General features: G+C 47.6%; 2 protein-coding genes across 5 annotated transcripts in view; one reads left to right on the top strand and one right to left on the bottom strand.

Annotated features, from left to right (window-relative positions):
- EXTL1 (exostosin like glycosyltransferase 1) overlaps window positions 1–9,483 on the bottom strand; it is a 13,250-nt gene extending 3,767 nt beyond the window's left edge. The window contains exons 1-7 of the mRNA XM_057700857.1: window positions 8,432–9,483; window positions 3,184–3,274; window positions 2,769–2,876; window positions 1,826–1,945; window positions 1,172–1,304; window positions 868–974; window positions 1–15 (exon numbers count right to left, since the gene is read on the bottom strand). The exon at window positions 1–15 is cut by the window's left edge and continues 75 nt beyond it. Coding sequence (XP_057556840.1) covers window positions 1–15; window positions 868–974; window positions 1,172–1,304; window positions 1,826–1,945; window positions 2,769–2,876; window positions 3,184–3,274; window positions 8,432–9,204 — 1,347 coding nt within the window. The 5' untranslated portion in view covers window positions 9,205–9,483. The remainder of the gene's footprint in view (window positions 16–867; window positions 975–1,171; window positions 1,305–1,825; window positions 1,946–2,768; window positions 2,877–3,183; window positions 3,275–8,431) is intronic.
- Window positions 9,484–22,366: 12,883 nt separating this feature from the next.
- PAFAH2 (platelet activating factor acetylhydrolase 2) lies at window positions 22,367–51,888 on the top strand. Of its 4 annotated transcripts, none has more exons than XM_057700811.1 (12): window positions 22,367–22,432; window positions 29,651–29,792; window positions 30,740–30,893; window positions 31,688–31,784; window positions 35,853–35,921; window positions 36,294–36,435; window positions 37,609–37,722; window positions 41,102–41,194; window positions 41,288–41,379; window positions 42,843–43,013; window positions 44,771–44,925; window positions 50,767–51,888. In XM_057700811.1, the coding sequence occupies exons 2-12, from the start codon at window positions 29,703–29,705 to the stop codon at window positions 50,859–50,861; spliced, it is 1,272 nt and encodes a 423-aa protein (XP_057556794.1). In that variant the 5' UTR covers window positions 22,367–22,432; window positions 29,651–29,702; the 3' UTR covers window positions 50,862–51,888. The 4 variants fall into 4 exon arrangements, with proteins under 4 accessions (XP_057556794.1, XP_057556785.1, XP_057556777.1 ...); XM_057700802.1 differs by lacking the exon at window positions 22,367–22,432 and adding an exon at window positions 22,624–22,748; XM_057700794.1 differs by lacking the exon at window positions 22,367–22,432 and adding an exon at window positions 23,807–23,949.
- The last annotated feature ends 18,337 nt before the right edge of the window (window positions 51,889–70,225 follow it).

Genomic DNA, 70,225 nt, shown 5'->3' with positions numbered 1-70,225 from the left:
CCAGAGAACCAAGATCTGGAAGGAAAGGAGGATGTTCCTGAAGTCTGGGGCGGAAGGCAGCGGTGGTGGTGGTGGTGGTAGAGTTGAGGGGGTGGGGTGGGGTGGTCCCAGGAGTAATCTTCCTCAGGGTGGGAGACGTTTGGGAGAGCAGCTGTATACGTGAGTTTGGGAGGAGTTTAGTTGGAGCCAAAGTCCTTTCATGGCTGCCCTGTTTTTGCCTCTGAGCTTCTGAAAGGCATGAATTCCAGAGACATTAGAATTCAAGTCGCACCTAGCCTGGGCCCTGACCCTATGCCCCATCCCCATCTTCTCTCAAAGGTTTTCATTCTCTTCCTCCTGCTCCTTTATCATTCCCAGCCCAGCTCAAATGTCCCATCTTTGAAGCTGCTCCATCTGTGCCCTGGCTGAGCTGACTGCTCACCTCCTTTCCAGGTATTCTCAAGAACCTATCTGGCTTCTTCAGAAGTGACATAGGACACTCTGTGTGCTGGGAAATACTAACTGAATATGATTCTGGGGGCAGAATCCTTTCCTGCTTTTTCTCTGCATCCTCAGCATCAAGCCCAGGGTGCTCAGAAAATGCTGGGTGAATAAATGAACGCATGTATGTTTCCTTCAACCTCCCCAAGAGGCACCTGTTTTTCAGGTGGCTTCATCAGCTTCCATGAGGGGAGGGGGAATGGAGGTGGGGGAAAGGAACTAGAAACTTGGGACTGAAAGAGGAAGGCAGCAATGGTACTTGAAAATCCTTCCCATGCCTCCCCCCAAAATGTGTGGTTATCCTTGGCATCCGGATGTCTTCAAGGGCCTTGCCCTGTTCCTTGCCCCCACCCTGGGTCCCGGCACCCAGCTGGCAAGGGGGCAGACCTGGGCACAGTGCTGGGAGCCTGCCACAGCCTGGATGAGCTTCAGGGGCGGCTGGCCTGGAGCCCCCACCCAAATCAGGGCGCTGAACCTGTCCAGAGGACGAGAGCCTGGAGGAACGAGACACAGGCTATTAGGGTGGGAGGGGACAGAACCCCTGGAGAATGACCTGAGTTGGAGACTTGGGGGGCCAGGAGAGATGTGGGGGATTTGGGGAGGGGCTTGGTGGGGCTCTGTGGTTGAGGCTGGGGCAAACTTGGGGAGAGCTGGTGAGGGCACTTCAAGTTGTCCCATCCTTGGGGCATACCCTGTTGTAGGTGGTAGAAGGGGAAGTCTGAGAGGCTTGTGGAGAAAGTGGGCAGGGCCAGGAGTGCCCCTGGGGGGCTGTTCCACAGTAGCGAGGGGTGAGCAGATGCTCCAAAGATCCGGTCCTGAATAATCTGTGAAATGAAAGAAGGCTGTGCAGAGGGGGTGGCCAGTGTGGTGGTGCTCGGGATCTGAGGAAGTGAGGACCTGGTGCAGCCCCATACCTCCCCCTTCAGGGATCTGGGGAAGGCAGCGTCTGCATCACCAGATTGCCGGGGACAGAAAGGTTCAGAAGTCCAGAGTAGGGGGTCACTCAGTGATGCTGTCCTCACTCGTGGCAGATACCACTAACATGTCATGACATTCTTTCTGGACCCAGAATCCCTCCCAACACACACCCCGGGCAACCAATGCCCATCAGCTGGAGTTGGCACATGCTTTGAAATCTGTTTGCTAAAGATGGGGAAACCAGGCCAAGACTGGAGAAGGAACTCATCCAAGAGCTCTGAGCCAAGTCTCAGATTCATCCTAGAAGCATCTTCAAGGGGGAAGCCCAAACATCAGGGCAGAGGAGGTGTCTGAAGAGAGGATGGAGAGGGGACAGGAATGAGGCAGAGCCAAGCACCAGAGCCCCCATCAGGTGAATCCCCCTCACCTCCAGAGTGGTAAGGATGACCTTCTCCACTGAGGAGAAGTAGGCATCCCATAGAAACTGGGTCTGCTGACGCAGGGCAAGGACCCGTGTGAGGGGCATCTCCTGGAGGGCAGCCAGGACCTGAGGCACAGAGGGAGCAAAGGAGAAGATGTGGGGCCCTGGTAGCCCCTGACGCACCCTGGGGTAGGGATCACCTAGGTTGGAGGTCTGGGAAGCAGAAGCCCGCCTCCACGGTTCTCCGGATGGGTTGATAGCTGCCATCCTTGGCAAAATCCTAGGTAACTTAGCAGCCAAGAGTTCAAGGATCACACAGAGCTAAGTTTAAATGCCACTTAGTAATCATGTGACTATGGATGAGCTACTTAATCTGAGTCTGTTTCCTCATCTGTAAAGTGGGAATAATAATAGTAGTTGCCTCATAGGGTGGTTGTGAGGATTAAATTAGATGCTACATATTAAGCGCTTAGCACAGTGTAGCAGCTCAGTGAATGGAAGCTGTTCCTGTGAACTTCTTACACCATTCTCACTTCTCAGGGGATTCAAGGCTCAAGCATATGTTGTTCAGAACTGAGCAAAATTAGTTTCATCAGATGGAAAAGTCACTGTGCATTTTGCTTTCCCACCCCAAGCTCCATGTAGGCACTCAGATTTTGGATTTTTTGGTGGCTTTCCTTTAAACTAGGTATTTAAGCAGTCATGGGCCAGTAGGGTTGGGCTCATGGAGATCATCTAGTGTATCATCCCATTGTACAGATGGGGAAACTGAGGCTGAAAGAGGCTGGGGACTTGCTCTCAGAACCGTAGAGGCTTGGGGTTGGGGGCAAAATCATCAATATACATAGATAGGGGATAAGAATGAGGACTGAGACCAGGGGGTTGGGATCTCGGGGTCCTTCCATGTCCCGGGTCCAGTCCCCACCCCACAGGCAGGACCCTGAGCTACCTGAAGTGGGAGCCTCTCATCAGCTACAATGGCCGCCTTGGTCCAATCGATGACCTCGGAGAAGGGCAGCTCCCAGCGAGGGCTGAGAAGCACAGGGATGCAGCCAGCCTGGGGGGTAGGGGGGGGTCACTGGGGAGCCCAGTCCCACCCTGCACACACTCACCCCTCCTCCCTGTTCCAAGTCAGCAACTACTGCATTGGGGGCAAGGGGTAAAGAGGAGAGAAAAGGGGTTTTTTTTGGCGGGGGAGGGGTTGGTATTCTGCATAGGGTGCAGTGAATATGGCTGTAGGCACATCTGAGTCCCAAAGTAAAGGAGTGGGCAGCTCACTGCCCCTTCTCATTGGCCTGGGCCCAGACTACCAGCTCAGGAGTGTGGGGGGACAGGGATGGGGGGTGCCCAAGTCGGGGTTGTACCTGCAGGGCTTGAAGGAAGTGCAAGGCGTCAGGACTGCGGCCAGGAATGAGGCAGAAGGTGGCATTGGGTAGCGTTGCCCCAGGATGGGTCCTAAGGAGGCACAGGAGGGGGCCCCCCCGCACATAGGAGGCCTGAGACAGCTGCCCCTCACCCCCCGACTCCCTTGATGGCCCCCAGCCCTCCACACTAACACTCCCAAATTCACAATGTGCAAACCCACCATCATGGTCTCACGTGGTAACAAACACTCTTGCACACGCCCAGCCACACACTGCCCCTCGCCCAAAGTTGGGGTAGCAGCTCTAGCTCTGCCACTGCCCTTGGTGGTATGAGACACCTCCCTTCTCTTCTCAGGACCTTGGTTCCCTTATTTGCAAAATGGGAGGTGGCGGGAGCTGATGTTTCCAAGGCCGGTCTGACTCGGGCAAGCACGGTTTGCCCTTCCAGCCCTCCGCCACACACAGACTTCTGGGCAGCCCTCACCTTAGTGGCCTCCATGCCCTGCCCTCCCCCCAACCCCCAGAGCCCAGGCCTGTGAAAGGCTCTTCTGTCCGGAGGTGGGCTGGGCCCCCAGCCTGGAACCACACAGGAAGCTGCTGCCCAGAGGCCCCCTCGCCCAGAGGACAGGCCTTCTCTGTTCCTCCCACCTCCTCCCCACCAGCCCCAGGGCCACACTCAGGCTGCGTGTGCCTATGGGGGAGGGGGAGGAGTCACAGCCTCCTCAGAGCCACCACCCTGGGACTGCCCAGCCAGGGAGGGAGTGCCCCTGACCTGGCTACGGGGTGTGTGTGTGTGTGTGTGTGTGTGTGTGTGTGTGTGTGTGTGCATGCATGTGTGCAGGACTCCAGGGCTCCAGGCCTGCTCAGAGTGGGACTGCTGAATAGGACCTAGAGGGTCTCAGGGCTCTCCTTAGCTACAGCCTATCTGGTCCTGAGTCTGAACCTTCAAAAAGCAATGCTAGGGGACTTCCCTGGTGGTCCATTGGTAAAGAATCCGCCTTCTAATGCAGGGGATACAGGTTCCATCCCTGCTCAGGGAACTAAGATCCCGCATGCTGTGGGGGCAACTAAGCCTGCATGCCTCAACTAAAGAGCTCTGCGTGCTGCAAACTACACAGCTCACGTGCTCTGCAACCTGTGCGCCACAACTAGAGAGAAGCCCGTGCACCACAACGAAGAGCCTGCATCGAATGAAAGAAAGAAAGAAAGAGAGAGAGAAAGAGAGAGAAAGGAAGGAAGGAAGGAAGGAGGGAAGGAAGGAAGGAAGGAAGGAAGGAAGGAAGGAAGGAAGGAAGGAAGGAAAGGAAAGGAAAGAAGGAAGCAATCCTAGGAGTACTTAGCCTCTGGACCAACCCTCATTGAATAGGTGGGGAGACTGAGTCTCAGAGAAACCCGAGCACTAGCTCAGGGTCTCAGAAAGGGCTGGGGCAGAGCTGGAACTAGAACAAAGGTGTGCTAACTCCTGACCCCAGGTTATTTGAACCACCCCAGAGTTGCCTCCCAGGGGTCTCCCACAGGACCCTGCCTTCTTTGTCCAATGCTTAGGTGTCCGTTAGGCTTCTCCTAGAAGAAGCCACAAGTTAAAAAAACAGGATACCCTCCACCTCATTAAAAGCTACAGCACCAGCCAGCCACAGCCTTTTCCTTCTCCCCCAATAAAGCCCTAAGGGACTGAAAAACCCTAACTTGAAGGCTTCAGAGAACCCAGAGCCAGAGAGCCCGCTGAATAAATTGTATTGGTCAGTCCCGTTCACGTCCACCATTCCCTCTGTGTCTTTGTACCTCCTTCTCCCTCAGCCTGGAGCATGCCTCCCTGCCTTGCAGGTCTTAATGTCTAAAGTTCAAATATCACCTCCTCTGGGAAGCTTTCCTTGGTGTCTCCTGTGAGCACCGCAGTAGTAGTGAGCCAGGCTAACCTTTACTGAGCATGTCCTTGCTGCTAAGTGCTTTACATGCACTGACTCACTTCATGAGATGGGAGGTATGTGCTGTTAGTATCCCATTTTACAGATGAGGAAACTGAGGCCTAAGAGGTCACACAGCTCTGAAGTAGAGGTGCTGGGCAGGCAACTTGCGCAGCCTCTCTCTGCTTAACGATGTGTGTCACAACCAGTGTCTTGTCTGTCTCTCTAATAAGAGCGAGCTACTTGAGGGCTGGGGCTGTGCTTCCCTCATCTGGTATCCTCAGGGTTGAGCAGAGCGCCTGGCAGAGAGTGGGCACTCATTGGGTGCTAAATGAATCAATGCTCAATGTGCAGCAGAGGAGAGACCCAGGACCAATGGACCAAATGTCTGATAGGTCTGTTTCGGCACAAATTCTAGTAACGGAATTGGCTGAGAGCAGCCAGTGGGTGGCCTTGGGAGGTGGTGAGTTCCCCATCAGAGGCTGGATGAGTACCTGCATGTGTGTATGTGTGTGTGGGTGTGGGTGTTGTAGAAGGGAGGTCGTGGTGACTGCTGATGATCTGTGACCTTGTAAAGTACTTGCCAGGGACTTGGAGCCTCAGTGCCTAAGGCTGCTGTCAAGGTGACTCCACCCATGGCCCCAGGCAGGGCTGCATTGAGACTTCCAGTGTCCTAGACACTTTGGCCTTTGCAGCCCCTGGACCATCAAAATATTATAAAAATTATATTTGATAACTGTGTTGGTGTAAAAATGAACATACTAATATTATATATTAAAGCATTTTCTTCTATTTAAAAGTTCACATTTTTCTTCTGATTTTCAGGGAAATGAAAACATTTTCATGGGCCCCTAAAGTGCCATGGCCCTAGGCACTGCATCTCCTGAGCCCAGTGGCAACAGGCCAGGGGGCCTTAAAATATGCACTAAATTTATGTAAAAAAACAAAAAGCAGGGGAGAGCAGATACACATGTTTATATACACACAGAGCACTTCAGAAAAGACAGAAGAGAAACTAGAAATGGTGTTTGGCTCCAGGAAGGAAAACCGGGTGACCGGAGACAGGGGTGGGAAGGAGTTTTTACTGTATACCCTTTTGTGCCTTTGGAATTTTGTACCATGTGAATGAATTCCCTATTCATAAAAATAAATAAATAACAATTTAAACGGGTGGAGGCTTATTCCGAAGCAATAGAAGACTGTTCAACGAAGGTGGAAAAATATGGGCTTTGGAGCCAGAAGTGCGCGGTTTAATCCCAGCTCTGCTGCTTCTAGGCGCCTGATCGGAGCCGTGAGGGAGGCCGTGGTGAACCAAGGAGCTTGTCACCAGAGGCCCTTGGCTGGTTCCCTCTGCCTCTCTGAGCCTCAGTTTCCTGTTCCCTGAAATGGGGATACTAGCACCTCCCTTGAAGGGTGCTTGAGAGGATTAGCCATGACTGCTGTAAGGCGGCTGGCACAGCACCCGGCCCAGGGCAGGTCTCCCCAAATGCTCACTTTCTCCCCTCCCCCTTCCCCCAGCGGAGTGAATGTGGGACGGTTTCAGGGACCATGAATGGACTCTTTCTCTGGCCGGCACTTGTTTATTCAGGCCACCTTCTGGGGGCTGGCCTGTGGCTGTGGGCCTCCCTCTCTCTCTGTCCCTATACTTGACTGGCTGCTCAGGCAGTTGCCTGGCACTTCCGGGAAACTGAGGCTCCAGCTACTCCAAAGATTACAAGCCTTGTCGCCTGCAGGGGGGCTGAGGCCAAAGACAGAACTGCTTGAAGTTCAGAGGACAGTTAGAGGCTGCCAGGCGTCACACCTTAGAAATACACTTATCAAAAATGCTACTCAAAGGGTGGCCCACGCCTATTAGAAAACCTTGGGCACTTCTGGCCCATTTGGATTCAATCAGTAAACATTTAGTGAGCATCTACCTACTGTGTGCACTCCCCAGGTTTCAGTTTCTCAGAGAAGTTCAGGCTAAAATACCTGTCAGATTCACCAGCAACCGACTGCACTTAGCAGTAACTACAGTCGGCTGAAAGAGGAACTTCCTGTAACTAAGAATGGCTAAGTGCCTAATCAGAAGCAAGGCTGGGTAAGGTGAGCAGAGAAGCTTGTCACCAAAGGTGAGCTCTGGCTGAGTTTGCAGCTGGAGGTTCCTGGGGGGATTCCTGGCTTTTCGGGTGACCGCGAGGATGCTGGCTAGGGACGGGTCCTGGCAGAAGGGCCACAGGGACTGAGCGGGAGTTCTGTTTTTACTCCTGGCTGCGGGGCTCCCTGGAGGCCATGTGCATTCAGGAGGTAGAGAGACTCCATTCCCACAAGAGCCCTGTGGCTGAGAGAAGCCCCAGAAGCCCCAAGCAGAGGCAAAAATGGAGCTTGGCCCCATGAAGAATTCCTAGGAGGGAAGTGGAGCTCAGAATAAGCCATGCTATTCTAGCAAAGAATAGGGAGATACCTGAGACAGGGGACAAGGGAAGGATTCTAGAGTGACAGGTTCTAACTCCAGTCTGCCCAGCCAGCCTTTGGATACTGCTGGCCACCTGGGGGTGCAAAAAGGGTTAGGGTGCCTAGGGGTTACCTGCTTTACCACCTGAGATGTGTCACCCCAAATAGCGCAGGTAGAGAGAAGTTTCTGAATGAGCTTTCCACATCCCCATGGGTCCCCACGACCCTGTATGTATTCAGGCAGTCTCACTGGCAGGAATTCTTCTGTAAGGCTGACAATTCACATTTGCTATAACCAAAGCCAGTTACCTTGAGAGGTTAATCCCCAAAATTAGACATAGGTGCATCTTCCATCTGTGACCATGGCTCTGAGGCGTTTGACAGGATTGATCATTGCTTAAAATCCAGAATTCTAATGCTGAAGGCTTTGGAGCGAGGCAATCCTGGATTAAAATACTGGCCATGTTCTTTCTGGCTGGGTGGCCTCGGACAAATTACTCAACCTCTCTGAGCTAGTGTCTGGTATACAACACTTAAAAGATGAGATTAGTATTATTTTATTATAATCATTTATAAAAAGTGCTTAGCACAGAGTAAGCACTATAGAGTCATATGTTAAATAAAATATCAGGGAAGGAAAGATTGGAATAAAAGAAGAAGAATAAGTAGGAATGAGTCATGTTTTAATCTTTTAAAGATCCCTAAGGAAGAATTCCAATACCTGCCTTGGACACCCCTTGCAGCAACTTACCATCTTGGTGGTAGTATTCTCTGCTGTCTAAACTGATTCCCTCCTGCTGCAGCAGAGGCCCAAGTTTGCCCATCTCAATCCTGCCCTCTACCCTGGCCCCTGGGCTTGCTCCCATCACATACCCTTCCCATCCAGCCCCCAAGGGGAAAGGTCCACTTACTGTTTGGGTCCATGGTCCTGCTCACAGCGCCCATCCCAGGGGCAGGCAGAGGAGTTGGTACCTGCTGTGTGCCACCCGCCCCTCTCCTCTGCCAGGGCTAGCAGGGCCACCCCAGGGCGGGGGCTGTGCTGCCGCAGCCGGCCAGGTGCCCCACCTTGCAATGGGTGGGCTTCGGGGAGAAGCGGGAGGGCCACATCAAAGCCAGGCCGGAAGGTGTCCACCGTGGGGCTGGCGTCGGCCACCATCGCCTTTCCCAGCTGGAAGGTCCGGAGGCAGGGGGCTGGGTGGAGACTGAGGACCAGATGGTTCCTGCCCCCATCCCATTGCGGGGGCACTGGGTCGCACTTTCCAGCAGGGGTGTCCGGGCTGAGGAGGAGGAGGAGGCAGGCCTCGGCAGTGCTGAGTGTGTGGTAGCGGGAGCCCTCGATGGAAGCCAGGATCCTGCGGCGAGTCTCAGAGATGGGTCCAGCCACCGGGTACACGAATACCTTGAGGGTACCACCTCTGCACTTCGAGGTGTCAAAGCAAGCTCCCCAGTTGCAGCTGCCACCACGGGGGGCTTGAGGAGGTTGAGGGCTATCTTCTGGGAGCTCCTCAGGCTGGGAGAAACTCTGCAGGAGCTCTGCATCCAACCAGCTGGGCCAACCTTGGGGGGCCCCTGCCCGGGGTCTGGCAGGCACCGCCAGGCGGAGAAGGGGGAAGACTCCTAGCAGGATGAGGAGCCAGGAGGCCAACAGTGCCAGCCAGAGGGACTTTCTTCTCCATGACTGCATGTGGCCACCCACAGCCGGGGCTGCAGGAAGCAGGGTGGGCCTCTGGGACTGCAATCAAGCTTCTAGGTCAGCGCCCTCATTGTACAGATGGGAAGACTGAGGCCCATCGAGGGCATGCTGCCTGTATAAGGTCAAACAGCAAGTCACGGGCCAGGCACCAGGAGGCCTGGTAGGACCCAGCTCTCTGGTCCTGCCTTCCTGCAGTCAGGACTCTGCTTCCTCGGCCTTTGGACAACCAAGCCAGCCTTTGCCCTCCCAGCGGGGCCTCCTGCCCCTGGGCACTGCTCAGGCTGATGCAAGCCCTGTCCAGACTGCAAGGCAGTGTCCTTCTGCCCTCCTGGCTGCACCCCCTGACCTTGGCCTCGGCAGAGAGGAGGGCTGTCTGCCAGGCCATGGGGGACCCATCAGGGCTCCCACAGGAGGCAGCTTGTCCAGGGTGCAGGGCTGGGTGGAAGCGGGGTTGGTCTCCCCAACCCTCCCAGTGCCTGTGCCCACTGGCAGGCACTCCGGGCTGTGGGCCCTGCAGCTGTAGCTAAAATTAGACCCTACATCCCATGTGGGCTCTCAGGGTCAGTGGAGGTCAAGCTGGTGGCCCCTGCCTGGGGGGCTGGGAGGCCTCTAGGTCCTGGTCCTCTCCCGCCCTGCGCTGTCCTGGCTCAGGTGGCTCAGCCCCTCCTCCCTCCACCGCTAGCAGCTGGTCCTGCACCCTCTGGCTTGGAGCTATCAGAGGGCAGAGGCCAGGGGCCCTGTACCAAGCCCCTGCCCCATGGCCCCCAAGTCCTGCTGGTGTCTTGCGTCCCCTCTCAGGGCAGCATCTGGCCAGTCTAGATCTCTTTCCTCCCGGCAGCCTGGCTCCTCCCCTACCAGCTCTGATTCGCTCCTGGTGGGGAGGCAAGGTCTCCACTTAACCCCTTCCAAACCAGTTTCTGGATTGCTGATAATAATAACCTGCAGGGCCCACACCTCACAGTCGGCCTTGAGCTCTCCCAGCCTCTGCCTCTGAATCCTCACATCAGCCTTCCAAGGCTGAGGTTTATCACTGCTGTTTCCTACAGATAAGGAAAGTGAAGCTCAGAGAGGGGATCTGAACCTCTCTTATAAGGTGACCTAAGGAGTGGCAGGGTGCAGATTTGAACCCTGAGTCACTGACGGGAGTCCTTAGAGCTTCCCAGTGGTCACCGCAGCTGGGGGATTGGCTCCTGGCTGGGAGGCAGACTCTGCACTTAACCCCTTCCATCCACAGATGAGGTAAGTGAGGTGTCAAGTGGCTGGGCAGCGATGGCATTGGGTAAAATGCTCCCAACTGTTCCCAGGATTGGTCCCTTCAGCCCCTCACCCTCACCCTCCATCAATCTGGCTCCAGCTCCAGCTTTCTCAGGCCCATTCCCAGCACCTTACATTCAGGCGCACAGGTCAGACCTTGCCTGGAGCTCTGTAGGAAGGGTCTGTAGGGCCAGATCCTTGCTCCAGTTCACAGGGGGGTGCTTCCTGAGGGTGAACTGACTCTCACACCCCACTGAGGGTTTCCCCCGTGCAGCTCTTGAGTCTGTGCTCTGTGAGGGGAGTCAGGAACGGGTGATGTCACCCACCAAGCAATCGCTGAAGTGATGGGAGAGACAGACTCTGGCTGCCAGGAGCCCCAGTCTGACGCGGGTGGCCACAGGGAGCCGGACAGATTGGAGTGGACTTTGCTTCTGTCTCTTACTGGCTGGATGATGTTGGGCCTCTGTCCCCTCTTCTCTGGGGGGGGAATAATAATATCCACCGTGAGACAGTAGCCTGGGTAAAGTCAGGCCCGCCCCATGGAGGTCCCTCAACAAGGGGCAGCCTCCCACCTCCCTGCCTTCCCCTGATCTCAGAGGGCCGCTGATCTGACGAGGGGGCCACCACAGGAATGGTGCGCCCTCGGTGCGCAGCCATTCTGGGGTGGGGACCGTGCCTACACCCAAGAATGCCCTCGTAATGGCCAACAGTGGGGGAATCTGGCCTCTTCGCACTACAGTACAGTCAGTAGGTGAGGGGCTGACTTTCCCACAGGCATCAGGTCTCTCCTGGGAAGAGGGGCCTTTGCACATGCTGCTCCTGCCTTTCACCTTCCTCCACTAACTCCTCCTCCTCCTACAGGGATCAGCTGAAGCCTCCCTTCCTACAGGAAGTTTCCCGGATGCTCTTCCTGCTGGGTTAGGGAGCTCCTCTAGGTTCTCATGCCATTGCTTCACCCTCTGTGCCTGTACTCATTTATTCATTCATTTATCCAGCAAATATTTAATGTCTACTAAATACGGGCCAGGTTTTGTGCCAGGCACTGGGGATACAATATTGAAGAACAATAACTGCTAAGATTAGCTAACACTCATATTACACATAGTATGGGCCTTGCGTGGCTTTAAGTGCCATGCATTAGCTTATTTAATCCTCTCTTGTGGGGGCTTTGAAGGAGATACTTTTTTTTTTTTTTTGGCTCGCGGGCTCTAGAGCACAGTCTCAGTAGTTGTGGCACAGGGGTTAGTTGCTCTGCGGCATGTGAGATCGTCCCCGCCCAGGGATCGAACCCATGTCCCCTACATTGGCAGGCAGATTCTTAACCACTGCACCACCTAGGAAGTCCCTGAAGGAGATACTATTATTATCCCCATTTTCCAGATGAGGAAATGGAGGCCCAGGGAGCTTAGGTAACTTGATTCAATTCCCACACCTCAGCCTGGATTTGGACCCAGGCCGTCCCATTCCTTTAATCTCTGCAACATTCCACCTCCTGAGCAAGAGAGACATAACCCCACCCTCCCAGGTTCACTTCCCAGGGAAAGAGAGACCAGTAACCAGGCAATTACAGGATGAGGAAAGGGGGAACTCTGTGCCCAGAGGGCCTGCCAAACCTCTGTGGCTGCCTGTGTGGGGACAGACAGGAAATGGCAGAACTGGAGGCAGGGACAGCTTTTTTTAAGGGTCACCCACAAGTCACTCTTTCACTCATTCCACAGCTACTTAATGAGCCCCTGCTGTGGGCCAGCCAGGTCCTGGGAGTGAACCAAGCAGACAAAATCTTACTCTGGTGGAGCTTACTTTCCTGAGAGAGAAAATCAGCAACAAACAAAACAGATGAGTAAAATATCTCATGTGATATTTGGCAATAGTGCTCTGGAGAAGAGGAGGGCCTGCAATGCTAAATGTGTTAAGGCAGGCCTCCCAGAAAAGCTGACCTTTGAGGAGAGGGAGTGAGCAGAGGGTGTTTCTAGGGGAAGGTCATTTCCCGCGGGGGAGCTGCCAGGGCACAGGTTGTGGGTGGGGAGTCTGTGTGCAAGGCCTGACCTGACCTTGTTTTCACAACACCACTTGGACTCCAGGTGAGAGGCAGACACAGCAGCAGAGACAGAAGCAGGAAGACCGTTGGGCCTGGTGAGTCACGCAGATGAGCCGTGATGGTGGTTTGGGCCAGGGTGGCATGGGTGAAAGGGGTGAGAAGTAGTTAGATTCTGGATGTATTTTGAGCCAGGGCAAAACGACAGATTTGCTGATGGACTAGATGTGAGGTTTGGCCTGAGCCACAGGCAGGATGGAGCTGAGACCTGTCAACTGAGATGAACTGAGTGGGGAGCCAATTAGGGGAGGAAGGTCAGGACTTCAGTTCTGAGGCTGAGTCGTGTCCCATTTATCCTTCTCATTCTCAGCATTTGTATCATAACTGGCCAACAAATGCTTGTTGAATGAGTGAATGAATGGATGGTGGACAAAGTCGGGAGGGTAGGAGGCCAAGGCCAGCTGGTAAGGGGCTTGTGGGGGACGCTGATCCTGTTCCAGCTCTCCCGCCCCCAGCCCTGGACACCGTGGCTGGCTCGTGCCCACTCCCACACTTGCACCCGTACACAAGGCCTCTCCTACTTTCATCTCTACAGGAGGGCTCTCAGGCCCGCTGGGGCCTAGGCTTGTCCAGGAGCGAGTCACACAGTTGCCCTGGGGCTTGGATGGAGGAAGAGAAGGCAGGGCATCCTGACAGGCAGGACTGCACTGGGCTCATCCTAAAACTACATCTCTGGACTCTGCCAAGGGCTCCAAGGCCTCCATCAGGCTCTTCAGGGCTCCTCAAAGCCTGCAGGAGTTCCTGTCCTCTACTTGGACTCTGATCAATGGGTCAGAAGCCAACACTTTGGGGAGAGGGGAGTGGGACAGGGCAGGAAGGAGAGGACAGCAGTGAATAGGAGGAAGAGGAAGAGGAGGAGGAGGAGGGAGAGGAGGAAGAGAAGGCCTGGGGTCTGGTTCAGCGTATCGAGGCTTCTAGGAGGAGGCAGAAGGGTGTTTCCTTCAGGGCAGGGTTGAAGCAGGCCTTTATGTGGATTTGAGGACACAGAGGTGCTCTGGACGGCATCCCGGAGCTCTGAGCACTACAGTGTTTGTTTCATTGCCTTGGTGGCGTCACGCTGCCTGGGGGCTGCCTGCGTGTGGGGTTGCTTCCTGCCTGAGGTGCCAGGTGTCATGTAGGCCAAGGTGCCCAGGTGGAAAATGGGCGCTGGCATCACTGTGTTTGATCTGAAGTGTCCCCTCTTTGCACCCTGAGTCTGTCTCCCTTCTGGCCTTCTTCCTCTGGGTTGGGCCTGAAATGTCCAGAAGGACTATATCTCATCTCCCAGGAGGATGGGGCCTAGAGCCCTGTATAGTACTGTGGTTAAGAGCACTTAGCAAGCGTGGGCTCACAGCAGGCACAAAGTGCTTCAAATAATGATTCTCAGGAGATGGTGAGCAAAGGCCAAAATAGGACAATTCTGAGGTGTGTGTTTTGCACTGTTTCCCAGAGTTTCCCGATGGAAACTACTTGGGTAGCTGGCTTAATAGTACATTCTCTACTGGATGTGTCCCCCCCTTTATGACTTCTCTGTTTCTCAACTAGTATAATCTACACTTCCCAAATAAACTCTTTTAACCCCACCCCACCCCCCACCAAAAAAAAAGAGCACTTAGCAAGCTTGTGTTCCTGTGTAAGTGACTTTACCTCTCTGTGCTTCGGCTTCTTCATCTGTAAAGTGCTGGTAATAGCTCCTTCCTCAAAGGCTCTCTGGGAAGAGAATGTCTGGCATTCAGAACACCATGCCTGACCCTCAGGCACCTAACAAGTTATGTTCTCTCTCCCCCACTCAGGCCCCGGGAGCGTGAGATGTCTTGCACGAGGGGCATCAAGCTGTCTATCTGGGTGGATTGGGACCAGGACTTGGGTTTTCCTTCCTGCGCCTGTGTGCTTCCTGCTGCATCCCCATCTCAGTTCCAGAAGAAAGAAGACACTTGGAGCTCCAGGAGGCAATCACCATGGAAACCCATCTGCTGCTTCTTATCTGCCACTGTTTTTTCCTCCCTCTCTGAGCCATCTGGGTGTCTCACTGCAGAATTAACAACAGTGGGGGCTGGAGGCTGTGGGAGACTCTGGGGTCTCAGCTCTCACTTGCTGGAGCACAGATAACCCCAAACTGTGGTGAATTCCCACAGGGCCCTGCAATATCGGTCCCGCTCCAGCTAAAGTGAGTCTGCCCCTCTAGGTACCACCAGGATGCAGAGCATCTGCCCACAGTGCATAACTCACACCTGGACCCCACCTGGGGGAGGGCCAGGGGAGCAGCTCAGGGGACCGGGGGAGGGGAGTTGGAGAAAGCAGGTCTGGCCTCTGCTCCTCCCCCAGGCACAGCTTGTGACCTTGGACAAGTCACAACCTTTTTTCTGGGCCTTCAATTTCTCACCATCACCCTAACATGGTAGCAGACTAGGCTTTCCAGAGCAAAAAGATCTGGAATTCTTACTCAGAAGTAATCTTGATGTAGGTTGCAGGTCAATTCTTCCCTTTCCCATCCTGTCAACACTTGACTTTGTTAAGGAAAAGTATGAACTTGGAAGTGAGGCAATGGAGAGACTGCTTGAACTTCATCCGCCCAGTGGGGCATTGTCTAACAGGCCCCTGAGGGTCATGTGACTCCCCATGTATTAGGATCCAGACATTTTATAAGCCTAAGAACTAAGATGCTAACTTGTAGAAAACAGATAAGATACCGAGGATTTTTGTCCAATAGTGATACAAATGACTTCTGACCAGTAGAGATCACCCCAACGTTTATAGTCACGCGCTGTAGGGCATTTGCCAGTTGGGGATCTGTCAGTCTTATCTCAGCCTTCTCTGTGCTTTGCTGGCTGTTATCAATGATCCTCTGAACCAGCTTTGTCATCCTGAGAGTTTCCTCATAAATGAGTGAGATACGACTTTGACAGGTGCTCACTACTCATTTGTATAATTTTTTGTTTTTTTTTTTAACATTTAGAAGACTGTGAGATGATAGCTCATCGAGCCTCCTTTTCCTCTTCTGTAAAATGAAGAATTCGAGGGAGGGGCTTATTGATTTGCTGACTACGTGCCAGGCATTGTTGAGCTCTTTAGATCCATGATTTCATTTAAGCTTCGCAGCAAAACTGCCAAGGTGGCTGTTCACCCCATTTTACAGATGAGGTTAATGAGGTTCAGAGAGGTGACAGATGAAGGGGGCTCATTCCTGCTTCACAGATTTATTGTGGGGCTCCGTGAAGGAGATAATGTATGGGAAAGTGCTTGGCAAACTCTACAGGTATGCAAACATGTGAATAATTATAGTTAGCCCAAGGCTACCTTCTAACCAGCCACACCTAGACATGGCCCAGGGTCTGGGCTCCCTTCGCCTGCGAGGCGGGCCTCTGCTTCCTGCAGGGTGGGTTTCTGTTATCCAGAGAAAGCCAGAGGAGATTGAAGTGAGCAGTCATCTCTGTTCCAGCCCCTCACAAACAGGACACCTGCCGGAAACCACAGGCTGAGCTTTCAGCCCTGGCTGCTCCTTTGGGGCCTGTATTCCTGGGGCAGGGGTCCAGAGTGGGGGCTGGGGGACTGCAGATCTGGACAGGCCAAGTAAAGTCAATTTCAAACCCTGGTTCTGAAGTCATTCTGTGCCATCCTCCTGAATATTTCACCTGAATTAGACCCTCTCTGAAGGGTCCAGAAGCCAGGCCCAATCTCCCCTAGTTCCTGGAGCCTCCCAGAGCTGCCCACACCTGGACACCTCCACTTCAGCCCTGGGTGCCAAGGGGTTAATCACTGGGGCCAGCGTGGCAAATGTTTACCTAGCAGGCAGGCTGCTTGGAACCCTAGGTAATTAACAGCCTGCTTTCCCAAGCCAAGGCAGGAAGATTTATTTGTCCTCTCCTCCCTCCCTAGGGATGCCGCTTGGCAGAGTAAACACAGCGTTCTGTTGGCTCTTTGAGGAGATGATCAGTGGAGGGGTGGGAGCTGGGGGCAGGGATCAGGCCCAGGGGCGGGCTCTGAGGAGTCAAGGGGCCCCAGTCCCATTTTTGCGGAGTCTGGGCTCCATCTCGGGATCCTGGCTTAGACTAACAGTCCCTCAGACGTGATAATTATTGCTGTAATTGATGGAGTCCTTGACATACATGGCCTCATTTAATTCTTACAAGCACCAGAAGGGTGAGGGGCTCTTATCTCCTCTTCCAGACTAGGGAAGGGAGATGCAGAGGTGAAATCACTTGTCTAGGGCCAGCCAGCTAGTGGGTGGTAGAGCTGGGACCAAACCGCAATCTGTTTGACATCAGATCTGCTGGGCTTTCTACTTTCCCTCATGGAAGAAAAGGCTATCAATTTGGTGAGTACCTACTATGTGCTGGGCACTATGTTGGACACTTTATTTCAACCTCTAATCCAGAAATATTTCCTAGAATCCCTTTACTATGCCATTGACATCAAAAGAGTGAGATACTACAGTTCATAACCGGGGAAGGAAACACAGGCGCGAACCCCAGAAATAAGAGCAGGATGGGCTTCAGATTGCCTCTTGTAATCCAAAGGTGTCCTCATTGGATGTCCATCAGGTCCTGGGGCCCCGCCTTCATACAGACCCTGATGCTAGCCGGTTCCTACCTCCCTGCTCCCTCTGTAGTTCAGGCCGGCATCATTTCACACCTGGATCACTGCACTGGCCTCTGGTCTCCACTTTCCTCTTGTCTCTCTAAAACACTGTCTCCTCACAGAAGCCAGAGGACTTGCTAAAATGTAAACCTTATCCCTCCTTGGCTGTAACTCTGGGTCTTTTTAGTTTCTGTGTTTTGATGTTTGGCCCCGGGGCCTTGCTGACCCTGAAGGGACTGCCCCTCCCAGGGTAGCCAATTCCTACAGAGAGTAAACAGCTCACCCTTGAGCTTGCCTTTCAAATGCAAATAAAGCAATCCAGAACCCATACCCATCATCCCCTCTACTGGGCTCTCACACTCAGGGCCACTATTCCCCTGTCCTATGCACCCCAGGATCAGGTACCAGAAAACTGGAGACAGTCCCTATGCCTCAGAGCCCACTGAAAGTATTCACACCAGCCAATTCTAAGTCTGCTTGGTGCCTCACCCACTCCTCCCATGAAAACCACAATAAAGGCCCTTGACTGTGTTTTCCCTCCCTCCCTCTGCCTCCTGACTGACCCTGGTGCCTCCCCATGTGGCCCCCCATGGCATGGTGTGCCCCCTCCTGTGGGGATCTGTGAGTATAATAAACAGTCTTTTCAATGGCAGTTGCCTCCTGATCTGCAGGCCTCATGGTACCTAAATAATAATAAAACCTACATTTTGAAATAAACTCCCCCAGTAGCTTCCGTCCCACAAGAACAAAATCCAGGCTTCTTTCCACAGCTTAGAAGGCCCTCCATGCTCTGGCCCTGTCTGCCCTCAAGACTTTGTCTCCAACCCCTCCCCGGCCACCATGTTCCAGACGCAGCAATGCCATTTCCACCTGGCTGTCCCCTCTGCCTGGAATGTTATTTTCGCAGAGCACATCACGGGCAGCTCCTTATTGACATGCAGGGCTCAGTTTGCATGTCACCTTCTCAGGGAGGCCTCTCTGAGCACTCATCACCAAGGAATCATGGGTGTTTTCCATGTGCCAGGCATCATTTTATGTACTTTCCATGTATTCACTCTGAATCCTTGCAACCACCCTAGAGGAGGTATTATCATTTCCATTTTGTGAGTGAGGAAACTGAGGCTCAGAGAGGTTAAGTGACATGATCAAAGTCTCACAGCTAACAGGTAGGAGAGCTCAGATTCAAATCCAGCAGCCCATTTCCAGAGCCTACACTCTGAACCACTACACCTTATCTTCTGGTGCAGAGTAAGTTTACAGTAACTATTATTATTGTTGTTATTTTGAACAGTGACCAAATTTCACCCACCTGTGTTCTTTAATCGAATTGGAATCCTTTAGGTGAGGCACTCACTGTCCAGTTAGCCACAGTCCCTCCTGTTCCCTACTGTCTTACACCAATTTACATGACTTGCTTGGACCCTGAAGCAAGCATTCATGTTTGCAATCTCTGCTCTGGGTGCCTCTTACTCACTCATCCATTCTTTTAACCAACACCCACTGTGCCAGGTGCTGTGCTAGGCCCACAGAGATGAATAAGATGACATCCATGCCCTCAAGGAGCCCATGGCCGTGTTCAGAGGAGACGGGCACACAGGGCACTTCACTGCATTGTTATGTGTGATGTCACTGGGATGCCAGTGAGTATCAGGGAAGCACAGGGGGATTCAGCCAGGAAGGATTTCCCAGAGAAAGTGACATCTCTGCTGGGTTTTAAAAACTGGACAGAGAGCAGACTGGAAAGATACAGCACAAACAAATGGAAAAAGCATAGACGAATGCATGGAGGTGGCTGAGTGCATGCCTGTCTAGGGACCAGCTTGTCACTTTGTATGAGAAGGAAGAGTGAATCTGACAAGTTGAAGGAAGTTGGTCCAGATCTTGAAGCCCTTCTGGGCTCCTGGAAGGACTGCAGCTTTTTTTTTTTCCATTTAAAAAAAAATAATTAATTAATTAATGTTATTGGCTGTGTCGGGTCTTTTTTGCTGTGCACGGGCTTTCTTTTCAGTTGCGGTGAGTGGGGGCTACTCTTCGTTGTGGTATGTGGGCTCCTCATTGCCGTGGCTTCTTTTGTTGCAGAGCACATGGCTTTTCTTGTTGCAGAGCACGGGCTCTAGGCGCGTGGGCTTCAGTAGTTGCAGCACATGGGCTCAATAGTTGTGGTGCATTGGCTTAGTTGCTCCGCAGCATGTGGGATCTTCCTGGAGCAAGGATCAAACCCACATCCCCTGCATTGGCAGGCAGATTCTCAACCACTGCACCACCTAGGAAGCCCATGGCTACAGCTTTTGTTGTGGAGCCTGACAGCAGTCCTAGGAGGATTTTAAGCAGGAACTGACATGGCATTGTTGGTAAGGGTTCCACCCCACCCCCACCCCCATTTTCGCCAAGCTGTCTTGAGAACTTGGTACACACCTGGCCAGCTTGTGTTCTGCAGGCTGGTGAGCCTTTACCAGGCATTTGATGGGCTTGATGATAACAAGACCAAGGGCCAGGAAGAGAAGATTAAGAGTGGGAATTCAGGCCTCCCTTGGTCTCTGGGTATCCCTGAACTGGCTTAGCCTCCAAGAATCATTTTTGATGAGAGATTCTGGGAAGCAGGCCATTGCCAAGGCCAGGTAAACTCCCGAAGCCATGGAAGGAGCCAGAAAGTAGAAAGGGTAATGCCTTCACTAGTTTTAACCTGCCAAGTGGGGATGGGCAGGATGTCTAGCCTCTTCATTTGCAGGAAGCCCTCTCAACCTGGCCTGCTTCCTCTGAGCTCCATAGTCCTCGCTCTTCTCTCCTAAGGCTCTGGTGACTGCCTTTGGGGGCATCCCTCAGCTATAGAGTCAGGCTCCTCTCTGAGAGGGGAAATGCTGGAACAACTTTAGAGACCCCGATTCCTATCTTTTCCTTCCAGACAAGAGTTAAGGTAGTAGAATAGGTAAATCTTCATTTTGGTCCTGGCTTCGGCAGTTATTAACTATAAAACTTGGCCTCTGTGAATGTTTCCTGACCTGCAAATCAGGAATGGTACTACTGATGTCTCAGAATCTCTGTGCCAGCTGAACGAGATAGGGTTTTCCAAGCACTTGGCACAAACACAATTCTTACCAGTGCTGGACACTGGCAGCTGGAGTTCATCAGGTGGAGGGTGGCAGGGATGGAGTGATGTGGACATTGGATGGACTACAATGGGTTCAACACACATTTCACAGAGGAGACAGCACTTGCAAAAGGCATGAAGGGTAACAAGGTGTGGCACAGTTGGAGAATGGTATGTCCCCGAGCACTTTGCTGTGCTTGGAGCAAGGGGGTGGCTTGAGTTCCCCCAATAGCAGACCCTGAGACTTAGGTGCTCATAGCCTATTTGAGAGATGGTTTCAAGGAGCAGAAGTTAGGGCATGGATAAAGCGAGGCGGGGAGGGGGGAAAATAATATGGGGAGCATTAATGTACAGCTTGCTGCTGTGGGCAACTGGGTTCAGCTCCCCCTGGAAACTCTAAGAGACAGTGTGACATGCACCTCAGAATCACCCTATCTAAGGACGGGGAGTCATCAATTTCTGTGATGGCTGAAGGCTGCCTTGGGGTGGGTAGCACATCCTTCTCCCTTCCTGGTTCGCAGATGCCTAAGGCAGCCCTCTGGCAAGGAAGCAGACTTTGAGTGGAGGGGCTCTCAGCTGCTGGAGACCACCACCCTGGTGAGGTGGCTCAGAGAAGGGATGAGGCGCTAGGAGGCAGGTATCCACACTGTCTGCTACTAACTCTTTAAGCCTCTGTTTTCTTGTCTGAAAAATAGAAAGAATATGACATACTTCTCAGGAGGACTAAATGAGGTAAAGGATTTGAAGGTTCCTAAAGACATGTCTGACACACAGTTGGTAATCAAGAAATGGTAGGTATGGTTGGGCTCAGCTCAGACACCAGCCCCTCAGGGTCCTTCCCTGACCATCCTATTGAGAGTAGCTCAGTCCTTTTATTCTCCATCAAAGCATCCTGTTTCCTTTAGAGCACTTAACAGTATGCAGTTACCTTGGTTATATGTTTGTTTTTTATCTGTCTCCCCTCAATAGAATGAAAGCACCATGTGGGTAGGGCATTAATCTCTCTATTCACTGCTTGATTTCCAACACTTGTTATTGCTATTACAGTAACAGTAATAGAGTAGGGCAATTATTGTTCTTGATCTTTATTAAGCATATACCCGCTACCTGTTAACAGGATGGTAAAAGAGGATTCATCTGGACTCGAATTGGGTCCCAATGAGATGATAGGGAAAAAAACCTCATCCCCTCTGGGGGGTGAGGGACTGAAAACAAAGAAGAGACATGAGACAATCTTTTGGGAGCATTGGAAATGTTCTACATTTCAAACTAGGTGATGGCTACATCAAATTTTTTTTTAAAGGTTGAGCTGTACAGTTAGTATTAGTGCACTTCACACACTTTATTGTATACATATTATAATTTGATTTTAAAAAGTGTTGTCCACCAACTTCAGCATGTAGGGGGGAGAAGAGGAAATCCAAAGCTGCTCACTCAGATGCCAACTTAAAGTTACTCAGCAACAAGGTAAAGGCTGGAGTGGGATGGTAGCCAACCAGAAGAGATCCTTGAATTGTTGGAGGATGGGATCTATAAGGAAAGCCTGGAAAATCAACCACTTGCTGAAAACTTAAAGCATTTGGGTCGTTTATCCCCCCAAAGACTAGAATGGAATGAAGTGCAATTGAACTCAAATATTTTATTTTGCAACAGGAGTTTGGGCCCAAGGTAGATCTACCTAACAGTGACAAAACAGATAAAGGAGGCTGTGACATCCCTGTCCCTGGGAAGTTTAAAACTTAGTTGGCCAGCAAATGTCCCCAGTATGGCCTAGTTTGGGAGTAGGAGACAGAGAAACAAACTCCAGCTGTCCCTCTCATGACCAGGGACTGTGGTTAGTCATGGGTGTTCTGAGCCAGCTGCAGAGCAATGATTAATTAGCCAGAGAGAACCATCTCTGATCTGCACTAAGCTTTTTATGTTCCGCCATCACCATCACCAACCACAGCTTTAATTAAATCCGTGGCCTGATTACCACACTGCAGTGCTGCCATCACTCTCTCCTGATGACTTTATCTTGGTTCCTGGAAGGATGGTGCTGGTGACAGTGTGTCAAGAGGAGAGGAGTCTAAAGAAGCCTGAAGCACTGGACACCGGTGATTTGAAAGTATGTGAGTTGGTGGGTGGAGCGATCAGCTATAGGACTCAGCACCTGCCCTCAAAGAACTCACAATTTATTGGAGAGTTAAGACCTCTCACTTGGGAGACGGGACCGGCAGCGTGAGGTAAGCCCCAAATGAAAGGTCCACACAAACATCCCAGCAACCGAGAGGGGGCAGAGGTCCTTTGGGAGTAGAGGGGAATCGGGGAAGCTTCACGGAGAGGGAGGATCCAGAGGAATTTTGCAGGAAGAACAGGATTAGACAGGCCACCAGGCAGGGCAGAGTGCCTAGTGGAGAGCAGAGCATGAATAACAGTGTGCAGGTAACAATGAGAACCTGCTACAGCTTGAGATTCGTGAGGAGGTGAACGCGGCTGGGGGTGGGGCAGGGCCGAAGAAAGGCGGTTCCTATCAGAAAACAACAAGCGCAGCACTTCAGAGTAAGTTGTGGTGGTGGTGGGTGGGGGGCAGGTTGGGGAAGACCTTGAATGCCAAGCTAAGAAGTTGGGACCTCATTCAGCAGGCAGTAGGAAGCCTTTGAAAGTTTTTGAGCTGCCTGGATGATCCCGTTTTCTTACGGACGTTTACAAGACTCCTGGGGATGTGGCCCTGTCTGCCTCCTCAGGTGTGCCTCTCTGTTCCATCCCTCACACTCTGTGCTCCAGCCAGAGTGTAACACAGTCTTCATACTCCCTGTACTCCTGGCTAAGTCCTATTCTTTCAGTTCTCAATTTTAACATTTCTATACGATCTCTAAGAAGCCTTGAAGACACCATCCCATTTCTCCCAAGCCTGGGCAGGTGCTCCCTTTCAAGAAGGCTCCCATAACTCCTTGCGTTTTCCCTATTAGAGCGCGTATCACTGCGTAATTCCTCATTTGCCGGAATCCTCCACTGGATTGTGAATTCTCTGGGGGCTAGAGACAGTAACTTGTTCACCAGTGTGTCCCTAAAAACCAGCACAGGGCCAGCAAAGTGAGGATGGGTGGAGGAGCTGGGGCCGGAGGGGCGGGGAAGAATCTCTCAGGTTCCTCTCAGTGCTTGACCCTGAGTTTCTTAAGAAGGACAATAGACGATCACAAGTGTCAACAGGTGAGGTTGGTGGGAAATGCGCCCTTTATTTGAATGGTGAGTCTTATACTCTCTCAGGAAGCAAAGTGGAAGGTGGAGGGGCAACGAAACAAGCTCAGATCTCCTCCCCACCTCCCAGAAAATTAAGCGAAACCCCGGCTCTCTCCAGGCACGCCCAGGAATTATTTGAGGCCTGGTGAGGCGGAGGATTACTAACCGGGACTATAAGCAGTAACCCTCCGCTCGGGCTTTGTCATCGTGGTGGAGGCTCCTCGACCACCAGGGGGAGGAATCGCGCCGCATCCCGGACCTTGGGAGGACTTTGGGCGGGTTCACACCACGAGGAGGGGCCGCGTAGAACTCTGGGAATTGTAGTCCTGGGGTGGTAATGTGCAATCTTGCACGGTGCACCTCGGAAGTTATAGTCCCGGACAGAGAGGCGGGAAAAGATTTTCGGCGCTAATGTCGAGTCTGGAAACTACAACTACCAAAGGGCCACGGGCTCCTGGGCAGTTTCTCGTTTCCGTTGAGTTGACCATCTGGGCTGCTTCTGAGGGGTCAACTTGAGTGGGTAAGTTTGATTGGAGAAAGCTTCTATTCCGAACTGAGGTGTCTGCGGACTTGCTCACATTCCAGCCCGGTTTTGGCGCTCCTCGTCTCAATCTCAGACTAATCCACATTAGTCTTTGATCTTATCTGTTTCCTGTTGAGACACCTCCATTATCCTTCCGCACCCTTTATTCTCCAGCTGTCGTCTTGCACTTTCCCTCCCAGCGCCCCTGGAGTCCCACCGTGAGCTCTCTCGTTCCGAGCCCTCAGCCCCACCCCGAGCCCACAGCATCACCTCTCTGAAACCTGGGCTTCTTTGTGCTCCACGCCTTCTGTGTGCTTCCCTCTTAGCCTCACTTTCCTGGTTTTCACGTTAGTGGAAGAAGGATCACCATTCATTCTTTCCAATTCACGGAAGAGCCCGGGACTGGAAGTCAGCTTATTTTATTCCAGCTCTGCAGCGCTCTTGCTGTGTGACCCTGGGCAGATCATACAGCCTCTCTGGGACTCACTCTCTTCATGTATTAATACAAAATGGAGATGACAGTTGCTCTCTCAGCCTTAGCTTGAGGCAGTGTTGTGGAGCCAATAAACTAATATGTGTGAAAGTGCTTTATAAACTGTAAATCCTCCACAAACGAGAGAGATTATTTTTACTGTAATTATTAATGTTCTGAAATACTCGTATCCTGGCTCCTTTTGTAGCTCCGCCCCCTTGTTGCTCAAACCTGCCCTTAAGCGCTTGGTGTCTCCATTCTCTAAGAACGGGATGACATTTCCTCACTTCCCCAGAGACCACAGACTAATGAGCATTAAGACTCCAGAGAGCTTTGTCTGAAAGGAAGTCCCAGAGAAGTGCTTATCTTGGACTCTGTCCTGAAATAGCCAGTGATGAAAAGTCCACACAGCTGGCAGAAGGGTGGTTCCTGCTCAGTGGAAACGGGGGCCCCAGCAGGAGGTGGACAGCTGCAGTGTAAGCCCTGTCCGTTCCCTTTGGGCTCTTCTGGGCCTGTTTAGTAGACTCTGGTTTTGGGAGGGGTGTCTCAGACCCAAAAAAGCTGGAAGGAAAGAAAGCATTTTGTCAAAGGGTTTAATCCAGAAAACCACAAAAACTTCAAAAACAAAAAACCAAAAACTTAGTTGGGTATGATGGAAGAGAGACAGCATTGTTAATTAATTCCTAACATTTTATGAGCACTTAAAATATACCAGGCCCTAGGCAATATCACTTTTCTTATTAAATTTCACTTATGAAGTGTCCTCATTTTACTTTTAAGGAACTTAGGCTGAGAGAGGTCATGTAGTTAGTTATGGTTAGAGTGCCTTCTATATGTCAGGTGCTTTACAGACATTCATTTAATCTTCATCAGCAACTTCATGAGTGATTGTTATTATTTCTATCATGTGGAGAAATTATCAGAGGCTTAGAATTGAAGGAACTTGCTCAAGGTCACACAGCCAATTAAGTGGTGGAGGTGGAATTCAGACTGTTACCAAAGTCTTTCTTTTCCCACTATACCGTATAGCCTAATTTTTAGATAAAAAAGACAGAGATTAAGAAATTGACAGGGTTTCAATTAAAACCAAATAAAGGAAGCATTTATGGCATCCCTACTATGTGGGGAAAGCATGAGGGTATGTGGTTTGGCCTCCAAAGAAATATAAAACACAGTCTACCCCTGTAGTATATCTGAAGAGATAAGGCCTAAGTATGTAAAAAATTAAATAGCATTCATTGGATAAATTGCTTGAGACCAGTTATATGCAGGACACTGCATTAAGCCTAGTAACTGGCAGGAACTTGCTTCTAGGTGGCCATGGGGATTAAACCAAGTGATATCACAGTCATTATCATTTAATTAATATGAAAATGGTGGACTGGAATACCATATATGCTCAGTAAATGTTTGTTGCATGCACGCATGTCTGAATAAAAGAAAAATCCTGGATACCACCTGGACCAGAGGTTCTTGAACCTTGGGGATCAGAAAGCTTGGGAAGTTTGATAAACTAATTTACCTCTAGGCAATGGGGGCCCTAAAATCTATATTTTTGAAAAGTTTTCCAGATGATTATGATAATAGATTTGGGAACCTCTGATCTAGATTCTACTTGGACCACTTATTGAAGGCAAGTCACTGATTGAAAACTTCTAGAATAGGTACTAATTCAACAGCTGTCCTGAGGCAGACTGTGATTGGTTATCAGGTGAGGGATGCAGACAGTACTCAGAGTTGAAAGCAGGGAAGGTTGGAAGGACTTGTAAAGCTTCACAGAGGACCAGCGATTTCACTGGGCTTTGATGGGTGAGGCAGGTTTGGATGCGTAGAGAGGCTTTAAGGCAGGTACCACCACGAACTGTTTAGATAAGGTGAGCCAAAGAAGGTAGAGACACCTGGGCTGATTTCCTTGGAGAATTCCACGGTATTTATTAGAAATAACTCTGGATGCTCTGTGTGGATGTTTCTTAGGCAAAATTTGCAAGTCAGGTTGGATTTTCCCACCTCCCCATTCTACTTGGGCATCAGTCAATACAAGCCCAGGCAATGCAGATTCATTTGCATGTTAGCCTCGCTCTGGCCGATTAGCTTCTCTAGTTTTTATTTCTTACCAAATTTAGTTTAGTTGATGACCTTCCCAGAAAACTTTCCAGGACCACCAGAGAGTTCTGTTCCCCTTCTGTTTGGCTATTTTTCAAGTGCCTTTATCCTGATTCCTATCTTACATAGTGTTCTCTGTTCGGGTTAAGACTGACATCTCTTCCTATAAGAAGCCACTATCTGGTCACCCAGTCTTGAAACCTGACTCATCTTTGGCTCTTCCCTCTCCCATAACTCCCCAAATCCACTTAGTTGCCAAATCCTATTGTTTCTACTTTTCACAAGAGCCAGGTACTACACTAAGTGCTTTAAATATCTCCATAGCAACCGTATGAGGATGGGGAGCACTCCTATTGTACAGATGGGGAATCAGGCTTAGAGAGATCAGATAACTTACCCAAGGTAAGAAAGCTAGGAAGCGAAGGAGCTGGCCTCAAAGTTGGGTCTTTCAGACTTAATATCTCTCATGTCCACGAGCTCATTTCCAGGGTAGATTCCAACTCCTTAGCCTAGCACTTGAGGGACTGCTACCCTCCAAATCTGGTCACATCTTTCTTCTCACTTTGCATGCACCACAAACTCGAGGTTTCTCAAGTGTGTTTCTCATCTCTGTGCCGTTGCTCACACACTTCCTTCTACTCAAAAGTCAGTCTTCCTCTGCCCTCCACTTCCAAGCTAAAGGAGCTCTCTTTCTTCTCAGAACTCACACAGTATTTTGTCTGACCCGCTTTTATGGCAGTTAGAACTTGCAGCTGCTTCACTGTCATGTGGGTACCATGTCCTGTGCTCCCTCCCCACCTGCCGTGGGTCCCCCGGGCATTTGCCCTCAAGGGGAAAAGGTCAGGGTCTGAGACTAAGCAGCACAGGTTCAACTTCCCTTTGGAGATCAACTCAGTGCTTTGTGATGACCTAGAGGGATGGGATAGGGAGTGGGGAGGGAGGATCAAGAGGGAGGGGATATACGTATACATATAGATGATTCACTTTGTTGTATGCAGAAACTAACACAGCATTGTAAAGCAATTATACTCCAATAAAGATGAAAAAAAAACCCCCAAAACTTCCTTTTGGCAAAATAGTCCACTGACTGTATCAGGATTTCAGCTTCTTTTTAAAATGAAATGGGTTTATTTTTAAATTTGCTTCAGAGAAACGAAATGAAGAAGCCTGTAGTAGAAAGAATATCACTTGTTATCTTCCAGAGTTAAATAGAATGACATTAGTATTATTGGTTGTCTGGGGTTTTCCGTTAGATCAGACAACTGGAAGTTGTCAATGAGGAGATCTATGTATAATAATAGTTCTGGTGACCTTAAGCAGCTCACTTAACCTCTTAGGACCTTAATTTCTTCATCAGTAAAGCACATTTATGTACTGGGCTGAGGGTGGTGGTAGTGCAGGGCTGATTGTGGGGAGAAATGATCTCTAAGCTCTCTTCTTGCCCAGGCATGCTTTGACTTGAACGCTGATCCATCCCAGAGCATCTTAAAGAAAGCAGAACCAGGACTCATTGTATCAGTTTAGATGCTTTTGGTTCAAACAATAGAAATCTAAACCCAGTTGGTTTAAATAAAAAACGGGATTTGTTGGCTCTTGTAACTAGAAGGTCTAGGACTGGGTCAGGTTTCAGGTACCATCTAATCCAGAGATTCTTAAAGTCTTCACAAATATGACTCCATTTCTCTGTGATTCTCTCAGCTCTGCCATCCTCCATGAGTAGCTTCATCCACAAGGTAGCAGAGTGACTGCAACAGTTCAAGGCTTCATATCCCCACGCCACTCTAGTTTAAAACAGGAAAGGACTTTTCCTTCCTCAACCATCAAACCAAAGTCCCGGGTTTTACTCTGTTTGGACCAACTTATGTCATGAGCCCACTCTTCATCCAAATACTAATGGGGATACCAAGGGCTGATTTGGCCCAACTGTAGAGGTTAGTGAGGTATCAGCCCCACCCAGATCACAAGGCTTCTGCGTAGGAGGGCAGGGTACAGTGGATATCAAGACAATTGATCACATCCTCCACTGTCACAGCCACATAGTCCGTGAGCAAATTCTGGCTGTGCTAGCCGTGTGTTCTTGGGTAAATTACCTAACTTTATTATTAAGCATCAGTTTCCTCATCTGTAAGACGAGATAACAATGCATATCCCAGAGGATGGTTGTAATGCTTTAATTAAATAATGTGTGTATGTAAGGCACTTGGCGTAGTTCCTGGCACAGAGTAAGTAAGGCTGCTGCTGGTGGTGGTGATGACGTGACTGAAGAGGGGTGGAGAGCAGTGGCATTAGCCCCAGTGCAGGAAGCAGCCAAGTTGCAGGGATGCTCTCTGCTCAGAGTGTGCACACCTGCCACCTTGAAGGGTCCTGTCTGATCTCCTGCCCGCATCGTGCTCTCCCTATCTCTGCCCCTTTCTGCTTTTATATCCCTTCTGGAAATGCTTTCCTTCTTTCCCCCCACCTCCGAATCTTCCTCACACTTCAAGGCCATCGTAAGTGCCTTTATAGTTAATAGTTTAGGTCTGTGATTTAGTCTGTGTGTCCCTGAGTCTCCTCACGAGCAGGGTCATGAGGGTTGAGAGCTCAGGTCTGGATTGCCACCTGGAAGCAGTGTGACCTGGGAAGGTTATTCAACCTCTTCATGCCTTAGTTTCCTCATCTGTAAAACAGGGTCTAAATAGTACCCTCCTCAGATGGTTGCTGAGAGGATGAGATGCTGCGATGTGTGTGAAACCTTAGTTCAGTGCTGACACAGAGTAAATAACAGATGTTGGTAGTTAGTGTTATTCTTAGCCTCATGCGGACAAGATCTGCGTTATATTCTCTGCAGCAGTTACAGCTGTGCTGGACACATAGTCAGTGCTGAATAAACACTTGTTAGTGGGTTTTGAGGAGTATAGAGGCTCTCTTTCCTTTCCATGACCATCTCCTCACCTCTCCACCACCAATAACAGGAAGAGCAGCCTCTAAACCTTAGTAAAGGCCGTGTAGCAAAGAGGATGATCTGGAAGATTGACTGAGTCACTGGCGGGGAGGAGGGGTGGACATGGGTGGCAGATGACACGGATAAGCAACAGGAAGCTGAGAGGGAACCAGCAAGAGGCTGTTCTGTGTTCCACCCTCCAGCCGTCAAGTTCAGCCAAGGCCTAAGACGTTGTTCAGTTCCACTGGTGATGAAATGGGGGTCAACCAGTCTGTGGGCTTTCCGCCTGTCACGGGACCCCACCTCGTAGGCTGTGGGGATGTGATGGAGGGTCAGCGTCTCCAGGTAAGTGTCTCCAGCACGTCTCCGCTGCTTCTGTCTGCACAGGGCTTATCGATAGTGAGTCTGATGCTGCAATTCCAGATGGGGAGAAACTGAGTTAGAGCTGGTCTGAATTTGGTTGTAGAGCCCCCGGGTCTCTTTTCCCTTTATCTTCCTCTTTCCAATTAGAAACGTCTCAGTAGATGAGATGATGGGTTCTTTTTCCCGCTTGGAGGAAATGGGGCCTCTGGCTTCAAAGGTAGCTCTCAGATGTCTTGAGAGCAGATGCCTGATCCTGGAAAGGTTTTGGATCTCATCCCAATCGTTGTATGAGAGGAAGAGCAGAGGACTATGTGCCACTGACCTCTGACTCCCTGATCTAGGTAGTCTCCTTTTTCTCCTCTCCTGCGTATTTCCCCTTTCCTACTCTGGTTCTGGACTTCCCCGCCATCAGTTCCTAGGTTATTCTCTGCTGGCCCTTGAACTCCACCTCTTCTTTGCAAGAGGCACATACTTCCTGGTAAGCTCTCACCTACTCCCATGTGAAGTGAGTGTGCTGCTGCTGCTTCCCAAGGGCCAGACTGGAGGATTGGCCTGGGTGACCCGCCGATGCCACCCCATTCAGCACAAGCGCTAATCCCTTGCTCTTGGGGCTCCTCCAGGCCTGGGCTCAAGGCCACATTTAAATCTTTTGATATCCCAAGCCTTGGAAATATTGTGGTACCCCTCAAATGTAATTCAACATACAGTTGGCTGTTTGAAATGACATAAGCCTTACATGTATGCTAAACATAAAATTGCTTCTTTCTGGACTTTCTGAATGCAAAATTCAGGCATATGAAGTGAAGGTAAAGTTTCTCGGTGTTGGTGCTTTGCTGGTGCCGCAAACACCTGCCGAATGTGTCTGTTGGGAAATCTAGCCATGCTTGGGCTTCTTGGTCAGAGCAGCTGCTCTCTTTTCTTTCTTACAGGGGAGCTTCTTTCGACTCTTCTACCCCTGCCAAGAGGCAGAGGAGACCACGGAGCAGCCCCTGTGGATTCCCCGCTATGAGTACTGCACTGGCCTGGCTGATTACCTGAAGTTTAATAAGCGCTGGGGGGGGTTGCTGTTCAACCTAGCTGTGGGTAAGGGCTGGCCTCACCCCTAGATTCTCTCCCAGCCGCTTGATTATGCTCCTAGGAGATCTCCAGGCAGGCACGGTACCTTGTAGTTTGCATTGTCCAGGCCTTTTGTAGTGGGACATCCATTAGCCAGTGTGGTATGGAGAGTTGGAGAGAATTACATACATAAGAGCTTTGGTTATAGAGGTAGACTGCCCTGGATTGGAATCCGGACTTTATCATTTACTAACTGTGGGGCTTGGGCAAGTTACTTAATGTGTCTGAATATCTACCTTTGCAGGGTTGTAGTGTGGGACGTACATAAAACGTGCACTCTAGTGCAGTGCTTGGGATAGAATGTGTTCCATAGATGGTGGCTATTACTCATTTATCCAGCATGTATTAGTTCCACTCTGTGCCAGCTATAGTGTAGATCAGAGAAACACGCTTAACTACCAAGGAGCATACCGTCTCCTGCAGTTGCCCCTCTAGCTCCTCCGCTTCTGGGTCAGATCACATTGAATCATCCACTTGCCCCAAAGGCCCCACCATTAGGAACTCTACCCGCATCTCAGGGATTTACCCTGTAAGTTGTTCAGTACTTTCCCTTTGGATTTATCTGCCCATTTTCTGTTGTGTTTATGCTGCCTACAGGAGAAAAGGGGAAAGAATAGGTGATTGGTTGTCCTGGGCTGCTTGGGCAAAAGGTGGTTCTCCTGAGAGGAGGGCCACATGTCCTCATCATACCTCTGCCCAGGCTGCCCTTGAGATTACAACTTTGGGGCAGCTGGAGGTTCTATAGCCCATGTCTCTGCTAGGATCTTGTCGCCTGCCTGTTAGCTGGAATGGCCCCTTTAAGACAAAGGACTCTGGATACCCCTTGATCATCTTCTCCCATGGCCTGGGAGCCTTCAGGTAAGAGCTGCTCTCCCCCAGACCTTGTCATAGTCCTTGCCTGGTTGCAGCTGCTGAGTCTTAGCTTATTCTCAAAAGGTAGAGAAACACGTGTTTGCATTTGCCAGTTGTCTTATCTGCCATCTGCTTCATCCCAAAGCCCTGGGTCCAGCTTCCCTAGAAGGCCTTCCCCCAGGCCGCTTTCACCTGGTGGAGCCTTTCAGCAGGATTCATGTCCTTGGCTTCTCATGTTCCAGCATTTATATAAATACTTGGTTTTAGCTTTCTTCCTCTATAGCAGCCTAGAATTACTAGAAAGAGCTTGAGCTTTATAGTCAGAGAGTCATTTATTCAACATACATTGAAAGTGCCTTGGCCTGGGGCACTGGCGGAGCGGAGAGGAAGACAGACTCGCTCCTGCTCCCGTGGAGCTTGCAGCCTCAGCTGTAAATCTCTCTGAGCCTAGATTTCGTCATCTGTCAAATGGGATGCTGCTCCCACAGGGTGGGTTGTGAGGATTCAGTCAGACAGGCACCTGGTAGGTGCACATGCATGCCAGTTCTCCTCTGTCTCTCTGCGTGGAGGATTGTGGGGTAAGAACTGTAAGATCTCTTTCACCAGATTTCGGGAAATGCTGGCCCAAGTTTTACAAGTCAGTATCCATTCATACTTCCCCCCATGAGTTCTGATTTCTGCACCTTGGTGTGTTATATATATAGCTTAGTAACTGTAGTGCATGTGTTCCTGTTTAAGCTTGTGAATATTCTCTCTATATGTTCATTTATCACCATATAAGTCTAGTTTGTGTCCCAGAGCGTTACATAAAGGCATCTATTTTTGCCTTTTCACACCCCCCACCCCCATTTAAACCATTGTCTACACTGTAGCCAGGGAGATCTATTTTAAAACCAAATATGATCTTGTCATTCCAATACATAGAACAGTGCCTGGCATATTGTAAGTGAATGTCATTTCCCTACTCAAATCTTTTTAATAGCCCTTTGAACTTAATTCAGCTTTTGTCATGGGCTTACCTGAATGCAGGTCCAGGAAGTTTCCAGCCTCATTGCTTGCTGCTTGCCTCCCTCCAGCTCTACAAATAGTCCTAAAGGCACTGGGTTAGTTTCTGCATCAGGGTTTTCATCTGTGCTGTGTGCTTTGTGGCTGTTCCCTTTGCCTGGATTATTTGCTGTTCTGCTTCTCTTTTCCTCTTCCCCTCTTTCATCTTTTGCCTGGCTAATTCCAAATTACCTTCAGGGTCTTAGTTCAGGTGTCACTTTGTTAGGGACATGCATCCTGACCCCTGTATTATATTAGGTGAAGTTTTCCGGTGGTGTGCTTTTTTTTATTAATTTTATTTATTATTTTTTGGGGGGTACACCAAGTTTAATCATCTGTTTTTATACACATATCCCCGTATTCCCTCCCTCCCTCGACTCCCCCCGGGGGTGTGATTTTTTATAAGACAATCTGTGCATCTCAGTACTTAACATAATTGTAATGAATTAATTGTTTATGTGATTATTCTTTAATGTCTGTCTTTTTTACTAGATTGTAAGCTCCACGATGGCAGTGCCTAGGGCAGTACCTAGAAAGTAGTAGTGTCCCAATAAATATTTATGTTTTGCTGGGTTCCATATATTCAGCAGATCTGTTGAGCACCTGCTCTGTACCAGCTCCTGGCATGAAAAGAAAGTGGGGCATATAGAGATGAATCAAGGAGTTTTCATCCCCTAGAGGAGACTGAACATGGATTCACATAACTGTAGCCCGTGGCAGGAAGTGGAGGACAGATGTGGAGCTGAGGCTAGAAAGGCAGCAAGATGGTTTTCAATGTTGCTTTCTTTTCTTTTCTTTTTTAAAAAGATTATTTATTTATTTATTGGCTGCATTGGGTCTTCACTGCTGCACGTGGGCTTTCTCTGGTTTTGGCGAGCGGGGGCTACTCTGCATGGCAGTGCGTGAGCTTCTCATTGCCGTGGCTTTTCTTGATATGAAGCACCGGCTCTAGGCACGTGGGCTTCAGTAGTTGCGGCACATGGGCTCAGTAATTGTGGCTCATGGGCTCTAGAGCACAGGCTCAGTAGTTGTGGTGCACGGTCTTAGTTGTTCCTCGGCATGTGGGATCTTCCTGGACCAGGGCTCAAACCCGCGTCCCCTGCATTGGCAGGCAGGTTCTTAACCACTGCGCCACCAGGGAAGTCCAATGTTGCTTTCTTATGCAGTAAATTTAGTACCTGCCATGTGCCATGCTGGAGTTGGGAATGCAGTAGTGAATTAAATAGAGCTCCTGCTTTCAGACTGTAGTCTAGTGGGGAAAAGAAGCTAAGAAATATTTCCTAAGCTCACAGATATTTTATAGAGAGAGCAGGTGAGCACATGACTTTAGAGAGGTCTATTGGGTCCAGGAGTCTGTACTGAGGCTTCAAATCTCTATAGACTGGGGTGACTCTGTTATAAATACTCTTTGTTAACCATAGTGAAATTCCAAAAAAAAGGTCAGGGAGGTAAAGGGACATGGTTTCCTCTTGTTGCATCTATGGTTAATTCAGGACCTGAAATCCTTCCCATGAGTCACAGACCTATGACTTCCCATCCCAGAGAGGAGTGTGTATATTTAAATATTACCTAGCCATTTGTAATGTGCCTCTGTCTCCTTTGATTCCCACATAGTCCTGTGAGGTACATGGCGGGGAATGCATATTTTACAGGTGAGCAAACAGGCTCTGAACGGCAGACTTGCCCAAAGTTACAGTTTAAACTGGGAAAGGATCAGAAATCTCTGGCTCTAAAGTCCAGTTCTTTTCCTGCCTGAGAGAAGTGAGAGAAGGTGATAAGAAGCTTAAGAAACTGACTTTCCAAATCAATTAGGATCTGAGTTGTATTTCACAGAAAAACCCCAAACAATAGTGATCTAAATAACATAAAATTTATTTTTTGCCCAGATAAAAGGAAAGCTAGAGGTAGGCAAAGCTAATATGGTAGTTCTACAAAGTTATCAGAAAACCAGACATGTGGCTTCTATTTCTAAGGGTATCTCATGACCCAGGGTGGCTGCTTTAGCTCTAACCATTACATCCACAGTCCATACAGTAGGAAGGGAGAACTCTCCTGAAAGTTCTGTATAACACAACTGCTTACATCCCATTGACTAGAGCTGCTCTGTCCATTAATGGTAGCTTCTAACCACATGTGCCTATTGAACATTTGAGATACAGCTGGTCCAAACTGAGATGTGCTGTAAATGTAAAACACACATTGGATTTCAAAGACTTCATATGAAAAAAAAAAAGAGAGAATGTAATAAAATATTTCATTAATTTAAAAATTTTGATTATGTGCTCAAATGATAATGTTTTGGCTGTTTTGAGTTAAAATATATTACTAAAATTAATTCCACCTGTTTCTTTTTACTTTTTAAAATATATCTACTAGAAAATTTAAAATTATTTAGGAGGATAGCATTATATTTCTGTTGCTGGGCTAGAACTTAATCACACAGACAAACTTGGCTGCAGAGAGGCTGGGAAATGTCATATTTTGATGCATGACAGTGTCTTCAGCTGAAAATTAGATTCTGTTATTAAGGAGGAAAGGGAAATAGGTGTTTGGAGTAGGCACTTAGCAGTGGCTGCCATATTTTTTCTGGGAAGTTGGAGGACAGACCAAAAAAACCCACATGCTAAATTACAAATGCATATTTGCATATTAAAGCAATAGAATAGCCAGAGTCCCTGTCCTCAAGGAGCTTCCCAACTAATTTGGGAGACATGCAATACATAGGCGATAAAAATCCAATTTTTTGAAGTAGCCAAACTGCATATGGGGGGGTGAAGGAGATGAGTCAGTGTATGGGGTTGAAAACCACGGTAGATTGATTTGCACGTGATCCCTGGAGGAGGACACTTGGAGCCTTCTGTGAGAGAAGGCGTAGGCTGGCAGGAAAAAGCTCCTGCAGAAGGGCTGCTGCAGATGAAACTTACTCCATTCCATCTTTTGAGATGGCTACTAGCAGAGCACGGTTGGACTGGGGGCTAAGGGTAGGCCATTCTTTTGATGACTTCTCTTGGTTCCTTCCTGAATCTTTAGGACACTGTATTCAGCCTTCTGCATGGAGCTGGCCTCCCATGGCTTTGTGGTTGCTGTACCAGAGCACAGGTGAGGGATGATGGTCACCATGAACCATCATGGGTTGGGTGGCTGCAGTGGCCTAGGCTATAGGCTAGTTCCCTATAGGTATGTTATTTCTAGTCCTCACAACACGATGCAAGGTAGGGATTAGGTCCATTTTAAAAGTGGTTCAAAGATGGTGAATAACTTGCTGAAAGTGACACAGCTGAATTGGGGTTCAAACCCAGGTCAGTCTCCAAAATCCACATTTTTTTCTGCTCTCCTATGTATGCCCCTGATCTTTTTCCCTGTTAGCTAAAGGATAATCTAGAATATCTTGGTTGAAAAGGAGGATTTGGTAAAAGGGAGAAATAAGTCCAAGTGTCTTCTGGTTTCTCTCTGGTGGCACATGTATCGCAGGGACGGATCAGCCGCGGCCACCTGTTTCTGCAAGCAGGGCCCAGAGGAGAACCAGCTCGACAACAGGTCGCTGGAGGAGGAGTGGATCCCCCACCGTCAAGTTGAGGAAGGGGAGAAGGAATTCCATGTTCGAAATGGCCAGGTAGGCTTTTGTCTGTGGGGAGGGAGAGTTACTAAACCTGTCCTCCCTGTAAAACACTAAGAAAGACTTTGAACTAACCTGTTTTGAAATCTCAGTCGTAGTGGGTTCTGAGTTTGTCACATCGGAGAAATGAGGTATTAATCAAGACTCTTAAAATTTCAAGTGACAGAAACCCAACCGAAACTTGTTAGGCAAAAAGGAGAATCGGTTGGCTTATATAAGCAGACTGTAGGAAGGGCAAGACCACAGGAACCAGACTCAAATGCCGTTGGGACTTGTTTTTCGCTCTTACCTCTGTCCCTTTGCTGGTTGGTCTCCTCTGCTAACTGGCTCACCTTATGAAGTTGCATACATTTGCTCTCACCATCTGAGAGAATGGGGCTGTTTTGGAGTTGTCCCCATTTCTACCCCAAGCTGCATTATGAAAAATCCTGGATAGAGACCCCTAGGCTGGGGAGAAGTACCAAAATACGAAGTTCCCATCCAAAATACGTTGCTAAATTTTTTTGGTGGGGGGAAATCCTCAAAAGTCAGGGTTAACGGAAGTGGGGGCGGGTGAGTGCTAGGCAGACAAAAACAATAGACATATGCTATAAATGGGTAAGTAGAATCCAGTCCTGGGTTGATAATAGGAACACTTTTGTGTCCTTTTGCTTTCAAAATGCTTTCATATGCCACATTGTATACCCATATTATACCCCTGTATACCATGGGTAAATAGGTAGAGTCTGAACAGCAGGGCTGACTCCATTGTGCTGTTAGGTGGTGCTTGCTGTGAGGAAGCTGAGCCTTTCTCAGGATGTGGGGCCAACAGTGCTTGCTGAGATGTGGGTGGGCACATCATCTCTGCACATTCTTTTTCTTTTCTTTTTTTTTTTTAATATTTATTTATTTGGTTGCGCTGGGTCTTAGTTGCGGCAGGCAGGCTCCTTAGTTGTGGCACACGGGCTCTTTAGTTGTACCACGTGAACTCTTAGTTGCGGTGTGCATGTGGGATCTAGTTCCCTGAGCAGGGATCGAACCTGGGTCCCCTGCACTGGGAGTGCGGAGCCTTAACTACTGTGCTGCGAGGGAAGTCCCCTCTGCATTCTTCCTTGGCTCTGTGGGGGAGTGAGATTCCCGCTGGATGGTTGTGCGGCATTCCACCTCCCCCTGGGGCTGTCTCTGTTGCAGGTGCATCAGAGGGTAAGCGAGTGCATCAGGGTGCTGAGGATCCTGCAAGAGGTCACTGCTGGGCAGACCGTCCTCAACATCTTGCCTGGCGGGTTGGACCTGATGACCTTGAAGGTATGGCAGCCGTTGGTATGACCTGGAGCACATTTTATTCATCAAGACTTTCTTGGTTACAAATAACAGGAACCTGACTCACTAGCTTAAACCAAAAGAGAATTTATTGGCTCAAATAAGTAGGAAGACCAAAGGCAGATTAGCTTCAGGCCAGTGTGGCTAGATCTGCAAAGCACGGGCACTCTCTCCCTTCTCCTGGCTCAGCTCTGCTCTGTGTATATGGGCTGCATGCTCACCAGACTCTCCCGGTTAGGCAGGAAAGGGGATTGCTGGCCTTCCAAGCCTGCACTGCAACTCAGCTCAGGAAAGGAAACTCTGTTAGCTTCCGGTAATCTGGAAGGGCCGTGCCACATGCCCATTCCAAGCCAGTCACTGTGGCACAGGGATAGGATATTCTGATTGGCCTGCCTAGGTTATACACTCGCTTCTGGGTCAGGGGAACCTGAGCACCAGGGCTGACAGCCCCATGGGGCCACACGGGTGAGGGAGAGATGGTTTGTTCCACAATGGAAGGGCTGTGGAGCCGCAAATGTGTTTACTGCAGGCTCATTCCTTCCTTTAAGGGAGTCCCAAGAACCCCCAGCAGGAGAGAAACTGTCCTCGCTATGGAATTTGTTGCTTGTATTATAAAGGCACATTTTGCTCCCCCACCCAGTCCTTTCCTCCATAACTTCAAAAGTAGCTCAGGCTTTATTTAGAGAACCAAGAAATCACACAAAAGCATGAAGAAAAAATAGAAACAGAATTTTTTGGACATTTTGATGTTTGTCCTTCCAGTTCTTTTAAAAAGCGTTTTTTTAAAAAACAATAATGTTATTATTTAATACACGCTGTTTTGTGGCCTTTTTCTTCATTTAGCAGAACAGTATGAATGTCTTCTTATGCCAGTTAATATTTTTGTATGGCATGCTTTTTAATAGCCACGTAATATTCCATTGTGTGAATGAGAATGTGGGGGGTGCATGTGGATATATATGTATATTTCTATAATAACAATTACTCCTTTATGAGTACTTCCTATGATGAGCTCTTTTCAGAAGCATAATGCGTTATCTCTTTACATAGAAAGAAACCAAGGATCAAAGAGGCTAAGTATCTGTGCAAGGGTACACAGCTAAGTGGTAGAATCAAACGTTAAACTGGGGCTTTTTAACCCCAAAGCCTGTGCTTTGTGCTCCAGAGCCTCTTTAGAAAATATCTTTTAAAGGCTCCGGTTAAAGTCTTCCAGGAAGAAGCATCAGCCTGGGTGGCCGACAGGTAAGGCAGAACCTGCATCTAGAGCACTTTGCCAGCTATTTGGTGTGTGTCGTCAACCCCCACCAGACAAGCAGGGCCCAGGCACCGAAGTTCAGGCCTGTGTGCCTGTGGGCCTGGGACAGCCATCGAGGGATGGCAGGCTGCGTGTGGTTGGAGCAGTTAAGAGGCAGTCTTTTGGAGGAATACAGAATAAAAAAAGCTAAGTAAATTTTCATCTGTCAGAGTCAGCGAGATGCACACATTGCTTACTCACCCTGTTGGCGGAGCTGTGGGAGATTGCCCCATGCAGGGCCGTTTGGCAATAGCTGTCAACAGCACAAACGTGCCTAGTGTTTGACCCAGCAATTGCCAATTCTGGGAATTTATTTTACACATCCCTGCACACATGTAGCATAATGTATGTACAAGGTTATTCATCCCAGTGGTGTTTGTAATAACAAAAGATTGACAGTATCCTTAATGTTCACCCATAAGTGACCACAGCTGGTTTAGTACATTATGGAACAATGGATATATTATTTTGGATAATACTAATTGCTGTAACACATAAGCCCCAAATCTCAGGGGCTTAACAAAGAGAAATTTATTTCTCTCCCACATGAAGTCCAAAATGGGTGCTTCTGTGCAAGGGCTGACTCAGGAATCCAGGCTCCCTTCATGTGATTGCTCTACCCTCTTCCACTTGTGAAACCCAACTCCACCGTGCACATTAAGCCAGGAATAGGAAAGAGCATGGAGGTTTGTATGGAAGAGTTTTTATAGACCAGACCTGTAAATGGAGATAATCGCTTGCACATTCTGTCACAAGACCGCTGTCACTCACATCCAGTCACGAGGCCACATCTAATTGCTGGGAAATAGAGTCTAGCTGTGTGTCCAGGAAGAGGAACAGTTTTGGTGATCGCTAGCTGACTGTACCATGGTGAAATCAAATGTAGCTGTAAAAAAGGATAAGGAGGCTCTTTATGTACTAATATTATTATGTAAAAAAAGTAAAATACAGTATCACTTGTGTAAAAGAGGGGAAAGTGTATATTCATGTTTACCTGTGTAGGCATAAGTAAGTTCTGCAAAGACAAAGGAAACTTACCTATCTAGGTAGAGAGTGGGCAACTGTGTGGGAAGGGAATAGGGTAGGTGGGAGACTTCTCTATATACTCCTGATTTTAGAGTTATGTGAATATATTAACTTCTTAAAAAAGCAGAAGAGGCATCAACCAACCCAAAGGTACTGAGCAAAGAGGGGAGAATTTAGATACCAAAGCTTGGGATAGAAGTTGGGGAGAGCAAAAGAAAGCATGGGTTCAGGGCAGAGGCTAGGCAGCAAATCCTAGAGAGATTTTTTTGAGCGCCTTAGCAGGCAGCTGCAGTGGCTTTTTATATAACCATGTCCCGAAGGCTTCTGTGGGCAACCGGAAATAGATGCTTGCAGAGTATATTAAAGTGAGCAGACTCACTCTGCTGGATAAAAGTAAGGACAGATAGCAGAGGAAGTAGAACCTGAGTTGGTTTTGGTACAAGCAGTCCTTGCTTCAGAGCAAAGTGGTGGGGGCAGCAGGAGCGCCCCCATTCTGTCCTTGACTGGCTGCATGTGTCATCCATCCTTCCTGTTGGACCAGTTGTAAGGCAAGGCAAGGATCTCAATGAAGAGAGTGCTTATTCTTTTTTTTTTTTTAGCCATGCCATGGGGCTTGTGGGATCTTAGTTCCCCAACCAGGGATTGAACCCAGAACTCCGCCAGTGAAAGCACCGAGTCCTCACCACTGAACCACCAGGGAATTCCCGAGAGTTCTTATTCTTAACATGCTCTTATACTCATAGGTCCCATAATTTCTTTTTTTTTCATATATTGTAACATTTATTTATTTATTTATTTATTTATTTATTTTACAATCAACTGCATATATTTAGAGTGTACAATTTGGTATTTTTTTTCTTATTAGTAATGTATATATGGCCATCTCAATCTCCCAATTCATTCTCCCCCAATCCTCCCCGCTTTCCCCACTTGGTGTCCATATGTTTGTTTATTCATTTATTCATAGATATTTGACTCTCTACCTGGACAAGGTATTATAGGTGTTAAGATTATTAAAATAAAGATGAAAAATGTGATTTTCAGAATCACATCCCTACAGTCCAGGAATGGCCTGACCAGCTGCTTTCCAGTGGGCAAGAGGCGCTTAATACCGTGGTTTTGGAGGGCTCACCCACGGTATGGTGCTTCTGCATCATTGCCTCACTGTTTCTTCCTTGTGCCCCTGAAGAGTTCCTAAAAATGCACCCGTGTGTTTCTGACCTCTCTCAGGGCAGCATTGATGTGAACCGCGTGGCTGTAATGGGACATTCATTTGGAGGGGCCACAGCTATTCTGGCTTTGGCCAAGGAGACCCGATTTCGGTGAGTTTCCCAGTGATGCTGCTGTTAGCTCCACACACCATGCATTCATTCAGCAAGTGTTGTGTGTTAGGCACTGTTTTGGGAGGTGGGGATTCAGTGGTGAAGAAGAAAGCAAGGTCTCTGACTTCATGGAATTATGTTATTGTGGGAGGAGACAGTCTAGTAAACAAACAAGTAATCAAATCCCTGGGACCCAAGTGCAATGAGGAAAATAAAACAGGCTGATAAGCTAGTGTCTGGAGGCTTCGTTGAGAAAATGACATAAGCTAGACTCAAAGGCAAAGAAGTCAACCACATAAAGGTCTGGGAGAAGATCATTCTAGGCAGAGGGAACAGCTAAAGGCCCTGAAGTGGAAGCAAGCTTGCTGTTTCAGTGTGGAAGGAGCAGAGTGAGTGAGGGGGAATCGATTTAAGACATGATCAGGGAGATAAATGGTCCGGGTCATGGGGCCAGGTCATGGGGCCTTTTGGCCAGAGTAAGGAAGTTAGATTTTATTTTAAGTATGATGGGAAACCATTGAAAGCTTTTAAGTATAGAAGAATCTTATTTACATTTAAAAACCACTATGTGAAGAGTGGGTTGTAGCAGGATAAGACTGGAAACAAGGAGGCTGATTAGAAGGAGGGTATTTCAGAGTCAAGATGAGAGCTGAGGGATTTACTCTAGGATGGAGGTAGTGGGATGGAGAGAAGTGAAGGGAGTCAGGATAGGTTTTAGAATGTTCAGGACTTAGTGATGTATGAGGTGAAGGAAGGAGAGGAGTCAGGGTTTTTCCTTTGTGTGTCCATCATTTGAGTGGAAGATGATTGTTCTTTACTGAGATGGAGGAGACTGGAGGAGCATTGGAGGTGGGGGGAGGGTAGGATGCTAATCTTAGGGCCTTAGCTTTGCCCTTGGTGACAGAGATCACTGCTTGACAAACTGGCCATGACTTTGAGTTGTGGAACCAAGGAGGTTTTTCCTGACCTCCCTGCCATGTATGCTCTGGGCTTACATAGCAGCTTGTGCAATCAGGGCACAAAGGTGTATTTTGCTACCTTGTGTGTTCTGTCTCCATTGCTGTTCTGGGAGCTCCAGGAGAGCAAGAACAGTGTCATTTATCTCTGTATCCACAGCACAAGGCTCAGCACATAGTAGGTACTTGATGAGTTGAATGAATGAATGAGTAAAGGAATGAAGTGCCATTCTGTGTGACTCAAGTCTGCTGCCTGAGAATAGATCCAAGAGAAGGAGGAGGTCTGATCCTTGCTTTCAGAGAGTTTAAAAATCTAGAAGGATTTTTGGCGACAGGAAAAGTGATCTCTGTGCAAGATCCTGACGGAAGGTTATCAGCCCTGGTCCCCTTCCTGGCTTTCTGAGCCTTTACCCCACTGAAGGGAGAACTCCAGCTCTCCCCCCATTACCCTAATTGTTCTTGCTTGGGTCTCTGCATGGCAGCTCCACGTGTCTGGTCCTGTTCCAGGTGTGCCGTGGCTCTGGATGCTTGGATGTTCCCTCTGGAAAGTGACTTTTATCCCACGGCCCGAGGCCCTGTGTTTCTCATCAATGCTGAGAAATTCCAGACCGTGGAGAGTGTCAGCTTGATGAAGAGGATCTGTGCCCAGCATGACCAATCCAGGATCATAACTGTCCTGTGAGTAAACCCCAAGGTCGTGATCCCCCGCGTCCTCTCCGTTTTCTACTCAGCTGTGGCTCCCTTAACTTCCTCGAAATTATCCAGAAGTTCTAGCCATTGTTAGAATACCTAAATACCTCCTGAACTTCAAAATCTTAATGCCTTTAAAATTCCATATCTGTCTGTCTCCACTTAGCTCCACCTACAGTGATTTATTCACTAGTTTATATGACTTTATGACAGGGTATTATGGGATTATGTGTTGGAGAGGAAGAGGTGTAGGTCTGGGTGGACTCCAGGAATCTGTAATCTCACTTGGGAATTTTATTGAGTCTTTTGAAGAGTATGGATATAGTAGACCTTTGATACTCACAAGACATATTTTTAGAGACCTTCGTGAATACCTAAATTCAGGTATCTTCCATAAACCATCTATGCTCTGCCTAAGAGAAACCACATTCTCTTCACTTTCATCATCAGCACTGTCAGATAGTTTGATTTTTAGGAGCCATTTTTCACAGAGAGAAGATTTTGAGTAACTTTAAGAAATGAACTTTACATAGGAAGTGGCTTAGAGCCAAAGGTACAGGGCTAAAGTCTCACCGACACGTCTCTGACTTGGTCCTGCCTCGTACTTGAGCCAAACAGCACACAAGCTTCAAGGATCCCAGGTCCTATTTCAGCCAAACGACAACTACATCTCATGGACCTATGAACTCATTCCGGTGGTCGAAATGCCATATCCAAAGCTTGGTGCTAGGGGTCTGCTCCGTAGGCCATGGCTTCTTCCCTTACCCATCTTGGCCCAGGCTGTCTTCCTTGGGGCCAGTCCTCCCCTTTCATTCTGATTTCATGGTAGCAGAGGACTGCTTGACAGTTTCCCCAAGCCATTAAGATCCAGGATAACCGTGACCTCTGGAGGGAAGGGAGAGCAGTTGGTAAGGGGTACACAAAAGCTGCGGATTTAACTCTTAATGATGTATTATTTCTTAAACTGAGTGCTGGATACTCAAGCATCCGTTATATTTTTCTTTATACTTTCTTATGTGCCTTAAATAATCCATTTTAAAGTCAGTTTTTCTGCATGATATCAAACAGAGTTTAGCATTTAGATCTTCCTTCCCTCATTGAATTGATTAGTAAATTTAGTTATGAGTAATTTAGCTCAAAATGAACCTAGTGAGAAATTTACCTTCAAATTAAGTGCACTTGATGTCAAAGGACTTAAATTCTAATCCAGAAACCATCTTTTACAAGCACTTGCCCTAACTTTTCTGATTACTTAAAGGCACGTTATTTCTTTTTCCTATTTACTTTGTGGTACAGTTCTGAGCTGGTATGTTTTGTGAATGTTCAAAAGTCACTGGGTAAAAGGCATGGGGTGATAGTTTATAATAACGTGGGAATGGCGGGTCTGTGATTGTTTATAATAAAGTGGGAATGGCAGGTGCTGCAGACCTCGCCTCTTTGTCCTGTCCCCTCTCCAGCTGACGCCACCTTTTTCCTGCATAGTCCAGCCTTATGGTCTAGGCAGCTTTGAAGCCAGGTACACCTGCTTTCAAATCCTAGCTCTGTCCCTCACTAGCTGTGTGACTTTGGGCGGATCATTTCTCTCCTCTGGTTCTGTCAAAGAGGAAAATACTTCCCTTACAAGATTGGTGTGAAAATTAAGTGAGATAATGCGTGTAAAGCACCTTGCACATTATAGATGCTTAAATATTTGTGTGCCCTAGCCTCCAGACCCTTACCAGATACTTATTTTTCTTTTCCTTTAGTGGCTCTGTGCATCGGAGTCAAACTGACTTTGCGTTTGTGGCTGGTAACTGGATTAGTAAAATCTTCTCCACTCAGACCCGTGGGAGCTTGGACCCCTATAAAGGTCAGGAGACTGTGGTGCGGGCCATGTTGGCCTTCCTGCAGAAGCACCTTGGTAAGGAGAGAAATGGGGCTCCTGGGGCAGCCGGGGGGGTCTCTTAGACTTCCCTGCGCAGTGGTCTATACGGACATGTCTTGGGTCAGGGAGATTTATGGCAAAACCTGAGTGAAGGAGAGAGTTACATAGAATTCTAGAAAGAACACAGCTGAAAGTTTGGAGATCCTGATTCTGTCTCTTACCACCTGAATGACCTTGGCCTAGTCATTTAACTTCTCTGAGCCTTGGTTTCTTCATTGTAAATGGAACATTCACCTCTCTCTACTCCACTACCTCTGTGCTACCTGATTAGCTCTCACCTTATCTGTGTCGTGGAGCAGCCTGTGATGATAGATGGGCTAAATTGTGGACGTGCTTTTTTTGGAAGAAAAAAAAAAAAGCATAGAAGGATGATGACTAGTTCATAAATCACAGGCCAACAAATGTCAAGGACTGTAGTGGTCTTTGGTCCAGCCTCCCACCCAGGGGAGACGTCCTCTTATATCTTCCCTGCTATCTTCTCCTCATATCTTCTCCACGCAGCGTGGAGAGTACACTGCTCCGAGGGTGAGCCCACTCCATCACTGGAAACTTTAATAGTTTTAAGAATTGATATTCTAGTTAGGCTTTTTTTGGTTACAAGGACTAGATATTCACTAATTTACCTCGAGAAAGAAATGGGAGTTTGTTTATGAGAGTACACCTGGCCAGGTGGGGAAGGGAAAAGTTACGGGAACTGAGGTAGCTTGTAGGACTGGCTTCGCTCTCTGTCTCTCTGTTGGGCTCAGTCTCTCCGTCTCTTCCTCTCATGACATCTTGTTTCCCTTTGCTCGGGTCTGCATTTTCCCTCTTTCTCCTCTGTGCTCTGTCTCTTGCTGAGAGCATCCGCTTAGTCATGGTTTCGCTTCCTCATCGCTTCGGTTGGCTCGAACCACTTGAGGCTTGTTCTCTCTCCTCGTGGCTTCCTTTTGTCTTCAGCTGCCTCTGCTCACCACCGCACTTTCTGGGATTTCTTAGACCAGATTCCCAAGAGAAACGACTTGGTTGTACCAGCTCATCTTTGCCTGCCAAAACACATTGTAGGCCACTGCCCAGCCCGGGCCCGGAGCTCTCTTGATCAGATGTGCCTTCCTGATCCAGTGAGAACAGAGTAGGCCACCACTGTCTGTGCAAGGCTGATCCCTCGGCAGGTGCTGGGCGTAGGGCAGCTTCCTTCAGGAGGGAGTCAGGCTGGCCTGGGTTTCTAAGGTTTGACGTAACTCCGCCCTAAGACCGAGACCTGATTCTTTGTAACTCCTCCCCACTTGCCCTGGGTATCTCCTCAAGAGCTACCCCCAAGAAGCCGCAGGCCCCTTGTACATGGTGGCTCTTTAGATATTTGAAGTCACCTATGGTGTCCTGTCTGAGTTTTCTGTTCATTAAGCTAAATGTCCCCGGTGCCTCCACCTGTTCCCTGTGCAGTTTCCCATGTGGCCATTTCTTTCCCTCTTTGGATGCGCTGTTTGTTGGTGTGGCTTTTAACATGTGTTGCCCTGACTTGAACACGACATGCCAGATGTGGTCTGGCCAGTGCCTGGTATAGCAGGACGGTCGCCTCTGTGCTCTGGACCTTAGACTTCTAGTTGGATGGCCTGAGTGTATTAACCTTTCCATTAAGTGCTGAACAAATTTGATTTGGACTGAGTTTGCTTTTAAAACGTTTCTGTCCTGGGTTCTTCCCTGGCGGTTCAAAGGTTAAGACTCCGAGCTTCCAATGCAGGGGTCGTGGTTCAATCCAATCCCTGGTCGGGGAGCTAAGATCCCATATGCCCTGCAGCGTGGCAGAAAAAAAAAAGGATCTGTCCTATTTCGAATGTATTGACTTTTTGAACGTAAATTTGCATTTTAATATTTATGCCTGTTTATTTCATCTTGCTCATCATGAGTCATTATGCAGGCACGGGTTTAGAACCTTTAGGGTTAATAGAAACCTTAGAGCATCATTTTTATCACTTGTTAGGAGAGTAGTGGATCTGTGTCTCAAGACTTTAATGGGGCCTGACTACATGGTCCTCAGCCCACTTCCCCTGTTTCCTCTGAGGCACCACATCATTAGGGAAGAGCTAAAGATGACTGAGCCCTGCTTGAGTAGCAGTGTCCACTGAGCTAAGATACTTATTATTGGAGACCAGCAGGAAGATTAGGAGAGTGTTGGACTGTAGGAAGATTGTTGAGGATGTGCTTTTTGCCAGACCTTCTGCGAAGTACTTTAGTTACATTAGCATGTATAATCCTGAAGGTGGCCCTTTCCAGTGGGTACTTTTGTTATTAACTCCATGTTACAGATGAGGATGCTAAAGCTTAGAGAATTTAAGTAATCTGTCCAAGGTTATCTGGCTAATAAGTGGCAAAGCCGGGATGCCCCCTAGGCTGTCTGATTCAAAAGCTCACGTGCTTCATGGCTGCACTGCTCCGCCAGTGGCTCCGCTGGCCCAGGGATGTGCTGAGTCTTCGGGAGACACAGAGCATAGGCCCTTACACTGATGGGAGGGAAAGGACAGCCAGGAAAGGAGCCTCCTCAGACAAAACGCTGCTTGTCTCTAATGTTAGAGATGAGGAAGGCTCACCAGGCAGGGAAGGGGCAAGGGTCTTTTAGACAGAAGGCACAAAGGCTGATGTGGGCCTGGTCAGTTTTGAGAAGCTGTGTTTAGTGTATCTGGAGTTCAGGATAGTGAATTGTTAGAAGACAAAGGCAGAGAAGTGGGCAGAAGCCAGATGAGAAGCCCACGTACCTGCTGAAATAAATTCGAATTTTATTCCATGGGCTGTGAGTGTCTTTGTGGGTTTTAAGCAGGGGATTTTCATGATTAGGCTTGTGTTTGTAGTCTGGCTACATCATGGAGGATGGGTGAGATGGGGCAGGTTGAGAGGCAAAGAGCCCAGGTAGGAGGCTCTTGCAGTATCCAAGTGATTAAGAGATAAGACAGTGAAAAAGGGCAAAAGCTCTCAGCTTGGGGTAATCAGTTTTGCGAAGACAGAAAAGCTTTTTGGTGGCCATACAGTACATCGTCACATGGGAAACTAAAATAGGTTGTAGGTGGCTCAGCTGAACCTCTCACCACTCCTAAAAAATACCTCTGAGAGCAGTGTTCTGCTGACACAGGGATTGTTACCTTCTGTTAAGATTGGTGCTTCTTTCGTATTAACTACATGCAGCTCCTGTCTCCACCTACTCATCCTCCCTCCCACTCTCCTGGAAGACCATTTCCCACCTTCCTCTTTCTCTTCAAACCTCTAACACCTTCCTCCCCTATCCTGTCTCTCAGCTGATTAACTTTGTCTCCTACTTCACTAAGAAAATGGAAGCAGTCAGTACATCCTCAGAATCCCAACACCACATCTACCTACCTTCTCACACATACTCAGCTTTCTATCTGGTTCCTAGAGGTCCCTACTCAGTTGTCTAACTGGGCCAACGCCTCCACCTGCACACTGGATTTCACCCTCTTTGGTCTGCTCAAGGTGATTATACCGGCAATTTTTTCCTCTTTATGTTAGATCCTCAACTTTTCCCTCTCTGCTGGTTCATTTCATGCTGAAATTTCTCTTTAAAAAAAAATCTGTCTTGACCCACACTTTGCCCCCCAGTTACCACCCCATTTCCCTGTTCCTCATGAGAGCAGAACTCCTCACAAGAATGTCTTCTTTTTCTCTGATTCTTCTCTTCTCATTCTCTCTTGAACCTACTCCAGTCAGGCTTTTGCATCCCAGTCCTCCATGAAAACTGCCTTTGTCAAGGTCACCAGTGACCTTCACAGCACTAAATCTGGTGGTCACTTCTCATTTCTCATCTCACTGAAACTCTCAGCAGCTTCTGAGAGAGTTGGTGACGCCCTCCTCTCTGAAGCCCTGTCTTTACTTCCTTGATGCCCCTCTGCGGATTTTCTCCTGTCTCAGTGTCTGCTCCTCCTGCATCTTCTTTGCTGCTTCCAGGGCTCAGTGCTTTGACCTCTTCTCTACCTGTATCCCCTCATGTCATCATGAGGCTTTAAATGCTGTCTCCATGCTGACAACTCTCTAGTTTACATCTCCAGTTAGACCTCACCCATGAACATCAGATTCATATAACCCACTACTCAACATCTCTACTTGGGCTTCTAAGGGACATCACACACAAGAACGGCTTTCAACTGCAGTCTTCCCCTCTTTAGTTAATGGTAACTCCATCCTTCTAGTCACTTAAGCCAAAGTCCCCATTCTTGTCTCTTCTCTTACACCTGCCATCTAATCCCTCAGAGAATCCTATTGGCTCTACCTTCAGAATACAAATGAAAAGTAATCATTTGTCACTATCCCCACAACTACCATCCGGTCCAACTCATCTCTCACTTGAATTACTATAAGAGTTTCCTAATTGGTCTCCCTATCATTGCCCTACACAGTCCTTCCTTAATCAGGCATCCAGAGTGATCCTTTCAGAAGGGAAGCCAGATCTGGTCACTCCACTGTTCGGGAATCTCCAGGGGCTCCCATTTCTCTGAGGGGCAGAGCCAGCGCCCAGCGTCCCTCCTGAGGCTCTTGCCCGGGCCTGCTTCACCCTCGCTGTGCAAGCCTCCACACCCCAGGCACATTCCCGCTTCACGCCCTTTGCTCTGCTGTTCCTGCTGCCTCGAACGTTCTTCCCGGGTGGTCTCATGGCTCACTCCCACCTCCCTCACGTTTTTGCTCAAATTTCACCTTCCCAGTGAGGCGCACGTGGGCAACCCTCTTTAAAACATCGTACCACCCCTTCCTCCCCTCACCCCGCGCCCCGGCCACCAGCGCTGCTTCTGTCGGCTCTCTTTTTTGCCACAGCACTGCTCACCTTTTCACATCCTATGTATTTTGTTTTGTTTATTGTTCTCTCTGCCTCCTAGATTGTGAACTCTGGGAGGGTGAGACGTTTCTATTTGTCCGTGGCTGTACTTTTGGTGCCAAGAACAAACTGTCGCACATAGTGGTGTGCTCGTAGTTTTTGAATTAATAAATATGTCGCACTGTTTGTCGAGGACCTCTTCCACGCCAGGTTCTTGGCAGGGCCCTGGGGATCTGAAGATGAAGGAGAGTGGTCGCTGCCTTCTGTCCCAGGTTTTTGTTTGTTTTGAATGAAAACACCATTCGCCTGCTCAGCTGTGTCCTCCTCCCTCAGCCTGCAGCCTTGGCCCCTTCCTGACTGTTCTCGGCCTGTCAGTGGATCCATCTGCCCTCGGGCGCAGGGCCCGCTCTTGAATCATGCCCGGTGTTCCGCTGCCTCCTGGCATCGCTGCCCTGTTCCCGTGCCCTTCACTGAGGGGGCCCTGGGTTCATAGCCACTGGTCGGCCTGTGAAGGATCTGTTCTTGCTCAGCAACACCCACGGGCTTGGAAGTGGGCTTTCCACTTTCTCACCCTTTCTGACCGGGGCTTGCGTTCTGTCTCTACCACTTACTAGCTGTAATGACTTTGGAAGAATCAGGTAGCTTCGCTGAGCCTCAGTTTCCTCAACTGTAAAATAGGGCCAATATATTACTTAACACATAGAGATATTATGAAAATTAAATGAAACAGCGCATGTTTAGCAAAGTCCTTGGCATGAATTATCCTTCAATAAATGCTACCTTCTGTTGTTATTATCATTACTGACGTGTTATGGGTTAAGCAAGTCATTTCTGAAGCACATGTATGAATAGCAGTTATCCTCTTTGCTCCCACCATCACAACCACCATCACCAGTCCTTTTAGTATCCCAGCTGCTCCTCTCTCTAGGCTAACCCACTGAATCCACGGTAGCTACTCTTTGCTTTAACCGTGCAACAGTTTACCTAACCTTTCTGGTTTTGTTTTGTTTTTTTCCCTCATTCAGACCTGAAAGAGGACTATGACCAATGGAACAACCTCATTGAAGGCATTGGACCATCGCTAACCCCAGGGGCCCCACACCATCTGTCCAGCCTGTAGGCACAACTGGTCATTTGTGAAAGGTCACTGAGCTGAGTTCCTATCTGGGGACTGCCCAGGGACACCCATGTCCTCCTATCAGGAAGTGGTCATCATGACCCACCCACATAGGTTGAGAGGATGTAATCACACTGCTGATTGGATAACTGGGTACTTGAATCTTGGACTTGATCTTAAACTCATGTTGGGACTTGGGTCACTCGCTGATTGGCAAACTGACTTTCTGGGGACTGAGCCCTGATGGTGTGGGGAGAGCAAGAAGTTGGATGGGGCTGGGGAGAACCCAACCCCCAAGTTGAGCAGTATGAACCCTGTTAACCCAGCCAGCCGACTCCTTCATCTTGGGCCAGTGTGGCTTCTGCAGTGGAGAAATGAAGCCAAAGGGTGGAGGGAAACTTCTCACTGTCGGGACCTCCAGCCCAACCTGGCACTATCTCTTCCTCCCTCTCTGCCTTCTCCCTCCCCAGGGCCGCTTGGTGAGTTTTGAGCACTGTAGGTAGCTCTCTAGGATATCGACCACCATCAGATTTTCTGTTTATTTTCAAGCCTTCTCATTGCATGAAACATAGTCCCGGGCATTTAGTCAGGATGAAGTTATACTTGTGAGTCTGTGGAAGGGGTCCTGATAGCATAGGGAGAGGGCCTGAGGGCTAGCAGATACCTCAGAAGCTCTGGATGTCTTAAGAGTTGTGCCGACAATATAGTCTGACAGGAAACAACTTACATAGGTTGAGATGGAGAAGGTAGAGTAACAGTGTTAAGTAACCATTTGAACGGGCCCTCACCGCAAAAGGGAGGGAGTTTGGTTGGTTCAAATTCAGGAGCCATCCCTAGAGAGAAATCTTAGGAACACTTTGGTCTTGCCTCTTACCTCAGATATCATGAGCCTCCGGACTTGCTCAGAATCAGGGTGCTGTCGTTGTCTGTCTTCCGGCTCTGAGGCCGAAGCCTCAAATTTAAGTCAAGATATAGACTGAATTTCCATTCTGTTCCACTTATATGAATGATATTAATACTCATGTTTGCCTAATGATATGTTTGCCTAGAATATTTTCTGTATTTAATCTGCATTACAGCAAGATGGGGAGCCATCTGGAAGTAACTTTTCCTTCTGTCTTTCTTTGATCGCTCGCTTACCACTTGTACCCGGGTGGAAAAACACTTGAAAAGGAAAGGAAGTCTTCCTAGGGATCTAGTTCAAAGCTGTCTGGGAACATCAACCTGAAACACCCCTCTCCGCTACTCTAGACCTCTCACCTCAGTCCAAGTAGGGGACCCTGGAGGAGGCAAGAGCAAGAGGGAAATGTGTCTCTACACAACAGGTCCAAGGTCAGCATTGCCGAAGCAAGCTCGAACTGCCTCCCATCTCGCAACAGCTGTTCTTTCTCAGAGGTGAAGCACCAGCTCCACTGAGACTGTGGACCTAGCTGGGGAAGATCCATGGAGTCCAGTGAGATGTAGCATAAGGAGCATATCATTAAAGCCTGGCCTCTAGAGTTCTGTCGCCTGGTTTTGAGTCCAGGCTCCACCACTGCTAACTGGGTAAATTGGAGCAAATTATGTTCTCTTTCTAGTCTCAGTTTCTGCATTTCTGAAACGGGGATCTGCATTATGAATAGTTAGGAGGATTAAGTGAAAGAATGTATAACCCATGGGTTATTTATAAGTATGTTTCCTACTTTCCAAACGTGAGATTTTTCTAGTTACCCTATAGCTATTGTTTTCTAGCTTAATTGCTTTTGGTCAGAGAACATGACCCACACGGTTTTCATCCTGGGACTTCCTAGTTGCCTCAGTGTGAGGTCAATTTTGTAAATGTTCCACGCATACTTAATAAGACTGTCCATTCTGAAGTTGTTGGCTTGCTGTTTTACTCAAGAACACATTATGGATTTCCTTCTATGAGCGCGTATACAGATATATCATAGGGCCTTCCAACCCCTAGACAGCGACCAGAGCCCCTCAGCACTCACAGTATCAGCAGAAGCCACCCCTTGTACCTGGGGCTGGCTCTGCAGACGCTGAGAAGTCAGTTCTGACAGCATTAGCGTATGAGACCCAACTTCTGCCTTAGACCCATAAACAATGCAGGTATATTTTGTAAAGACCTGGAACCTTCCTAGAGAAAGAAATTGTTCGGCAGAAACTGGATCCATCTCCTCCATTCACTTCATGTTCAGGTAATGACTCATTTACCTGATATCATTGGAGTAGGTGAATTCTCCTCACTGAATATTATCCTTTAAGTCACAAAATGTTATATTGACTATTTCGAAGGGTAATTTGTCCAAAAGATAAGCTACACACTTCTTAATGTGACATGACCTCGTTTAATTTTTAGGATGTTTCAATCAGGTTAGACGCAACTGTACGGTAGTAACAAACAATCCCCAAAAGCAATGAAAGTTTACTTCTTGCCCACAGTGCTTGTCCTCTGTGGGTCAGCTCCAGACTCTCCTCTGCGTCATCTTTATCCTCACTTGGGGAACCAGGCTGGCAGAGCTGCCACTATCTGGCCGTGTTGCCATTGGCCATGGTGGAGCAGGGAGAGAGTGTGGTGAAGCACCTGCTTAGCCCTTAAAGCCCCTGCCCAGAAGTGACCCTCATTATTTCCATTCACATTTCATTGGCCAAAGCTAGTCGTCTGGCCATGCCTAACCTTCCATACCATCCCCAGAGAGCAAAAATGCCTATGACCGGGTCTAATGCCAGCGCAATGGCGCCCTCTGGTCTGTGAAGATGTGGCCACTGCATGGCCCCCAGCTGCTGGGCTCTTAGTTCTTTTCATTGCTTTTCATAGTTTGTGTTGTCTCCTGTGGTCAGCCTGCCAGCCGCTCTCTTCGTTGCCCTGACCGTGCCAGCCCCCAGCAGCTCTCCCTGTTCATTTCAATTTATAACTTCTGATCAGCCACATTATTTACAACCATCTAAAGTAACACTAAACAGTCACTGAGAGAGGGTTTTAGGGACATTCCTGCAACTAGAATGCACTGCCTTTAGTGCTTAGACTTTGTAATCCTTCTTTGATTGCTCAGAGGGGGTATCGCAAGCCTGTGATCTTTTGTCCCAGTTTTTTGTTAGCTTCCACAGAATTGAAGGGCACCGGTTAAGTGGCCTTTTAGGTAAACAAGGTAATCCTGCGTATTAACTGACGTATGCTGATAAATTGCACTCTGGTGAATCCTTTCCAAAAGCAAAGATGTCCTGAGTTTCTTTTGCATCTTCTTGTTCCCCATCCCATTATAGAACCGTACCTGTGGAGGCATCCTAGTGGTATAGGTATATTGTGAAGTTTCTGTGCACAGAGTGGTGTGTCAATTAGGAAGGACGGTAAGTAAATACAGGATGGAGTGAGATTCCTCATCCCTCCCACTTCCTGGACGGGTCAGGCTAAGACTGATTGGGTTCTTGTTATGCCCTCAACAGTCCCAAAGCCCCTTTCCAGTGTGTGTCCTGATACAGCTCCCCTGCTGGTCCTTCTTCAAGAAGACTACTGGGCTCTTGAAACGTCAGTTGATGGATTACAACTCTATGTCTTGGCCTTGTGGGGACCTTCATCTGCCCCCTTTTGCTTCTGGGGCATCACTTATCCCTGGGCCTGCAAAGGGACAGAGGGACAGGAGAGCCCACACTCTGTACTTGGGACCTAGGAAGTCGATAGGAAGCTCACTTCTGTCCTGTCACATCCAGATGCAGAGGCCAAGTGTCCCTGGCCATAGCTGCATGGAAAACGACATTATCCGCATCATAATAGCCAGCATTTATTGGGCCCTTACTGTGGTCCAGACTGTGCTCAGAGCTTTACATGCTTTACATGCTGTTCACAGTAAGCCCATGAGGTCAAGTGGTATTAGCCTCATTCTATGTATGAGGAAACAGAGCCATAGAGAAGCGATTTGATTAACTCTCACAAGAAAGAATTTAGCAAAACTGGAATTTAGGCATCAAAATCCAAGCTCTTAATTACTGGGCCATACGGCCTAATAGACACACTTGGTTTTGCACTTTCCCTGTCTCTTTAAACTGTCAGGTTCTGAGGAATGTAATTTCATGAGATTGACTCAAGAAGGTCAAACTCTCCAGCAATTTCTGTATGACTTGTATTGAGATTCAGCGATATCTTTAGCGCTACCGAGGAGTGGGTCTGGGGGAGAGAACAGCTTTGCCGAGGGCTGTGGGCCAGGTGCTCTGTTGATTTGCCAGACGAGGAAAGCAGTTCAGGGAAGAAGAACATGGTCTGAAATCAGACATTCCAACACTATTAGCCAGGTGACTTTATGCTAATTTATTGAAGTGTTATGAGTTTCAACTTCCTCATCTGTAAAATGGGAATTCTAATGGTGTTTACCTCTTAGGGTTGTTGCAATAATTGAATGAAATAATGCATGTTAAGTGCTTAGCACAGTGTCTATATTAAGGGCTTCATAAACATTAGCCATCACTAGTATTCTTTTGTTTGGTCCTCCTTACATACCCACAAGGTTAGGTGGCCCTTGTGCTGAATGGCCCCAGATGGTCTTGGTCTAATTCTTATTCCAGCTTCTTCAATTTCAGTGAGCTCCCGCACATGAAGCCTGCTAACTGCCACCCAGCTACTACTGTCGTGGGAGGGTGGAGCTCGATGAAGAGAGACAATTTTTCCATTCTTTTCACTCCAATCTCCCTGCTCCTCACATCAAAAATCAAAATCCACACCACAGTTCCAGCTTTGCAGGTTTTCTTCACCACCAGGGAGAGGCTACACTCTTAGGTTCTGGTTGGGTTTTAATTTCACACCAGTAAACCGGAGGTCCTGAAATGTTGAGTGGGAGACGGAGAAGATCTGTGTAGAGGTTGGCCAAAAGGACAAGGACCTGGGGATAGGGAGTTTGTCGCGGAGGCTCGTTTATGAATTTTTGTCTGCCGCCTTTGAGGCTGAAGTTAGGGGGTGAAAGTGCCCTGTGACCGCCTCAGGAGAAACTCTGAGGCCTGAGAATGGCCTGTAAATGACCTCTGCACAGCTCTCTCCCTCGTTGTCGTGTCCAGTTCCCGTGAGGTCCTCTTATTTCTTCCCTCGCCATGGTGCTCACGCCCAGGCCATCCTTTCTATTTCACTTGAGTCTAGTCCCTCCATCAACTCACCCTGGAATAAATTTTTTTTTAATTTTTTTCTTTAATTTTTTTTTCTTTTTAATTTTTAGTTTTTTTGCAATAATTTTTATAGCCTCCTGGACTCGAACCTCTCTTTCCCCTTGCATTCTGCTGCCAGATCTGTCTGAAACATCACTTAAAAAAAAAAAAAGACCTGTTTCTTTTTTGATTAAGAAAAATTAATTTCTTTGGCTGTGTCACGTCTTAGTTGCGGCATGCTGGATCTTCATTGCAGCACGTGGAACCCTTCTTTGCAGCATGGGGGTTCTTCGCTGCGGCATGCAGGCTTCGCTTTAGATGTGGCGCGCGGGCTCAGTTGTTGCAGTGCACGCTGCATGTGGGAATCTTCATTTCCTGACCAGGGATCAAACCCACGTCCCCTGCACTGGAAGGCGGATTCCTAACCACTGGACCACCAGGGAAGTCCCTGAAACACCACTTTTATAACAAAATACAAGCCTGGAAGGGTGGTCTAATGGAAAGAGGACCAAACATTGTCTGGAGCCCCGGGTTCTTAACTCTCTCACTCTATCTTACTCTGTGACCTGTATGTACGCTTTCCTCTTGTGACTTCAGCTTCCCCATCTATCAGCTGGGATGTGGGGTGGTGGTTGAGTCTCTGTCACTGAGTTGTCAAGAATCTACAAAATTCCCTTTTCTCTGTAGAACTGCATCTCCGCCCCTTGCTGTCTGTTCTTGCTCTACCTCTCCTGTCCTTTGCTTCTTAACCCACATTCTTCTTTTCTCACAGTCCCCTTAATATGCCCACCCATCCCCCAAATAAACACGTGTGCCTTTTCTTGCCATGTTTTTGTGCTTGCAGGGCCTTCCCAACCTCCTTGCTGTATATCCTGACACCGTGATTCCTTTAGGCCCATTTCGAGTTCCACCTCATCTACGAGAGCCTTCTTGATTAGATTCAGCTAACATTTGATCTCTTGGCCTCCTGCTCCCCAAGAGATGTAGGTTCTGTGCCATATTTAGTACTTCACTTTATCACATTATTCCAGGAGCAGGACCCATCTGTTGGACGGGAAAACATCCTCCTGTTGACGGACACAGGGAGCAGGGATTGCCGTCCCCTCCCCACATCCCCCATCAGCTTCTTGTTCCTCAGCCAGACTTGGGAACAGCTGGTGTTCGTCCAGCCCTCAGATGTCTCCAGCTGCCCCTGCTTCCTTTTTCTTTTCTGGTTTTCCCAGATCCCAGCTGTGGGGCCCAGGGCAGAGCCAGTGACAGAGCAGCCAAGGGCAGGTGGAGTGAACTGAGATGCATGGACATGTAGTGTTTGAGAGTTAAAAAGAGGGCAAAACTGAGCACAAACCCCACCAGTGTTGAAAATGAGGGAAAGCAGTTTGCCAGCTTATTTTTCCCGTCTTGCTTTCATCTAAAAAAAGAAGCTGCTCAAAAACACCGTCCTCCTCAGCCTGCTAAGCCAGATGGTCCCTAGATGCTCAGCTTGCCAAGTGTGCATATATAATTATTCATTTTCATGGAATCACACCCAGGTCTGAATTCAGACACTGACACTTTCTTTTGCCATTTGATCTAGAGCCAGTGAATCCTTCTGAGCCTTTCTTTATTTTCCTGTAAAATGGGGTCACTAATGTCTGCCTTGCCCACCTCAGGATTTTTTGGGGGGGGAGAGGGTTTCAGTGTAAGATATAAGAGCACTTCGTAATTTACAAAGCACTAGACAAGTGTGTGTTGCTGTTAATAATAAAAGTGCTGTATTTTGTTTTTGCCATAGCACGCTACTACTTTATGAGCACTTGTTCTATGCCAGATACTGTGCTAAGTGTTTTACCTACATTGTATCAGTTAATCCTAACAACATTCCTGTAAGGAAGTGCATGTTACCCCATGCCACAGATCAGGAAAGTGAGGTTCAGAAAGAGTTGCTAGCCCAGCCACAGGCACCTGGGGTGTGTGTAAGTACTGGAGCCAGGAACCTAAACTGGTGGATTCCAAAGTCAGTGCTCTTAATTCCTGTTCATTCCTATCTAACAAAAAGAAAGCAGTTCTTTACCCTGTGTAAGCTAAAATACCCCACAATTTGATCTCCAGTAAATATCCTAAGCAGTTGTGTCATACAAAGAGTCATTTATGTTGAAGACCTGACTGAGTCCTAACAGTACGCCTTGAATTGCTTTTCTAGCAGTAGAAGTAGCTTGATTCCATCCATCCATCCATCCATCCATCTCATATAAAGTCAACAGTTCAGGGAACAAATCCAATAGTGCTATACTCTATAAACAATGGAGCCAGCCAGCTGGCAGAAAAAAATTTTTAAGTCTCTAACCCACATCTCGTAGATTCACGATTTTCAGCTCTAGATGCACATCAGAATTACTTTGGAAACATAAAAATACAGATGCCCTGGCCATGTCTCCAGAGACCTAGAAAAGACCATTCAGAAGATATAAGGTGGAGACCAGGTGTGTGCGTGTGTGTGCATGTGTGTGTGTGTGTGTGATAGACTCCAGGCGTATTTATGATATGCAAGGGTTTGAAACCCCTGCTATGATTTGACACTATCGGCCTATTATACCTTCTTTTATGGGTCAGGGATAATTGCTAGCTGAAAATATAGAATCATTAAATTTTAGAATTGGAAGAACCCTTACATCTTTTGGTCCAAGAGGAAACCAAATCTCAGAGAAATTCTTCAGGTAGTTGCCAGACTTGAATTAAAATTCAGATCTTCTGACTTCCAGTCTAGTGCTTTAGATACATCCGTGGGTGCCAGGGTTTTGTTGAATTATTAAGAAAATCCTCAGGACCCATTTACCATGTCTTCCATGATTTCCAGCCACCATACCTTGGAGTGTTTGTAGGGAAGAAACCTGGGCTAGACTCAAATGGCCGTTTTCATATGTGTTCATTCATTCTATAAGTGCTTACTGAAGCCTGCACTATGGCTGGCCCTGTCCTCCTGGAATTGAATCTAGAGGGCAAGAAAGGCAAGTCACAGGAGGGCCCCGTGTGATGAGTGCTATAATAGGGGGTGTATCAAGCTCAGAAGTGGCACACGGTGTTCAAATCAACTTCAGCAGAGGAGAGGCTGAAAAGGAGAGTATCATATACTTGAACTTCATATTTGTATTAGTTACCTATTGCTGTATAATAAATTACCCCCCAATTTAGCAGCTTAGAACAACAAAAATTATCTCACACTTTTCAGGAATTCTGGAATGGCTTAGCTGGGTGGTTCTGGCTTAAGATTTCTCATGGTTGCAGGCAAGATGTCACCTGGAATTTCTGTCATCTGAAGGCTTGCCTAGGATTGGAGGATCCACTTCCAAGCTGGCTCACTCACACGGCTGTTGGCAGGAGGCCTCAGTTCCTTACCACACGGAGCTCTCCATAGGGCTGCTGAAGATATGGCAGCTGGCTTCTCTCAAAGCAAGTGACCCAAGAGAGGGTAAGGTGGAAGCTGCAGTGTCTTTCATGACCCAGCCTTGGAAGTCACACTCCATCATATCCACAATATCTTATTATCACACAGGTCAGGCCGATTCAGTGTGGGAGGGGACCACACAAGGGCATGAATACAAGGAGGTGGGGATTGTTGGGGGCCATCTTGGAGGCTGGCTGCCTTGCTATTGAAGATGAATGGAGTTTTCCAGATAGACGAGAGAGAAGAAAGGCCTTCCAGGCAGAGGAAATAACATGTAAAGGCACAGAAATGTGAACAGTGGAGCAGAGCATGATGAGGGCATTGTAACTGGCTTGGAGAAAACAGGTGAAAAATAGGGACATAGGGGCAATTACTGAAGAAATCAGAGAACACCTTCTATGCCAAGTGAAGGAGTTAGGCCTTTATCGGGTGGCCCAGTGGTTTTTAAGTGTTTCTGCATATTGGAATCACGTGAGGAAATTTTAAAACTTCTAACGCCAAAGCTGCACCCTTATCAATTAAATAAGAATCTCTGGGAGTGGACCTGGACACCAGCAGGTTCTAAAGTTTCTCACGTGATTCCAATTTGCAGCCAAGGTTGTGAAGCAGTGCAGTAGGTGATGTAAAGTAACGGAAAGCCTTGAAACAGGAGAGCCATGTCAGCAGATTTCCAGTCTTTTCTCAGTGATGGGGAAGAGCAGATTTACCTTCCTCCTCTGCTCACCTAGGAAATGAAATATTCGAACTAGAAAGGCCCTATCATCAGGGCTCACCCCCTCACTCAGGTCTTGTATGTTTCATCATCTCTATTACCAACAATTAAGCAAAAATAGCTAAACTTCAGCAGCCCAGAGTAAGTTCTCAGCATCCTAAGTTGCCTGTTATTTATAAACTTCCAAACCTCATGTCAATGCCAACGTTCTTAGATTAACATAATCACTCTAGAAGGTTTTTCCCCCCACTTAGCACTGTTTCATATGTGCATTTTTCTATTTCTGCACGGTCCTCACATCCCACAGTCTGAGGCGGTAGAGTGTAAGTGTTCGGGGCATGGCCCTCCGAGTCCGAAGGACCTCTGGATTTGAGTCCTGAGGGTATCACTCATCAACTCGTTGGGTGACTTAACCTCTCGGGGCTTCAGTTCACTCATCTGAAAGATGGTGATAATACCTACCTCAAAAGATACTTGAGGATGTGAAATGAGATCATGTGTGTCAAGACCTCTGCCTAGTGCCTGACATGTAGTTAGTGTTTAATAAATGTTTGTTATTCTTCAGCGTTCCAAATGGCATTTTTACATTCTGTTGCATCAACTCTCACCCGCCCCCTCCCCCATTCTGCTTAGCAGTTCTCTCTGTTGTCAGTGTATTTGAGCCATTTCTAGTTGTTTTTAGCTATAATATTATACATTTCCTTGTGTACATTGGTGGGGTGTTTTTTAAAAAGTTATTTCCCTAACTTCTTAGTGGTGGAAACCGAAGATTGGAAGGTGTAGTAACTTGTCAAACAAAAGTCACAGTGCTTGTTAGTAGCAGAGCCAGGACTAGAGCCTAGGTCCCTGAGTCAAGACACCCTGAGTCTTAACTTCATGTTCTTTCTACCCTGCCACCCAGCCCCCATACTCACTGGGGACTTGAAGACGGGCCCTTCTTGCCTTCTCTTCTCCAGGCTGAATGAGTCAGATCTCCCACTGTGTCCTCTGACATCTCTTCTCCCATCCTTTCATCATCCTAGAGGTCCCTCATCTTCCCAGTATAATTGGAGCAGCATCCCTGCTGGCCCTCTGGGGAGTGGGAGCAGACAATGGCTAATGCTTTGGAGACCCAGCCTCATCTCTCGGCGCCTCTGGATCTGTGTTGGTTGATGTTGTGCCGTCAGATGGGGATGAGGATCCTGCCTGACTTAGACATACCCCCTCTCCTACCTGGACCGCTGTCTGACTTTATCAAACCCACCTTCCCAGAACAGTAGAGCTTAAAGGGACCAGAGAGAGCGTTCTCTGTTATTTAAAAAAACAAGGAGACTGAGGCTCAGTGATACAGGTTGATCAGTGGCAGATCTGGGACTGGGGCCCGAGCCTCCTGATTCCTAGTGTGGTGCTGGGGAGAGGGCACTGGAGCTAGGCAGGCCTGGGTGTGAATCCCAACTGTGTGAACTTGGGCAAGTGAGTTAAATGATGCTCAATCTCCTTTTCTGTAAAGTGGAGATACCCAGCTCGGGGATGTTACAAGGGTTAAACAAGATAATGAATGTGGAGAATAGAGCACTGTGCCCAGCAAATGGTGGTTCTTAGGCACAGTACAGTGACTTAGAGTTTGGTCTTTGGAATCATTTGGTCTTTGGAAACTATTCAAATTCTAGATACCCACTTATCAGCTGTATGGTCTTGGATGACTTGGTTTAATGAGATCTTGATTTAACAAGAGCTAGTACTTATTGAATTTATTTGTTCCAGGCATTATGCCTTAGAGATATTATTATGAGTGTCTTAGAGATATTATTTCATGTGACTTTCCCAACAGTATTTTGAGATAGGTAACATCAATATCCTGATTTTATGAATGAAAATACTGAGGCATAATCAGTTTATTTTCTGATTATTCTCTAGTTTGAAATCTTTTCTGCTAAACACACTGCTCTTCTCTCCCTCAGTGCCTAAGAATTTTCTCCTGCCTATGAGCTTTGGAGCAGGCTATAGTCTCTTAAATACCCCCTCACGCCTTCTCTTCACCGAGTTCTGTTCCTCTCCTTTCCAGCCTCGCTGCTGACTCTCCTCTAAGAATGCTACCCTGCAAGCCTCATACCAGCTGCCCAGCATCTTCTCGCTTCTGTCTGCTGTCAGCTCTGGATCTATTCCTCAGGTTTGTTAGTTTTACTTTTCTTGGTATGTACCTCTCATCCAGGTAAGCGCTTCCCGAGGGACAAATGTCCCTGGGCAATGCAGTGCAACCAACATCATACCTGCTTGTGTCACTGCTGGAGCAGGCGCTGGGAGCTATCCTGACCCTAAGCCAGGCTGACAAGTCACACACCACATACCCCTGCTCCATTACAATGAGACTCAGAGTTCACACCCAAGATGTGCGACTCTGAAAACATGAGTCCTGGCAAAAACGTGGAGCGTCGGACCACTTACACCCTTCCAGTGGGACAGGTGAGTGGGTGCAGCCACTTTGGAAGTATAGAGTTGAAGATGCTCATATCCTCCAATTAGCAAGTCTACCCCTAGGCATATGCCTAAAGAAATCTTTGCTCACGCATACACGTGTACAAGGAAACACATACAAAAATCGTTCGTGCAGCATATAAATGTTTCTTCATAACAAAAGTTATTGTTTCCCAGGAAGCTCCAGCTAGAGTTTTTAGAAGTAATGAAAATATTGAATTTTTTAAAATCACACTTCATTAAATTTTTATTGTGGTAAAATATATATAACAGAAAATGTATCATCTTAACCATTTTTAAGTGTACAGTTTTGTGATATTAAGTACATTCAGGTTGTTGTGCAACCCAAAAATCATGTTTCTTAATGAGCATATGTTTAAATAAATAGATGGTAGAACCTAGTAACTTAGGAAATACCTATGTTATTAACAAAACATTAAATAACCAATATTTTAATTCACATAACATTTAATTGCCTCTTTTCTCCTGTTGACGTAATAGATGTCATTAATTTTTTTCTTTCTAATCCTTGTGCATCTATTTTTTCCAGCTTTTTAAATTATGGAAAAATTCAGACAGAGAAAAGCTAAAATAATAATACAAGGAATACCTGTAAATTCATCACCTGAATTTAATAATTTGGAGACTCTTCTTGATGCAGTTTATGAAATACCACCTTCGTGGGTCTCTAAGATTAGTTTCTCTCTTTCCTGTCTCTCACCCAGGTTCATTTTGTTCTGGGATTCTTTTTCATTTGCTAGAGTATGCATACTTTTTTGAAATGAAGCGTGACCTCAATCAAGCCTGACCAAATCAAGACTGTAGGACCTCAATCTTATGTATGCTCATTTGGCTGGGAGAGAATTCTAGGTTCAAATTCATTTTTTCCCTTAGAACTTTGAAGGCCTCACTGTTCTGTCATCCAGCGCACAGTATTGTGGGTAAGAGATCTGATACCAGTCTAAGTCTTGGTCCTTTATTTCAGAAACTTTGGAGACTGACCTTTATCTTCAAAGGTCAGACACTTCACCAGTATGTGCCTAGTTATGCATCTCTTTTTGATTGAAAGACATTTATGAATAGAGGCCTTGGTTGATTGGTATAACAGATAGCTGGTTTAGGTTTCCTCTGAAGCACGTAAGTTTTCCTTTCACAGAGGATCTGTTTCCTGAGCAGGTCTGACCATGGGCTCTAAGTGGGCAGGGCCTGTCAGTAAGCAGGCTTCCCTTTAGGCAGTCTTGGGAGCTCCATAAATGCCAAAATGAAGAGTGGAATAATGTGTTAGGGGTCTGTTTGTTGCAACTGACAGAAAACAGACGTGATCCAGTTTAAGCAAAAAGAATTTATCAGCTTAGGAAGTTTGAAGAGGGGGTGCTGACAGACTGCATGGTGGCAAGATGGCTGCCAACAGCCCCCGATTCCTCTCACCCTTACAGTCTACCGTCCCAGAGGAAGACTCGGGAGATGTTCTCTCTGGGGCCCGTATTGTTAGGCCCCATGGAAGGAGGCTGACTCTGCTCACTGTGGACAGGAGTTAGGTACTAAAATTGGCCAGACCTAAGCCGTGGCCCACCTCGGATGCCCGGGGCAGGCATGGCACTGTGACTGACTGTTTACAGAACCATGTGGGGTGGCAGAAGGTCAGGCAGGCCCCCAAAGGGCAGAATTCCAGGCAGACAGACCACCCGTATCCTCATAAGGAGTCTAGGGTAGTTCATTCCCCGGGTGGAGTTGTCTCTTTCTTTCTCTTCAGGGACCTCTGGCTTTTTCACCTGGGAATCCTCCCTACGATCTCTCGCTTTGTTTCGAAAGTGCTTCCAATACCTTTAGCAGATTTTAAAGCAGCCATTCAACCATGGAGGCATTGATGCAGCACTATTTTTTTTTAACTATGATATCATTTATAGGCGTTAGCTAAAAATTAAAGCCAATGAACATATTACCACAGACAAAGACACTCACAGACTCACAAAGCAAACTCTGGTTAGCCACATGGAGAGTTTGGAGGAATGGATCAATTATGGTTATTGGTGTTAACATGTATATAATAACACATATGAAATATATAATCACCAAAGACCACCCTAGAGCAAAAGAGGTCTACACAGCATCCTGTAATAATCTATATGAGAACAGGGTCCTAAGATGCATAGGTACATGTATATGTATAAATGAACCAGACTCTGTATACCTAGAACAAACACAACATTGTAAGCAAATTTACTCCAATATAAAACAACAATTAAATTAAAAAAACAAACAGGAACTAATAAGGCCTAAGCTTTTGGGGGTTTGTCCTGGCCCATTCTACTCCAAATGATGCAGCACTATTCATATGAGGAAATTCACCCTAAAAACCAAATCATTAAATTTGTATATATTTTTTACTATTTGGCACAGGCTAAGCAGACAACCTCAGTCCCACTCTGAGCCCCACCCAATGCCAGCTCTCACCTCTGGAAATCAGGGATGGAGAGAGGCTCAGAGACATGGTAGAAATCAGGAATGGAGTCAAGGTTAATGATGGAATGAAAGTCAGGAGTAGGGTGAGCATCAGAGAGAAGGTAAGGGTTGGATATGTCTTTTATAAGCAACTTGATAATTTTTTAAATGGTAATTTTATATTTTGACTCAGTTCTGTCAAAATGTCTCCCATGTCAAAATGTCCCCCATATCAAATTGGCTTTGCCAAACTGCCCTGCTTTGAAGCACAGTTGGAGCGAGTCTCAGATAGCTGACTCCCAGGCCAAAGCTCTTATCAGATAGGGCATGGTCTCCTGGCAGATTGGGCATAGGCCCCGGGCAGGACAGATTCCAGGCCCAGGTTCTGCCCTCATTTATCTTGAATAGGACACTGCCTGAGCAGTTGGCCTGAGCAGATGCTCCACCCATCCTTTGTCTCACTCCCCATACCCCCTTCTTCTCTCTCCTGGGTTGCAGATCCGGATGGTGAATGTGGAACAGGCAAGGGTGAGCTAGCTGGCTGCTTCCACCCCCAGCCCCTGCCTCCTTGTCTAAATAAAGCTGAGGCCCAGAGGATGCCCTTACTTTCCTGCTGCACCCAGTTTAAGTTTGGGAGCTGCAGAGCCTGTAAGACTTCCTCTAAACTGCTTTGGGTGGCTGGGAAAGAGGCCACAGCCCCTGGATCCCTGGACCCCTGGTGGAAGCAGAGTAATTGCCTCCCTAGGGAGCAGTCCCTCTTTGCTTTAGGGTCTCAGCCTTGAGTCACTATTTTTATTTAGTTATTATTTTGTTTTGATTCCCCTTTGTTTTCTCCCCCATGTGTTTTCCGGCACTGCACAACCCCCATTCTTGATTAAATGATGCTGTCTCAGTCAGCTCAGGCTGCCATAACAAAGTACTATAGACTGAGAGGCTTAAACAACAGACATTTATTTCTCACAGTTCTGGTGGCTGGAAGTCCAGGATGAAGGTGCCAGCTGATTTGGTTCTGGGTGAGGGCCCCTTCCCAGCTTGCAGACAGCTGCCTTCTCACTGTGTCCTCACACGGCAGAGAGAGAGTGTGATTTCTCTCTCTCTCTGTGATTCTCTCTCTCTTCCTCTTCCTATAAAGCCACTAATTCTATCATGAGGACTCCACACTCATGATCCCATCTATACCTGATTACCCTCTACAAGGCACCACTTCCAAATACTACCACCTTGGGAGTTAGGGCTCCAACATGTGAATTTGGGGGGGTGGGTAGTAACAAACATTCAGTCCATAATAGATGCTTATTATAGAAAAATTTGAAAAATACACAAAAATAAAACAGAGGAAAAGCACAACCTAGTCTTACCAAAGGTAAATAGTGCTAGAAACTTCTAGCATATTTCCTTGAAGTATTCCTCAACACTTACTTTAAAAAATATATATCATGGGCTTCCTAGGTGGCGCAGTGGTTAGGAATCCGCCTGCCGATGCAGGGGACATGGGTTCGATCCCTGCTCCAGGAAGATCCCACATGCCGTGGAGCAGCTAAGCCCATGTGCCACAACTATTGAGCCCATGTGCTGCAACTACTGACGCCCACACACCTAGAGCCTGTGCTCCACAACAAGAGAAGCCATGGCATGAGGAGCCCGCACACCACAACAAAGAGTAGCCCCCACTCACCGCAACTAAAGAAAGCCTGCGCACAGCAAAAAAGACCCAACACAGCCAATAAAATAAATAAATAGATAAATTTATAAAAAATAAAAAATATATGTATATATCGTATTGAAGAGGAAAGTTAGAAACTTACACCCAGCTAAAAACTCCATGCTTGTTTTGCTTTTGTGAAATATGCTTGCTGCACAGAGAAAAACAGAAAAACAGGATGACCTAACAATTCAATGTAACTTTAAGATGTTTTGCTAAAAAATGGAATGTTCTGCACCTGCTCTTGTAAGTTTCTGTTTGGAAACTTCCATGCTCTGTAAACATGTGCACTATAAAAGTAAAGCTCACCCTGAGTTTGGGGCCCAGAACTTTGGAGCATTAGCTTGTCTGGTGCCGCCGGGTTAATTAACCTGAGCTCTCCAGCCCTCTGAGTGTGGTACTTGGTTTCTCGATGGACCAATTTCTGCAACAGTATGTAAAACTTTCTGTCATATATTTTCCCATATTAAACAATCTTTACATTTTATACTATTTATGTATTCACCGTTTTAAATGACAATAATATTTTACTCTATAACTGTACTATAATTTATGTAAGCAATCTCCTAATGCTGGATGCTGAAGTTTTTACTTTTTTACTCTAAAAATTAACATTATTTCTTGTTTGGAACTATTCTATGTCTTGACTGTGGCGGTGATCCCACAAATCTATCTGTGACAAAATTGCATAGAACTAAATGAACACAAATGAATGTACATAAAATAGTGAAAACTGAATAAAGTGTGTGGATTGTTTGAATGATGATTCCTTGATTATGATTACACAAGATATTATTGCTGTAGACTGAATGTTTTTGTGTCCTCAGAATTCATATGTTGAACCCCCACTGTGATGGTGTTTGGAGGTGGGGCCTTTTGGAGATGATTACGAGGATATTCAGGAGGGTGGAGCCCTCATGAATGGGATTAGTGCCCTTATAAAAAGGACACCAGAGAGTTCCTCCTCCCCTTCTATCATGTGAGGACACAGTGAGAAGATAGCCATCTATGAACCAGGAAAGGAGCTCTCATTAAACATGTAACCTGCTGATGCCTTGGACTTCCCAGTCTCCAGAACTGTGAGAAATAAGTGTTTGTTTTTTAAACCACCAAGTCTATGGTATTTTTTTAATATAAATTTATTTATTTATTTATTGGCTGTGTTGGGTCTTCGTTGCTGCATGCGGAGTTTCTCTAGTTGCGGAGAGTGAGGGCTACTCTTCGTTGTGGTGCGCAGGCTTCTTATTGTGGTGGCTTCTCTTGTTGTGGAGCATGGGCTCTAGGCACGCGGGCTTTAGTAGTTGCAGTGCCTGAGCTCAGTAGTTGTGGCTCACGGGCTCTAGAGCACAGGCTCAGTAGTCGTGGCATACAGGCTTAGTAGCTCTTTGGCATGTGGGATCCTCCCAGATCAGGGATTGAACCCGTGTTGCCTGCACTGGCAGGCAGATTCTTAACCACTGCACCACCAGGGAAGTCCCAAGTCTATGGTATTTTTGTTCTAGCAGCCCAAACAGACTAAGACAGTTACTACTGGGTTAAACTGGGGAAGAGTATATGGAATCTCAATATTATTTCTTAAAACTGCATGTTAATCTAAAAAGTAACTCAAAATAAAAAGTTTTTGAAAATCCACTATGGTAGACATCTTTTGTAGGTACATGTATACATCTCAACTCCTAATTATCTCCTTAGGGTAGAGAGAAATTACCCATAAGAAAATTCAGTAAGAAGTAAGAGCTCTCAATCACTGCACTTTGGAGATTATAGGCTATCGCCCAGGAAGCCTTATGGGCATGGAAAACTGATCTATATGTCAGCAGGGGAGGAGGGGTTAGCCATACTCACACACTGTTCTACAAACCCTGAATGACAGTTCACTAATTTACACTGAGAAAAATAAGTGGAGGGGACCAGACCCTCTCTTTCTCTTCCTATAGGCCCTCTACTGGCAGAGGCACCTTATAATCAGAAGATTGATTGGTGATATGGATGCAGTCAGAGCAAGGGAATTAGGTGACATGATTCAAATATTAAAGATATCAGGTTAAGGCCTGCTGCACACATCTCCATAGTAGGGCTAAACCATTGCCACGAGGGACAGACGATGGGTTCATGGGCCAGGGCACCCCTCACTTAGTAGTGCTTGAGTGGGGACAGCCTCTGTACCTCTCCTTTTCTGTGCTCCCGAGGTTTACTAACCCCTGTGCTATACACTACATTGTCCCTTTAGGTGTGTGAATATATTCTAGCAAGTTATAGCCAAACCTTGTTGACCTGGGAGTCCATTTGTTTCTTTAAGGCCCTTGTCCTTAACCCCTGGTTCCGTGGACCTCTGGAAGTCTCCAACCCTCTCTGAAATCGTATGCGAAATCTTGAATGAATGGGCAAATGTGCATTTTTCTGGAGAGAGAGTTTGTTGTATATATCGATTTTCAGAAAAGGATATTAATTTAATAATGAATATCATGTGGCCCCCGGGTTCCAGGCCTTGTACTGAGGGTTTTACATATATTATTTCATTTAATCCCTGCTGAGGTTAAGAAACTTTAACCCCAAGTTATCGGTTTGGGCAAGTTAAAGAACTACTGCTTTAAAGTAACTTCATGGGAATTCCCTGGTGGTCCAGTGGTTAGGACTCGGAGCTCTCACTGTCAGGGCCTGGGCGGATTCCTGGTTGGGGAACTAAGATCCTGCAAGCCATGTGGCAGGGCAAAAAATAAAGGAAAAAAAAAAAGTGACTTCGTAAGTCTCTTCTCTGGTACAGTCTATGTCTGTGCTGCAGGGAAGTCTTATTTGCACCACCCCCCTGTTATCTTCCTAAATGGAGAAAAATGTTATTGGCAACGAGCACAGACATGATCCATGCCAAGCGGAGCTGTGGAATGGCTTTGTTGTTCTTCCTAGAGACTGAGCTCCGTTGTCTGTGCAGCAACTCTAGTTACCTGTTTTATTTTCTTATACACAGATCCCTGTGTGCAGTCAAATTAACTTGTGAACTAGCACCTCCTATCTGCATCTCACCCACTTTGACAGCTTGGATGCCAACTTCTCCTATAAATGCCCTTTCTTCCAAAAAGCAGGCCCACTGTCGGTTTATTCTGTCAGAGTCTAGAACCTTCAGGTTTTCTAAAGGACCATTGGGTTGCCTTTTTTTTTTTTAAGAACTTTTATTGAGATACAATTAACATACAATAAACTGCATATATTTAGAGTGTACAATTTGGTATCCCAGTCTCCATTGGGTTGCTTCTTATCAAAAGTGGAATGAATTTCTGCCAGCTTTGCAATAGAAAGTCAGGCAAGAGGTTATTCAGCATTCACTTATTCACTGAATAATTCACTCATTTTCCAGATATTGTTCCTAGCCTTCATAGAGGGTAGGTTGTAGGGGAAGAAAACAGACAATAAGCAAACAAACAAGTAAAGATATAGTAGGTCAGATGCTTTTAAGTGCTGAGAAGAGAAAGAAAATAGGGGTGGGACATAGAGAGTGCCAGGGCGGAGGCAGCGCATGTTCACTTTGG

Source organism: Hippopotamus amphibius, chromosome 1, assembly GCF_030028045.1.
Source record: "Hippopotamus amphibius kiboko isolate mHipAmp2 chromosome 1, mHipAmp2.hap2, whole genome shotgun sequence".
Taxonomy (NCBI): Eukaryota; Metazoa; Chordata; class Mammalia; order Artiodactyla; family Hippopotamidae; genus Hippopotamus; species Hippopotamus amphibius.
The sequence above is the reverse complement of the archived record's forward strand: the minus strand, read 5'-3'. Positions and strand labels throughout refer to the sequence as shown.

Excerpts from the sequence above, each read along its gene's own strand:
- PAFAH2 (XM_057700811.1), top strand. The coding sequence starts at position 29,703 with ATGGGGGTCAACCAGTCTGTGGGCTTTCCGCCTGTCACGGGACCCCAC. Across the intron at positions 29,793-30,739 it reads TGGAGGGTCAGCGTCTCCAG|GGGAGCTTCTTTCGACTCTT; the intron begins GTAAGTGTCTCC and ends TCTTTCTTACAG. Across the intron at positions 41,195-41,287 it reads TTTTGGAGGGCTCACCCACG|GGCAGCATTGATGTGAACCG; the intron begins GTATGGTGCTTC and ends GACCTCTCTCAG.